Raw genomic sequence first — 72,089 nt, forward strand, 5'->3', positions numbered from 1 at the left:
TTATCCTGATGGAAGATCATGCGTTTTCTGTTGACTAATTCTGGATGCTTTTCGGCGAGTGCTGCTTTCAGTTGGTCTAATTGGGAGCAGTACTTGTTGGAATTAATCATTTGGTTTTCTGAAGGAGCTCATAATAGAGGACTCCCTTCCAATCCCACCGTATGTACAACATCACCTTCTTTGGATGAAGACCAGCCTTTGGTGTGGTGGGTGGTGGTTCATTTCACTTGCCCCACGATCTCTTCCATTCCACACTGTTGTAACGTATCCACTTTTCATCGCCCGTCACAATTTGTTTTAAAAATGGAACCCTTTCATTACGTTTCAGTAGAGAATCGCATGTGGAAGTATGGTCAGGAAGGTTTTTTTCGCTTAACTTACATGGAATCCAAACATCAAAGTGATGAATATAACCAAGCTGGTGCAAATGATTTTCAACACTTGATCTGGATATTTTGAGTATGTCAGCTATCTCCCGCGTGGTATAACGTTGATTGTTCTCAATTATTGTTTCAATTTGATCACTATCAACTTCACTGGTCTACCCAACCATGGAGCATCGTCCAGCAAGAAATCTCCAGGAGGAAACTTCACAAGCCACTTTTGACACGTTCGATCAGTCACAGCACCTTCTCCACACACTGCACAAATCTTTTTTTGCATTTTGGTTGCATTTTTACCTTTCTTGAAATAATAAAACATAATATGCCGAAAATGTTGCTTTTTTTCTTCCATCTTCAATATTAAAATGGCTACCCCCAAATTCACCAATTTTGATAAGTCTTTTTTTAAATACACGCTGACATAACAGTTGTCATATACAATCTAACAAAATTGTTTCGAATGAAGTTGTTAAAGACAACTAAGTGCTACTAGAGCCATCTTACATAAAGAACAGAACGAACATTTTGGCCCACCCAATACATTTTAGATTCATACACTGTGTATCACTCAGAAGTTTTTTCCTTTCTACTGCTGAGTAGTATTCCATTATATGGATGTATCCCAGCTTGTTTACACAATTGAAGGACATTTGAGTTATTTCCAGTTTTTTGGCAGTTGTGAATAAACCTTCTATATACATTCACATACAGGTTTTTGTGTGAACGTCAGTTTTCATTTCTCTTGGGTGGTGATCATGCTGGGTAATAAGTCTATTTTAACATTATAAAAAATTTCCAAACTGTTTTTCACAGTGTCTTCACCATTTTCGCGTACTCCATCAGCAATGTAGGAAAGTTTCAGTTGCTCCACATTCTTGTTAGCACTTGGTACTGTCAGGGTTTTTTTTTTAGGCATTCTAATAGATGTATAGTATTATCTCATTATAATTTTAACTTTCATTTCCTAATGTCTGAAGATGTTGAGCATCTTTTTATATGTTCATTTGTCATCTGTATATCTTCTTTGGTGACATGTTTAACATTTGCCCATTTTTATTTGGGTTGTTTATTATCTTATTATTGAGTTTTGGGAGACATATATATGTAAGTCCTGGTCCAAGTCCAAAGGCCAGGGAACCAGAAGCACTGATATCTAGGGGTAGGAAAATATAGGTGTCCTGGCTTAAGCAGAGACCAAATTCACCCTCCCTCCATTTTCTTGTTCTCTTCCAATTGTCAGTGGATTAGATGATGCCCACTCACATTGGTTAGGGGTGGGGGCAATCTTCTTCACTCCATCTACCTTGAGTCAGTAATCTCTTCTGGAAAGACCCTCACAGATACACCCAGAAATAATGTTCTACCAGCTATCTGGGCATCCTTTAGCCCAGTTAAATTAACACATAAAATTAACCATTATAGCCATCAAAGATATACTTCATCTCTGTAACTGCCCCTGTCTGAATTCCAGTATCTGGGTTACACTATTGTATATTAGTCTGATACTATTGATTGCTTTGCTCTTTACCATGGATTATTTTTTCTCGCTCTTCCTGTGTTCATCTCATATTTTATTCATTGTCATAAACAAAGTTTAGAAGAGTATAGACTGAAACAAACAGTATTTGTGCATAGAAATGATACACCTCTTCCAGGCCATCAGAGTGTGTTGGAGGCCAGGGTTGGGGATGGGGGTGGTTCACTCAATCTAGTCAGTAGTTGAGCTGGGTTTGGGTTTTCTGTTGCTATGTTGACCTTGGGTTCAACATCAGCTTCAAATTTCTCTGGAGTTATTTTGTGCTTAGGGTGGGTATTGTTTAGACAGAGGGTTTTTCTCAGTGTTCCTATTTCACCCTTAGCTTCACCCTTCCCTGTCTATGTCTCCGAGTCTCTCTCCACGCCTTGCCCCTTCTCCTGTGGTCGACTGCAGTTGTCTCTCGCTTGGCACTGCCCAGCCTGGTGGGGAGAAGAAATGGCACTCTCTGTGGCTCTGGCTCAGCCTCCATCTTAGGCAGGCCCTATGCCCCTGGATTGGGCAGGAGTTGGGGGGCGGCTTTCTCAGTGGTCCTGTCCCCCTCCCCACAGCATTAGGAAATCTCTAATGACCTGGGCCCAGGAGTTTCCCCCCCTCCCACAGGAGTCTACAGTTTTCTTTCTTCTCCACTTCCCCAGCCAGACTCAGTCTTCACGTGTTCTCTGGGAAGTGTTCACTGTCTCTCCCGCAGTGGCACAAGCTTTTGTTCTTAGGGAAGAAGGATGCAGGGGAGACTTGGTGCCTTTCCCATCAAGGAGTTGCCTTCTCTTCCAGGCCTGAGTCACTGAGGGAGACTTCATCCAGCCTCCTGCCCTGATCCAAGTCTTCCTCGTGAGTGCTTGGTGGAGGCCCAAGGAGACGAGGTGGCAGGTAGGTGCAAAGTCTCTTCATGTCTTCACTCCTAGAAGCTCTCTACCCTTACACTAGCCCACACTCATCTTTTAGCAAATTATTTAAAAAAAAAAAATTAACTAAATTCTTCTTACCCATCTCCCCCAGCAAAAGTGAGTCAATGTTTGTGTCCCTTCTGTTCTTGGAAGTACTTTGCTTTTGTCAGATTTTTAAGTTAGATGGTTGGCCTGTGACCCCAGTTTCTTGTAGTTAAACAAAAGTCATCTTTTTGTAGATTATCTGGATTTTTCCTGTGACTGTGGGAGTGATGATATTCCTGACGGCCAACTCCATCCTGGGCTGAAGTTGGAAGTCCTCCAGCGTTTATTTCAAAGGGAAAAAAAACAGTTCAGGGAGACAAAGATCCTCGGACCAAAGAAGAAAACTTTTTTTTTTTTAATTTTTATTTATTTTTAGTTGCATTGGGTCTTCGTTGCTGCACGCGGGCTTTCTCTAGTTGCGGCGAGTGGGGGCTACTCTTCGTTGCGGTGTGCGGGCTTCTCATTGCGGTGGCGTCTCTTGTTGTGGAGCACGGGCTGTAGGCACGCGGGCTTCAGTAGTTGTGGCTCGCAGGCTATAGAGCGCAGACTCAGTAGTTGTGGCGCACAAGCTTAGTTGCTCCGCGGCATGTGGTATCTTGCCAGACGAGGGCTCGAACCCGTGTGCCCTGCATTGGCAGGTGGATTCTTAACCATTGCACCACCAGGGAAGTCCTGAAGAGAAAAACCTTAATTTAAAGAAAGCACATGTTCAATGAGCTGATTGGACATTGTCTACAACTAAAAGTAAGTAATTGTCTGTTATATTCCCTTTTGACTGAGGAAGATTATGGCATTAAATGAGACTAAGAAGTTTTGCTCAGAATGCAAATTTGCGACTGTAGGCTAATTTTTAACTGAAAATAGCATATTTATCTAAATTAGTGGAAAATACACTAGAGTAAGTATAAGGACAGGGGTTCTTTTTTTTTTTTTTTTTTTTGGTGCCATAGAACCCTTTCACAATCTATGAAACTTTTCTCAAAACAATATTAAGTGCATGAATTAAAATATGTAGAATTTAAAAAGAAATTAATTATATTGAATTATAGTTTTCAAAGTATTTTAAAATATGATACAGAAATATGTGCCCTTCCAATTTACCACATTAAATAACAACGGTTTACAACAATTTCAAAGTAGTGGTGAGAGTAAATGTTATTTTGTGAAATCTGCAACAACTGTGACATGATATGAAATATTTGTGATTTTTAATGGCTTAAATATTAGTTATTACTAATACTATTGAACTTTATTATCTACATACAAAATTTTTAAAATGCGGACTCTCAGTGAGATGTTAGTGAAAATAAAGATGCAACCTTTTTCCCATCTAAATTCACAGACTCCTCTGATTTCCATCTACGGATCTCCCAAGGGGACCATTGGATTAAGAAACCTCTGTGCTAGAAACAGAGAGCTATCAAAAGCAATCAGAGGGGGCTTCCCTGGTGGCGCAGTGGTTGGGAGTCTGCCTGCCAATGCAGGGAACACGGGTTCGAGCCCTGGTCTGGGAAGATCCCACATGCTGCAGAGCAGCTGGGCCCGTGAGCCACAACTACTGAGCCTGCGTGTCTGGAGCCTGTGCTCCGCAACAGGAGAGGCCGTGATAGTGAGAGGCCCGCGCACCGCGATGAAGAGTGGCCCCCGCTTGCCACAACTAGAGAAAGCCCTCGCACAGAAACGAAGACCCAACACAGCCAAAAATAATTAATTAATTAATTAATTAATTTTTTTAAAAAAGCAATCAGAGGTAGAGAGAGGAAAGTCAGAGAAGGCTTTAGGAAAACTCCAGGTGGAGATCACAGCATCTGCAAAAATACGCAGATGAGGATGAGTGTAGTACATTCAGAGAACTGAAAGTAATTCAGCATTTTAGGACACAACCCTATCACTACTACTAGTTACCATTTACTGAGGACTTTTTAGACACCAAGTGCTGTATTAAGTATGTTATAAATACTTTTCATGTAATTAAGTCCTCACAATATCTCTTTGAGGTAAACATATTTAATTCCCCTTTTAGAGATGAGGAAATTGGGATCCAGAGATTTTAAACGACTTTCCTAAGATCAAGCAGCTTGTATGTTGCAAAGCATGTATATAAACCTAGATCTATTTCATTCAAAGCTCATGAGGGGCTTTGGGTGTGTCTTCATCTGTGTAGGAGGGAAGCATTTCAGTCTGGAAATTCTCAGGGATGAAGAGTCTTGAATGCCATACTAAGGAGACAGATTGTACCTTGAAAGCCAGTGGAGGGAGGTGGGGTGGTCCCTTCTTTCCAGCTTCATCTCCTGCCTCTTCACATACACCTCAGCCACCTTGTACCACCACCATTCCCAAACATAACTTGATTTTCCCATTTTATGCTTTGCCCATGATTTCCCCTCTGCCTGGTATGCCCTCCTTCCAGGTATGCCTTTGTCTCCTGGCTAACTAGGACTCATCCTTCAAGACTTCATGGGGAGTTCCTCTCTAGTTCACAAATGTAGATACCATCCTTGTTTAGGAAAGCAGAATCCTAAGCTTTCTAGAGGCAGGTGGAAAGGAAACCGCGATAAGGGCCATCCTAGCAGGAAAAGAGAATGCAATATGGAGTAAGAGCAGCAAAGGGTAAAATAGGTTTAAAGCTACTTTCTTGGTGAGGAAAAAAATGTGACAGCAAAAGAGGAATCAAGAGGAAAATTAGATGGTTTATTGTCTGTATAATAAGATTGTTGAGCTTACAGAGAAAATAAAAGTAGCATATGCTGACCGAAAAGCCTACCCTTTCCTTGAACAACCCTGGAGTCAGCCCTACATAGTAAGTTTATAATGTTTGCTTAAGATTCCTTTTGCATCTCTAATCTCCAACTGTTAAATCTTGAACAACAATGTTATGTTTTAGCATCCCTCTCTCTCAACCCTTTTATAAATTCAAAACTTATAAAACCAGCAAGTATCGGTATATGTGCTTCCTAGAAAATCCTTTTATCAAAAATCCATTCATTCAACCGGTATTTAATGAGCACCTAAAAATATGCAAGGCACTCATGGGACATATAATGATGAGTTCTGCAGCAGAGGAACCTCTAAGATCCTACACAGAGGTTGAAAATTTGCACCTTACAGTCATGGTTTATTTGCTCCAGATTTTTAAGAATATAAAAATTCAGGAGCTTCCACATAATCATCTGGATTTCTGGCTTCGATTGAAAGATTGAGGAACTGGCACCACTGGGCTTGCAATCCTAAATAAAACAGGCTGGAGCTGAACGAGCCATCTTCTACAGACCAGGTACATGCTTTGCAGTGTACGATCAGCACCACCATAATGCCAACCTCGGGAGCCTCAAGATGGAGAGACATTCTTGACCCTGCCCTCTCTCTCATCCTTCACATTCAATCAGGCAACAAGTCAGTTCAGTCTCTACAATATCCTTTGCTTCCACCCCCTCCTTTTCACTCTAACTTCCAGGACTTTATTACCCCCTGATGAGAATTATAATAATAATAGCTAACATACATTGAGCACCACTCATTGTGTTAAGCATTGTATATGGGCCATCTCATTTAATCCTCACATCAGCCCTATAAGATGAATTCCATCACAATCCTGATTTTATAGTAGAGAAAAGTGAGACACTAAAAGCTTAATGTCCCTGCCCAAGGTTCCACAGCCTGTAAGGGCTGGAGTCTGACTCTCAAGACTATACTTTTAACCCTACAAATACTGTAAATCATGAAGATAGCTTCAAGCTTGCGTACAAGTAGCCCTGGTACCTTGAAGCCTTTCCAAGGTGTAGAAAGAAACAGAATGCTTTAAGGGGATCATTTCCCACTCCAGATCCTCAACTCCTATAAATATTCTTTCATAAAATGCATCTGCCTGCTAACTCAAGTGAGGTCTCAAAGTGCCCTTTCACCATGACCTTTCTCTCACTGACTATCCCTCACCCATCTTCAATCTTACCAGGGTGCCTTGCCCCAGAGTATGAAACACTCTAGGAAGTAAACAAAAGGACAATTTGAAATATTGGTGTAGGTGTTGGGAAGAGCCAATAGCTTTTTCAGTGGTATAACAAACCTTTTGAGGTCCAACCCACTTCCAGTTCCATTCCAACCTACAGAAAGATGGAGGTTGTTGTTATCCTAACAACACTCCCAATAACTTTTCCTTATTGTTGTTGTAATTAACCTTCAGTGCACCACAGGCTTCAAATTCTTTGTTGCCCTGTGCTTCCGCTGGGGGTTGAGATGCAGGAGGGTCTTTCCTCAGTGTTCCTGCTTCCCCCTCCACTCTCAGCCATCTCTGAGGCCAATGTCACGGTGCTGTCCCTCCACAGGTTGCAGACTGCTGCTGTGCCATTGCTCCTGGGTACTAGGCCTGGGGTGGGGGCAGGAGAGAGTGTTTTCCTGGTCCAGCCTGTCTTAGGCAGGTCCTCTGTGCCTGGATCTTTAAGAAAGCTTTTTCAGGGTTCCCGCTCCTCCTTCCCATAGCAACCACAGTCTGCCTTGTATCCAAGGTTGGTCTCGGTGGGAGTTTCCTGCCCTGTTCATGGTGGTAGCAGACCTCTACCTACTGTCAGTATAAATCCTGGGTCCATGATGGCTCCCTGTCCCTTTCCTAGAAGCAGAGGTCTTATTCTCCTACCTCCTGTCTTTGCAGGATTGGATCTTTGCTTGTGTCCTGGGAATAAGAAAGTTACGTGTCCTACTCTCAAGGCAGGACATGTTGAATTTCTAATCTTCCTTCCTTAGCAATGGAGTTTTGCCTGGGCCCTGAGACCGGTTTGCAGCTTCTCCTCAAGTGATTGAAGGCTTTTGCTGAAGAGCCTTGGAAAGTCTGCAGGGCTTTATGCCTATCCCTTAGCAGCTGTCAATCCCTTCCTTCATGCCTGCACCAAGTAGCGGTACTCTCTCAATCTCCTGCCCTGCTCCCAGTCTTCCTCCTGAGCACCAGTGAAGAGCCATGAGGAAGAGCTTACGGGTGACTGTTCCTACTCTTTTCTGGAACGCCCCACCAGCACATAAACCCACACTTGGCCTTTAACAATTCATTTACATTTTTGCTGGTTTCTTCTTTTCTTTTTCTGTTGCTCTCTTTTTCCCACGCTCTGCCAAAGATGAAAGGGTTTGTGTATCTCATCTCTTCTTGAAGGAGATTGTCCCTCCTTGGAATTTGGGTCATTTGGTTTCTTGCTCCTTGAGTTCTCTGAGGTACTCAAGAAACTTACACTTTTGTAGAATATCTGGCTTTTTCCCATTGTGAGGGTAAGAGTGTATTGTTTGCAGCTTATTACATTTTCTGTAGTCACAGAAGTCTTAGTCGACTTTTATAAATATTACTTTATTGAGGCGTAAAAATATTACATATCATATAATTCACTCATTTCAAGCGTACAGTTGAACCTTCTTTCCAAATGCACACACCACCCACCACCCCGCCTCAACAGCTGTAACTGAGAGGAGTGTCATAACCCTCAGGAGTGTGTTAGAACAGGGACAGTGGTTGGTAAACATTAGCCCAGAGGCAAAAGAATATTCCAGGTGTTTTGTGCACCTGGATTTGTCCCTCCCTTGGGATCTTATAATTGTTCCCTCCTAGCTGCTTCCCTGCCTCCAGACCTCCTCCATTTCATCCTATTTTGTGTTTCATGACTGTGCGCAACCATCACCATAAATCAGTTTTGGAACATGTTCATCACCCCAAGATGATCCTTCATGCCGATTTACTCTTTATCCCTATTCTTGTCTCATCTTCATCCCAACCCCAAGCAACCACGGATGTAGTTTCTGTCTCTACAACCTTGCCTTTTCTGGACATTTCAAATTTCGTATTGCAAATGGAATCATGAAATATGTGGTCTCTTGTATCCGAGTCTTTCATTGAGCATAATAGTTTTGAGGTTCATCCAAATCCTGGCATGTATTAGCAGTTCATTCCTTTTTATTGCTGAATTCTATTTCGGTGTATACCTATACCTAATTTTGTCTGTACCATATTCACCAGTTAAAAGACATGTAGGTTGTCTCCAATTTGGAAGCCATTATGAATAATGCTGCTATGAATATTTACGTGCAAATCTCTGTGTAGTTCATTGAATTTTTAGCTATACCTCTTTGTTTTATCATCAGTGGTGCTCACCTCTAGCAAGCTATGGTCTATCGTCCCAAAATGGTCCACAGCTTGTTTTTCTAAATAAAATTTTATTGGAACACAGCCCTTCATAGGCTTACATATGGTCTGTGGTCGTTTTCACATTGCACTACAACAGCAGAGTTGAGTACTTGTGACAGAGACACTCTGGCCTACGAAGCCCTTAAATATTTACCACCTGGTCCTCTGTAGAAAAAAATCACTCCCCCTGCTCTAGAGTTTATAATGTGCATCTTTAACTTATGATAGTCTATTTTCAAACAATATACTATTTTGCAATTAATGTAGGAACCATACAACAGTATAATTCTACTTACTCCCTGCTACCCTTTGTACTCTTGTTATCATATAGTTTTATTTCTATTTCTGCTACAAACTCAGCAGTGTATAATAGATATACATACTATAGGTTATGTTTCTCTGGAGAATCCTGACTAATACATCTTGTATGTCATGTGTCTTTTTTTCTTGGGCTCCTTATAAGATTTCTCCTCTTTGCTTCTCAACAGTTTGGCTAAGATACGCATAGTTGAGGAAGTCTGTTGCTCTAGGGGTCCATTGAGTTTCTTATATCTGATATCTTTCCTCAGTTTGGGAAAATGCTAAGTCATTATCTCTTCAGATATATCTACTGCTCCATTATCTCTCCCGTCTCCTTTTAGGTCTCTAATTACTTATATATTGGGCCAGATGATATTGCCCCACATATCGTAGATATTCTGTTATCGGGTTTTTGCCTTTTTTCTTTTGGGTCTTCATTTTGTATAATTGTTATTGGCCTGTCTCCAAGTTTGTTGTTGCTTTCTTCTTCTGAGTCCAGCATGTCATAATTCGAATGAATTTTTCAGTTCTGCATTATTTTTTTTTTCATTTTTAACATTTTCATCTATAAGTTCCATCAAAATAACTGTTTGGGTCTTTTTTATAATTTTGACCTCTCTGCTGAAATTCCCCCATCTATTTACATTGTCCAATTTTTCCACTGGAGCCTTTAATATGTTTGCCACAGTTATAGTAAAGTCTCTGTCTAATAATTCCAACAACAGGACTATCTTTGAGTCTTCCTTATGTGACTTGTAATTTTTTGACTCTGTGTCAGACATTCTGTATAAACAAATAGTAGATATTGAAGGAAATAATACCCCCCCAAAGGGCATGCTCCTTCTTTCAAGGTACTGGAATGCAGGATTGAGTCAATTTAATCTCTCATTGAGCTGTGTCTGGGCTTTGTTACAGTTTTAGCTTGATTCAGTTCATCACTGGCTTTAAAAGTTTTTAAGGCAGATTTGCAGCAACATGGATGGACCTGGAGATTATCATACTAAGTGAAGTAAGTCAGACAGAGAAAGACAAATATCATATGATATCGCTTATATGTGGAATCTAAAAAAAATAATACAAATGAACTTATTTACAAAACAGAAACAGACTCACAGATTTAGAGAACGAACTTATTGTTACCGGGAGGAAGGGTGGGGGGAAGGGATAGATTGGGAGTTTGGGATTGACATGTACACACAGCTATATTTAAAATAGATAACCAACAAGGACCTACTGTATAGCACAGGGAACGCTACTGATACTCTGTAATAACCTAAATGGGAAAAGAATTTGAAAAAGAATAGACACATGTATCAATATATGTATAACTGAATCACTTTGCTTACACCTGAAACAACACAACATTGTTAATTAACTATGCTCCAATATAAAATAAAAACTTAAAAAAAATTTTGAAGGCAGGATCAGAGCAGAGCTTGAGTCTGATCATACACAAGACTCCACAGATCCTTTTAGGCTTAAGAGGCTAACCATCAGCTTTCCAATTCATGATGGTGGCTTCTTTGGGTCTCTGGGGATTCTTATTTGTTCTCCAGTCTCACTTCCAGATTATTGCACCTCAGTAGATTCCTTTACATCCAGCTTCCTTGTCTCTAACCTTTGGAGAATGCTGCAGTACACTAGCTGAATGCAGCCCAAAGTGCTTTGGAGAGATTTCTCTTAGTTCTCCCCTGTTTTCTCGCCTTTAGCAGGCCACTGCAGTAAGCTCGGTGAAAGCTTGGATTGCTTCAGAGTCATGGGACAGCTCTCCTACCCTGTCCCCAGCTTCAGCAGGCCACTGCCTTTCACTTGTGAAGGCACTGCTTGTTTCAAGAGGATTCTCTTAGCCTTGCTCTCAAACCTCAAGTGTAATGTAAGTATGTGTGGTAAGAGCAGATATCCTTGACTTGCTCCTGATCTTAGAGAGAATGTATTCTGTCTTGCTCCATTAAGTATGATGTTAATATTACTTAGTATAGATGACAACAAACTTACTACATGTCAAAATTTGTAACATACCTCTAAACAGAACTGAGGAGGAAATTTACTTCAAATACATTTAATAAAACAAGAAAGTTTTAATTAGGTAACTCTTGAACTTAAGAAACCAGAAGAGACAGTCCCAACAAACAAGTCAGCAAGGAGTCAAAAAATTTGAGAACCAAAAAGCAATAGGGAGTGTATGGTTTTATCCTGACACCAAACGCATGTCATTTATCTGCCTACCAATCTATTCTCCAATGCCAACTAGTTGTCCAACAATTCAATTCAACTCTATCACTAATTGTCCAAAGATAGCACAGACCCCACAGGTTAAAAGTTCAGTCAGCCCTCACATCACACACTAGTCGAAAGTCCCAGGGGCCACCTATACTTCTGACCAACCAGCTATAAATGGGGATTCCCTCAACCCTTTCTTCAGGTTTGATTATTTACTAGAATGACTCAAAGAACTCAGGAAAGCACTTGATTTAGTATTGCCTGTTTATTATAAAGGATACATCTAAGGAACAGTCAAATGATAGAGATGCATAGGACAAGGTATGGGGGGTGGGGAGGCACAGAGCTTCCGTGCCCATTCTGGGCACATCCTCCCAGCACACTGATGTGTTCACCAACCCAGAAGGTCTCCAAATCTTGTTATTCAAGAGTCTTTATAACTCAATTTCCAGCCACTCTTGTCTCCCCAGGGGTTGGGAGATGGTGCTAAAGTTCCCACCCTTTAATCACGTGTTTGGTCTTTCTGGTGACCAGCCTCTAGCCTTAGTCACCTCATTAGCATAAACTCAGCTGAGGTCTAAAAGGGCTTGTTATGAACAACAAAACACACTCTTATCACTCAAAAAAAATTAGAAGAGTTTTAGGAGCTTTGTGTCAAGAACTGGGGACAAAAGCCAAATATATTTTTTATTATACCACAGGGAGTATTAACACAACTAAAATCTAGTCTTTCAAAAGACTAAAAAGAAAGACAAGTCTCTTAAAGACTGATTGAGAGAGTCTTAATTAACAAAATAGAGAATGAGAATAAATATATATACTCCAGAAGCTAAGAGAAAGAATGACATGAAACCAACAAATTTAAAAACTAAAAGAAATGAAACATTTCTGGAAAAATATAAAATGCCAAATTAGCTTAAGGAGAAAAAGGAAACTCAAAACGAGCAGTAAGCATTAAGGAAATAGAAATGGTAATTAAAGACTTTCTTCTTGAAATAAGCACTGGGTTTAGATGGTTTTACAAGTGACAGTGGTTGAACTTTTATGGAAGAGATCATCCTAACTTATGTAAGTTTTTGCAGAAAACAAAGGAAAGCATGCAATTTATTCTATGAAACCTTATGCCAAAGCTGACAAAGATAACACAATAAAAGAAAATTACAGGCTCATTTAACTTAGGAACATAGATATGAAGACCCTAAGTAGAACATTAGTTACCTAAACCTAACCATGTATAAGGTAAATAAAATACCTATATTAGTGACCAATGACCTTTCAGGTTATGAGAATCCAACTAAATTAAGGGTTTTATTTAATATCACTACTTCAACTTATGTGGCCTCATGTTTGTTTTACAAGGGTCATTTTTGATTCAGGGGACCTTGCCAACAGTTGTACCCTATGAAACGAGATCCACAATGGAGCACCTTTGCAGGTGTGCTGTTGCTGCCTCTCCTTTCAGGGGACATGAGCTGGTTTACAGCACCCGTAATCTCAGATCTGAAGCCTCTTATTTATCAACTTTTGCAATGAATGTGGAATAAATTTGCTGTATTTCCATCAAGTTCTTTTGCTCCATTTTTTTCTTCTTGAATTTTGTTCTCTTTCCCTTAAAGATTGAATCGCACAAGCAATGAGAATCATATATTGGGTGGGCCAAAATGTTCATTTGGTTTTTTCCGTAAGATGGCTCTAGTAGCACTTAGTTGTCTTTAACTTCATTCAAAACAATTTTGTTTGATTGTATGTGACAGCTGTCATATCAACATGTACTTAAAAAAAGACTTATCGAAATTGGTGAATTTGGGGGTAGCCATTTTAACATTGAAGATGGAAGAAACAAAGCAACATTTTCAACACATTATGCTTTATTATTTCAAGAAAGGTAAAAACGCAACTGAAATGCAAAAAAAGATTTCTGCAGTGTATGGAGAAGCTGCTGTGACTGATCAAACGTGTCAAAAGTGGTTTGCGAAGTTTCCTGCTAGAGATTTCTTGCTGGACGGTGCTCCACAGTCGGGTAGACCAGTTGAAGTTGATAGAGATCAAATTGAAACAATAATTGAGAACAATCAACATTATACCACGCAGGAGATAGCTAATATACTCAAAATATCCAAATCAAGCGCTGAAAATCATTTGCACCAGCTTGGTTATGTTCATCGCTTTGATGTTTGGGTTCCACGTAAGTTAAGCAAAAAAAACCTTCCTGACCGTATTTCCACATGAGATTCTCTATTGAAACGTAATGAATGCATTCCATTTTTAAAACAAATTGTGACGGGCGATGAAAAGTGGATACTGTACAACAACGTGGAATGGAAGAGATCATGGGGCAAGTGAAATGAACTGCCACCAACCACACCAAAGGCTGGTTTTCATCCAAAGAAGGTGATGTTGTGTGTATGGTGGGGTTGGGAGTCCACTATTATGAGCTCCATCCAGAAAACCAAATGATTAATTCCAACAAGTACTGCTCCCAATTAGACCAACTGAAAGCAGCACTCGCCGAAAAGCATCCAGAATTAGTCAACAGAAAACGCATAATCTTCCATCAGGATAACGCAAGACTGCATGTTTCTTTGATGACCAGGCAAAAACTGTTAGAGCTTGGCTGGAAAGTTCTGATTCATCCGCCGTATTCACCAGACATTGCACCTTCGGATTTCCATTTATTTCAGTCTTCACAAAATTCTGTTAATGGAATTTCAATTCCCTGGAAGACTGTAAAAGGCACCTGGAACAGTTCTTTGCTCAAAAAGATACAAAGTTTTGGGAAGATGGAATTATGAAATTGCCTAAAAATGGCAGAAGGTAGTGGAACAAAAGGGTGAATACGTTGTTCAATAAAGTTCTTGGTGAAAATGAAAAACGTGTCTTTTATTTTTACTTAAAAAGCCAAAGGGACTGTTTGGCCCACCCAATATAATGCAATCTTTGTGAGCGCAGTCTTAAAGGTAAGATGTGTCATTGCTTAAAAAGAAAACTCCTTAATGAGAGAAGATAAGACTTATTACATGATGTGATTAATAAAGAAAAATGCTTTGGCATGTTGTGTTTTCAAAATGATTTTAACTATTGAAGTAATTGTGGCTATTTTAATGGTATTTGGGGTCATTATAGTAAAAATAGATTTTTTTTGATGCTGAGAATACTTAAAATATTTTCCTATTGAAATTAATAGTAATCATATTTGACTTAATGAGAATTCACTTTTATAAGTCAGGTTTTTCAAAAACGGATATATTCCCCTACAAGGTGAAGTAATCTTAACCTCATGACCAAATTTGATTTATCTCAGGAATGCAAGGATCTTTTAAAAATAGAAAATCGAAAATCTATAAATGTAATTCATGAAATCCCCTTAAGAAGAAAAATTAATGCTTATTTTCATAGATACACAAAAGTATTTGATAAAGTTATTTGTACTCTTTTATAATAGATATTTATGTTAAAAACTCTCAACAAAAAACAAGAAATAGAAGGGAGTATTCACTTTTAAGGAGGCTATCTGCCAGAATTCTACAACAGTTATTGTATTTAACAGGGAAACTTCAGAAATTGTTCTTTAAAAAATATGGAAATGACAAGGATGCCCACTGTCATCCCTGGCCAGCACACAAAGGTGAGAAAAAGGATTTTAAAATATTAGAATTTGAAAAGTAGACAAAATGTCATTATTTCAAGATCATATATCTGTATTTAACCTAGCAAAATCAAGAGATTTTTCTCTGAAGTACTAGCCAATAGATATAAAGCCTGGGTCAAAGTTTAGCACATATTCAATTTTACTAGAAATTGCCAAACTCTTTTCCCAAATGACACACCAGCAGTGTAAAAAAGCTCCTTTAAGTCAAATACTTGGCCCCCAAAGTTACAATTCGCATGCTTTCAAATTTGGCCTAATGATGAGTATGACATGTCTGTCACTGTGATTTCAATTTTCACTTATTTGGTAACTAGTAATAATGAACATCTTTTCACATGTATTAATTAATCATTCAAGTATCATTTTATATGAATTGTTTATTCATATCTTTTGCCTGTTTCTTTATTAGATTGTCTAGCCCTTAGCTTTGGTCATAAGTATATTCTCTTGCATTTTCTCCTACAAATTTTAAAGTTTGGCTTGTCACAATTTAGTCCTGAACCTATCTGGAATTTGCATGATGTACGGTAAGAATCTTATTTTATGATGTTTTCTTTCTTTTTCTTTTTTTTTTTTTTTGGACAAATAATTGTTCATTAAATTGTGTATCCTTTCCATCAACTTGTAATGACAACTCTGTTATATCAAGGTTTCTTAGCAGGTTGATTTATGGGCTTTTTATTCTATCTCAGTGATCAATCTATTTATAGATGTGCAAATACCAGACTATCTTTTCTTTTTTCTAATTGCTTTACAACGTTGTGTAGTTTCTGCTGTACAATGAAGTGAATCAGCTATATGTATACCTATATCCCTTCCCTCTTGGACCTCCCTCCCACCCCCCCCATCCCACCCATCTAGGTCGTCACAGAGCACCGAACTGAGCTCCCTGTGCTATACAGCAGGTTCCCACTAGCTATCTATTTTACACATGGAAGTGTATTTATGTCAGATCTAATCTCCCAGTTCGTCCCACCCTCCCCTGCCCACCCCGTGTCCACATGTCCGTTCTCTACATCTGTGTTTCTATTCCTGTCCTGCAAATAGGTTCATCTGTACCATTTTTCTAGATTCCATATACATGCGTTAATATATGATATTTGTTTTTTTCTTTCTAACTTACTTCACTCTGCATGACAGACTCTAGGTCGATCCACATCTCTACAAATGAGCCAATTTCGTTCCTTTTTATGGCTGAGTAATATTCCATTGTATATATGTACCACATCTTCTTTATCCATTCATCTCTTATTGGACATTTAGGTTGTTTCCATGTCCTGGTTACTGTAAATACTGCTGCAATGAACATTGGGGTACATGTGTCCTTTTGAATTATGGTTTTCTCTGGGTATATGCCCAGTAGTGGGATTGCTGGGTCATATGGTAGTTCTATTTTTAGTTTTTTAAGGAACCTCCATATTGTTCTCCATAGTGGCTGTATCAATTTGCATTGCCACCAACAGTGCAAGAGGGTTCCCTTTTCTCCACACCCTCACCAGCATTTACTGTTTGTAGATTTTTTGATGATGGCCATTCTGACTGGTGTGAGGTGATACCTCATTGTAGCTTTGATTTGCATTTCTCTAATAATTAGTGATGTTGAGCATCTTTTCATGTGTTTGTTGACAATCTGTATGCCTTCTTTGTTGAAATGTCTATTTAGGTCTTCTGCCCATTTTTTAATTGGGTTGTTTGTTTTTTTGATATTGAGCTGCATGAGCTGCTTGTATATTTTGGAAATTAATCCTTTGTCAGTTGTTTCATTTGCAAATATTTTCTCCCATTCTCAGGGTTGTCTTTTCATCTTGTTTATGGTTTCCTTTGCTGTGCAAAAGCTTTTCAGTTTCATTAGGTCCCATTTGTTTATTTTTGTTTTTATTTCCATTTCTCTAGGAGGTGAGTCAAAAAGGATCTTGCTGTGATTTATGTCATAGAGTGTTCTGCCTATGTTTTCCTCTAAGAGTTTTATAGTTTCTGGCCTTACAGTTAGGTATTTAATCCATTTTGAGTCTTCCAATCCAATAACATGGTATATCTCTCCATCTGTCTGTGTCATTTTTTATTTCTTTCATCAGTGTTTTATAGTTTTCTGAGTACAAGTCTTTTGCCTCCTTAGGTAGGTTTATTCCTAGGTATTTTACCCCTTTTGTTGTGATGGTAAATGGGATTATTTCCTTAATTTCTCTTTCTGATTTTTCGTTGTTAGTGTATAGGAATGCCAGAGATTTCTGTGCATTAATTTTGTATTCTGCAACTTTACCAAATTCACTGCTTAGTTCTAGTAGTTGTTTATTGGCACCTTTAGGATTTTCTATGTATAGTATTATGTCATCTGCAAACAGTGACAGTTTTACTACTTCTTTTCCAATTTGTATTCGTTTTATTTCTTTTTCTTCTCTGATTACAGTGGCTAGGACTTCCAAAACTATGTTGAATAAGAGTGGTGAGAGTGGACATCCTTGTCTTGTTCCTGATCTTAGTGGAAATGCTTTCAGTTTTTCCCCATTGAGTATGACGCTTGCTGTGGGTTTGTCATATATGGCCTTTATTATGTTGAAGTAGGTTCCCTCTATGCCCATATTCTGGAGAGTTTTTATCATAAATGGGTGCTGAATTTTGTCAAAATCTTTTTCTGCATCTATTAAATGATCATATGGTTTTTACTCCTTAATTTGTTAACATGGTGTATTACATTGATTGAACTGTGTATATTGAAGAATCCTTGCATTCCTGGGATAAATCTCACTTGATCATGGTATATGAGCCTTTTAATGTGTTGTTGGATTCTGTTTGCTAGTATTGTATTCAAGATTTTTGCATCTATGTTCACCAGTGATATTGGTCTGTAATTTTCTTTTTTGTGTGATATCTTTGTCTGGTTTTGGTGTCAGGGTGATGGTGGCTTCATAGAACAAATTTGGGAGTGTTCCTCCCTCTGCAATTTTTTGGAAGAGTTTGAGAAGGATGGGTGTTAGCTCTTCTCTAAATGTTTGATAGAATTCACCTGTGAAGCCATCTGGTCCTGGACTTTTGTTTGTTGGAATATTTTGAATTACTGTTTCAAATTCATTACTTGTGATAGGTCTGTTTATATTTTCTAATTCTTCCTGGTTCAGTCTTGGAAAATTGTACCTTTCCAAGAATTTGTCCATTTCTTCGTGGTTGTCCAATTTATTGGCATATAGTTGTTTGTAGTAGTCTCTCATAATCCTTTGTATTTCTGCGGTGTGAGCTGTGATTTCTCCTTTTTCATTTCTAATTTTATTGATTTGCATCCTCTCCCTTTTTTTCTTGATTAGTCTGGCTAAAGGTTTATCAATTTTGTTTATCTTCTCAAAGAACCAGCTTTTAGTTTTATTGATCTTTGCTATTGATTTCTTTTTTCTATTTCATTTATTTCTGCTCTGATCTTTATGATTTCTTTCCTTCTATTGACTTTGGCTTTTCTTTGTTCTTCTTTCTCTAGTTGTTTTAGGTGTAAGGTTAGATTGTTTATTTGAGATTTTTCTTGTGTCTTGAGGTGAGATTGAATTGCTGTAAACTTCCCTCTTAGAACTGCTTTTGTTGCATCGCATAGGTTTTAGGTCATTGTGTTTTCATTTTCATTTGTTTCTATGTATTTTTTTATTTATTCTTTGATTTCTTCAGTGATCTCTTGGTTATTTAGTAGCACACTGTTTAGCCTCCATGTATTTGTGTTTTTTACAGTTTTTTTCCTGTAATTGATTTCCAATCTCATAGTGTTGTGGTCAGAAAAGATGCTTGATACAATTTCAATTTTCTTAAATTTTCTGAGGCTTGATTTTTGACCCAAGATGTGATCTATCCTGGAGAATGTTCCGTGCGCACTTGAGAAGAAAGTGTAATCTGCTGTTTTTAGATGGAATGTTCTATAAATATCAATTAAATCTATCTGGTCTATTGTGTCATCTAAAGCTTGTGTTTCCTTATTAATTTTCTGTCTGAATGATCTGTCCATTGGTGTAAGTGAGGTGTTAAAGTCCCCCACTAATATTGTGTTACTGTTGATTTCCTCTTTTATAGCTTGTTAGCATTTGCCTTATGTATTGAGGTACTCCTAGGTTGAGTGAATATATATTTATAATTGTTATATCTTCTTCTTGGATTGATCCCTTGATCATTATGTAGTGTCCTTCCTTGTCTTTTGTAACATTCTTTATTTTAAAGTCTATTTTGTCTGATATGAGAATTGCTACTCCAGCTTTCTTTTGATTTCCATTTGCATGGAATATCTTTTTCCATCCCCTCACTTTCAGTCTGTATATGTCCCTAGGTCTGAAGTGGGTCTCTTGTAGACTTCATATATATGGGTCTTGTTTTTGTATCCATTCAGCTAGCCTGTATCTTTTGTTTGGAGCATTTAATCCATTTACATTTAAGGTAATTATTGATATGTATGTTCCTATTACCATTTTCTTAATTGTTTTGGGTTTGTTATTGTAGGTCTTTTCCTTCTTTTGTGTTTCCTGCCTACAGAAGTTCCTTTAGCATTTGTTGTAAAGCTGGTTTGGTGGTGCTGAATTCTCTTAGCTTTTGCTTGTCTGTAAAGGTTTTAATTTCTCTCCATCAAATCTGAATGAGATCTTTGCTGGGTAGAGTAATCTTGTTTGTAGGTTTTTCTCTTTCATCACTTTAAGTATATCCTGTCACTCCTTTCTGGCTTGCAGAGTTTCTGCTGAAAAATCAGCTGATAACCTTATGGAGATTCCTTTGTATGTTATTTGTTGCTTTTCCCTTGCTGCTTTTAATATTTTTTCTTTGAATTTAATTTTTGATAGTTTGATTAATATGTGTCTTGGTGTGTTTCTCCTAGGGTTTATCCTGTATGGGACTCTGTGAGCTTCCTGGACTTGGTTGACTATTTCCTTTCCCATGTTAAGGAAGTTTTCCACTATAATCTCTTCAAATATTTTCTCAGACCCTTTCTTTTTCTCTTATTCTTCTGGGACCCCTATAATTCAAATGTTGATGCATTTACTGTTGTCCCAGAAGTCTCTGAGATTGTCTTCAATTCTTTTCATTCTTTTTTCTTTATTCTGCTCCTCAGCAGTTATTTCCACCATTCTGTCTTCCAGCTCACTTATTCATTCTTCTGCCTCAGTTATCCTGTTATTGATTCCTTCTAGTGTATTTTTCATTTCAGTTATTGTGTTTTCATATCTGTGTTTTTGTTCTTAAATTCTTCTAGATCTTTGTTAAACATTTCTTGTATTTTCTCAATCCATGCCTCCATTCTATTTCCGATATTCTGGATCATCTTTACTATCATTACTCTGAATTCTTTTTCAGGTAGGTTGCCTATTTCCTCTTCATTTATTTGGTCTTGTAGGTTTTTACCTTGCTCCTTCATCTGTGACATATTTTCTGTCATCTCATTTTTTTTGATGGGTGGGATTGTGTTCTTGTCTTCCTGGTTGTTTGGCCTGAGGCTTCCAGCACTGGAGTTTGTAGGTTATTGGGTAGAGCTGGGTCTTGGTGCCAAGATGAGGATCTCTGGGAGACCTCACTCCATGGAATGTTCCCTGGGGTCTGAGGTTCTCTGTTAGTCCAGTGCTTCGGACTCTGAGCTCCCACCACACGAGCTCTGGCCTGACCCCCAGCTCGTGAACCAAGATCCCACAAGCCTCACAGTGCAGCAAAAAAAAAAAAAAAAGAAAAGAAAGAAAAAGAAAGAAAGGAGCAGAACAATAACAAAGAATAAAATATAAAATAAGGTTAGAAAACTAACAGGTATGTTAGAAAGAATTAAAAAATTAAAATATAGAGGAAACAACAACCAGAAGGTAAAACAGAACCACAATAGTAAAAAAGAGGAGAAAAAAAAAAAAGCTGGAAAAGGCCTTGGCTGTGGGGGGTGTGGCTTAGGCAGGGGCGGGGTTTAGGGGGTTGGTGGGGCCTATGCTTAGGACCCACTGGGCCAGAAGAGGCCCTGGGGGAGGGCGGGTGCTTAGGCTTAATGCAGCAGGAGGGGCCCAGGAGTGCCTCTGGAATTAGAGGTCGGAAGACCATGTCCAGGACCCCAGCAGGCTCACTGGGCCTGAGTGGGTAGGGGAAATGCTAGGTGCGTTCCCCCCTGTTGCTCCAATCCTGGAGGGCCCCTCCCCATTGGCCTCTCTTCTTCTTCCCCCCTCCCTCCCTCCTATGCCTCTAGGAGCCATGCGGCCAGAGGTGGCCCCAGAAGGCAGGGGACCAGACCCGGAAACCCAATAGGCTTCCCTGGGAGGAGTGGGTGGGGGAAACACCCTTTGCATCTCCCCTGATCTTCCAGTCCCGGAGGGCCCCTCCCTGTCTGCCTCTACTCCTCTTCCCCCCTCCTCCCTCCCTCCCTCCTATGCCCCTAGGACCCCCAGAGCTGGAGGGGGCCGCAGAGAACAGAGAACCAGGCTCAGGAGCCCAGCAGGCTTCCCAGGGCCCGAGTGGGTAGGGGAAACGCCCACTGCACCTTCCCTGATCTTCTGGTCCTGGAGGGTCACCCCCCACCATCTGCCTCTCTTCCTCTTCCCCCCTCCTCCCTCCCTCCCATGCCCCTAGGACCCACGAGGCCGGAGGGGGCCCCGGAGAATGAAGGACCAGGCTGGGACCCAGAAGGCCCCCAGGCCAAGTGGGCAGGGGAAACACCTGCCACACCTCCCCTGATCCTCTGATCCTGGAGGGGCCCTCCTGGTCCACCTGTCCTCTTCTCCCCCCACCTCCCTCCTACACCCCTAGGACCAACATGGCCCAGAGGGGGCCATGGAGGGCAGGGGATCCAGCCCAGGAGCCCAACAGGTTTCCCGGGGCCGAGTGAGTGGGAGAAACACCTGCCCTGCCTCCCCTGATCCTCTGAGCCCCTAAGGGTCCCTCTAGGCAAGGGAATCCCTCCCCCCTCCCAGCCACCCCTCAGGGGCACCAGTCCTGCCCGGCCTCCCTTCTCCTCCCCCCTCACTGCCCCCCCCTCGCATCCTACCTGGTTGCTCGGGGGTTCCTCCCATTTCCTTGGGCATCGAGGTCCCCTACCAGTGTCCAGCAGGCACCCTAGTTGTAGGGAGACTCAAACTCCGTGTCTTCCCATACTGCCATCTTGACTCCACCCCCCAATACCAGACTATCTTAACTGCAATTGCTTTTTAATAAATTGTTATCTGGTAGGATAGGCCCTTTATTTTAAGCTTCTTCTACAGGTTTGATTTCCTACTTTTGGCTTGTTGCTCTTCCATATAATAGTCATCATATGGAGGTCTGATAGAATTTGGGGGAGAATTGCAATCCACATGATGTTAAACTTTCTTATTCATAAACATGACATACCATTTCATTTATTCAGGTCTTCTTTTATGTCGTTCAGTGTTTTACAATGTTGCCCATAAAAATGTTTTATATCCTGTTTTAATTTTAGATGTTACTGCAAATAGAATTTTTTACTATTATATTTTTAATTGGTCATTATTACTGCTTAGAATACAATTGATTTTATATGTTGATTAGTTTCCTAGGGCTGCCATAACAAAGTACGATAAACTGTGTGGATGAAACCACATAAATTTATTCTCTCACAGTTTGGGAGGTTAGAATCTGAAATCAAGGTGTCAGTAAGATGACACTCTCTCTGAAGGCTCTAGGGAAGAATCCTTGCTCACCTGCCTCAGCTTCTAGTGGCCCCAGGCATTTCTTGGCTTCTGGCAACAGACTCCAATCTCTGCCTCCATCTCCACATGGCCTCTTTCGCTCTGTGTCCTCTTTTCTTTTTACAAGGACACCAGTCATTGAACTTCGGGCCTAACCTAAATTGAGAATGATTCCATCTTGAGATCCTTAACTAATTACATCTGCAAAGACCCTATTTCTAAATAAGGTCACAATCTGAGATTCCAGGTGGACATGAATTTTGGGTGGACACTATTCAACTCACTTACAATCTTTTATCAAACAACTTGACCAAATTTTCTTATTATTTCTAATAGTTTGTGGATTATCATATCTTTTATGTCATCTTCAAACAGACAATTTTCTCATTTTCTGCCTCTTCTGTCATTCCTTTTTTGTTCCCCCTTAGGTCTTCTTACTTTTGCTACAACTCCAGGAAAATATTGAACAAAAGTTGTAATGACAAGCAACTTTAATTTGTTCCTAACTTGAGTATGAATTCTTCTAAAATTTCACAGGTAAGTGTAATGTAATATTTGATGTAGGGCTTTAATAAACATCCTGTGTTATACTTATCAAGTTTCCTTCAATTCCTAGTTTGCTAAGAGGTTGTTTTTACATTGTTGTGTTTTCAAATTATGAATGAGTGTTGCATTTTATTGTCTTTTTTTTTCAGCATCAATTGAAATGATCACATTTCTTTTATCTAACTGTTAATGTAGTTGTCAGGGAGGAAAAATTGTTCCTCTATCCTCCTATGTTCAGCACCTGGAGTCCTATATATTTTGTCTTTTTCTCTTGATCAGATTTACTAGAAAGTTGCTCATTTTTAGTTTTGTTCTAAGAATTGGCTTTTTATTCTGTTGATCATTTCTATTGTTTCTTTGTTTTATCTCTTATTAGTATCTGCTCCTACATTTGTGATTTCCTTACTTCTACTTTCTTCGCGTTTACTATGCTGTTCTTTTTCTACTCTTGACTTGGACATCTAGCTCATTTAGTGTTAATTCTTATTGCTATTTAATAGCTGCATTTACAGTTATATATTTCCCCCTCAGTATGACACGGTGGCTTTCCACAACATTTGACATAAAGTACTTTCATTGCTATTCATTGTCAAATATTTTATGATTTCATTGTGCTTTACATATAAATGATGAATTTAAAAGTTGTTGAGATTCCCTTGTGACTCAGTATTTTTGATTTTCACACGTACTTGAAAATAATGTAGTGTCTCTGTTTGTTTCCTTGGTTTTTACCCTACCTTTCTGGGATTCTTATTAAACATGGATATTGACATTTTTATTTCTTTGCTCCATATCTTTTAACTTGTCTTTCACATTCTTTCAACTCCTTCTTGATGATTTCTGGAGAGTTCTTCAACCTGATCTTCCAGGTTACTAATTTGATTTTTGTATACATTCTACTCTTGCACTCTACTATTATTTATTTTGGTTATTATATATTGTAGACCGAGACTCTTCCACTAGTTCTTCTTTATGACTGCTCATTTGTGCTTTACAGTCAGGCAATTGGTATCTCTTCTCTCTCTTGAATGATATTTATTATGCTTAATTCTAATTCTTGCTCTATGTGGCCCATTACTTTTCTCCTTTTTTATATAGTGATTGTGCTCTTCAGATGTCTCATTATTTTTTCCTGTGAGGTCACATTTCCCAGGAATTATTGGTTATCAATGGTAATGTCTTCCTAGGAGGACAGGCCAAATTCCAAGCCTTAGCTTGTGCCATTGGTAGTGAATTTGCAGGGGTTCTTAAAAGGATTCTTTAATACTAAGAGCTTGTTTTGATCTGTCCTCAACAATTTTCCATTCTGTTACTCACACACCCAACCCTAAGCGACTTTTCTGTACCTCCACCCAAGTACGGTTTTCCCAAGAGCCGTCATCCTCTTATGATCTTAGTCATCTAAACCAGAGGTTCTCAACCAAAGGAGGTATTTGGAAATGTGTGAGGGAAATTTGGGGGTTGCTCTATTGACACTGGGTTACTACAGGCATTTAGGCAAGGGGCTGGGGTACTAAGCATGCATTATTATAACGCATAGAAAAATCCCACACAATGAAGTACTGTCCCAAACAGAATGACAGTAGTGCCCCCAGTAGTGATGGGGCAGAAGTTAAAGTTTAGGACTAGCTCATTCATTTGCATAAGTAGGTTTCTCCTCTGTACTCCCAGGGTCCCCTAGTGGTGCCTGATGCTACTACACTGCCCCCAGTCAGGTGCTCGGAGAGATGCTATTTCTCTGCCCTACAGTAGCAAGGTGGCAATCATTGTTCTAACCAGGGTATTATAAGGAGATTAAAAGGACTCAGAATGCTCGCCTCAATCTTTATCCTGCCCATGGCTTCCAGCTGTTTCCTGCCCTGGGTTCGCTTCCTCTCCCCAAACCCTCACCTCCATCAGGCACAACAGAACCCAGTTATCTTGGACTTCCTAGGGATATCTCACAGTTTTTATTAATATCTCAAATACATCACCTCCTCTCACTTCTGTGGCATCTCCAGGGCTGGATCAAGTGAGGGAATCAGCACCCTCTATTAGTATCCCATCCTGCTACCTCACAGGAACACTGATTATTAACAATATATGAAAAAAAAGTACATGGAAAACTAATTTTGAAAAATGAGAGCAACAAAAGGAGATTCACCCCAGCAGATAATAAGATATTGTATCTTTATATTTGTATAAAGCCATGTTTTTAAAAAAAGCAAAATGAAACCCAAAAGAATAACATTTACAGAAAAATAGACCAAACAGGATTATAAAGCCCAGAAATATACCAGGTATAGATGGCAACATGAAATGATCGAAGTGGCAGCACCAATCTGTGTGAACATGATAGACTATTTGGTAAGTTATTTAGTAGATGGTTTGGGGGGAAATGAACCATTTCATGGAGAAATATATTATTTTCTCCACTTGAGAAAGCTTTTAAACTCTTTCTCTTGAAATAATTTTATAATTACAGAAAAGTTGCAAAAATAGTACAGAGAGATCTCATATACCCTTCAGTCAGCTTCTCTCAATGATAACATCTTGTGTAACCATTGTGCAATGTTCAAAATCAAGAAATTATCATCTGTAGATTAGCAGCTAAACTACAGACTTTGTATGAATTTCACCAGTGTTTCCACGAATGTCCTTCCTCTGTTCCAGAACCCAATCTAAGGAAGCCACATTGCATTCAGTCATCGTGTCTCCTTAGTGTCTTCCTATCTCTGAAAGCTGCTTAATTTGATATTATTTTTCATGATCACTACACTTTTGAATAGTATTGTCAGTTTGTCAAATGTCCCTCAATTTTGTCCTATTTAATATTTTCTCATAATTAGATTGAGGTCATGCATTTTTCTCAAGAATACCACAGAAGTGGTGTGCCCTTCTCGGTACAACATCATGAAAGGAGATACATCTTATTACTGCTGATATTAACCTTGACCACTTGCGTAAGCCGGTGTCTGCTGATTTTCTCCCTAAAGTTACTATTTTTCACTTTGAAATTAATAAATGTATTGGTGGAAAGATATTCTTGTTTCTCCTCAAACTTTCACCCAGTGGTTTTAGGATTCATCAGCAGATCTTGACTATTCCAACTATTCCTGCAGTGTTCTAATGCAGAGAAATGATGTACCTTGACAATGGATCTGTTTATATTAGGAAATGGAATACTTTTCATTCTGAAATGTCTGTATTTAAGTTGCTCCACTTCATTCATGTTTTTCATAATAAAAAAGGGGCATACACTTGCTTTACAATCATATAACTAAAAGCGTCTTGAGTAGTATAAGCGTTCCAGTCAACCCTGAAGGCCAAGACTACTTGCAGAATTTTAAAATAAGTTCCTCTTCCTTCTACCTTGGAGGTAAAGTCCCAGCGGGGCAAACCTGTTATTCAATGTTTGGTCAAAAACTGACTAGGTGGCCAGATGTCCGTATTCTCTTGTTCAAGCTGTGCAAATCCATCCAAGTTGTTCAGGAAACCAGACACATCCCTGTCTGAACAAGCACAGTCATTTACTTATCCACAAAAATCCCTGGACACGTGCTGCTAGGATCACTAAAATATCAAAGTCAAGGGCATTTGAAAAAGATGCTCACAGTTTTCTTGTGTGTCACTTTTTCATCTTCCTGGAAAACATGTTGTTTCCTGCTGCCAGTGAATAAAAATCTAATAACTTGTTTTTGCAATATGTGTACTAGCTGGTTTCATGTAATTTGGCCAGTGTCTCACATTTTAGAATTGAATCCTGTCTGAGAATTTGGAGGGTGAGATAAAAGTCTTCCTCCCAGCCCCCCCAACATGTTCCAGTGCCTCACAGAGATGGAAAGCACTGCTGAGGACCTAACTGAAAGAGCCTTTAGGACGTGATGCAGCCCTGGTAGTGAGCTGGGAACAACCCCAGCAGCTGGCACAGGTTTTCGTTGTGCTCCACCAGGTAATGCCTTTCTGCCTCTGCTTCTCCTACTTCTGCCGTGAACATCTAACTAATTTCTACTCTCTGTCTTCCCTGCTTTGTGGATCCTGCTGCCTTGTGTCTTCTGCTATCTCATGCCTGCTGGCAGTACCTTGGAGTGGACAAAAATGCAGCTCTGGAGATCTGGCTTCATGGCCTGCCTCTTCCAGGTGCTGATTCTGTGAACTTAGTTAATGTTTAAACACCCTGTGCCGCATTGTCCTCACCTGAAAATGGTGATGACCTCATAGTGTAGTTCTGAGGGTTAAGTGGGTTAGTGCATGAAAAGCACTAGAACAGTGCCTGGTAAGTCCTCGAATAAATGTTAGCTGTTGTTATTTGATCCGTGAGTCTCTCCCATCTAAACACACCAACCTCTTCCTTCTCCACATGTATGTGTCTCTTTCAAACTCCAGCAAATAGGAGATCTGAATGTAGGCAGTCACCATTGAAAGGGAGCATCCATATTTGGCAGGCATCTCATGCCAAGCTTGAAACAGGTGCTCATCTCTGTTATAGGTGGCCAGGTAACAATGACTTAGGCATAATGAAGCAGATTTAAACCACTGTTTCACCACCTTTTTCAAAGAGAGCTCTGGGCATGGCAGTCCCTCTGAACTTCATACACTTTCGCACAATACCTGAAAATGGCACAGAGGCCATGGTGATCTGTTACTAGTAAATCTGGGGCCATGGTGAGTTATCTACTCACGTGTCTGCCTCAGCATTGACCTTCCCCCCACCCCCCAACCCCATCAACATGGCTGAGCTGCACAGCCTGTGCCCTTCTTCATTACATTAGTGACATAGAGTCCTATGCCAAGTTCTCACTGCTGGAACCTTGAGACTTCTTGCTATTGCATCTTCTTTCATCCTTCCTCTCCTTGTACTCAGATCCCATGGACACAAGACTTCCCACCATTCAGTGCAGCCTCCTTGGCAATGGGGTGCATCTTGTTTGATTCCTGAGGCCACGACAGCCACTTCCCTAACTTGTGGCTGAGTCCCCACTGCGTGTTTCCTGGACATCTACTCTTCGCTTTGCCCATTTTGCTTGGGCTCCTTTAGACCCCTGCCAAGGTAAGACTACTCTTACCCTATTCACACCCCCAAAGAATTGATGCTCTCCTGGGTTATATTTTATTGTGTGAACTCATGGCTCTATGTTCCTACTTCTGACTGAGCTCTCATGTTCAGACTACTCATTTAGACCCATAAATGTAAGGGAAAGAAAACTGCTCAAAGATGATGAGGAAACCACATACTAACTGCAAAGAGCCCATATATTGTGCTCACAGCAGGCTTTTGAGCAAACTGAAAGAAAACGTGTTTAAAAAAAGAAAAAAAGAGCCTTTTCTTTTAAGTATATTGAACAAGAAATATATGAACCACAGGATCTACCTGAACTTGGTTCTACCATATGTATTGGAGTCACGCTGAGTAGAAAAAAGTGCTCTGAATCAGAGGTCAAAGTGGCAGGAATCCTGGTCTCATCTCTGTTTCAAAGCTCACTGGATGGGGCTTCCCTGGTGGCGCAGTGGTTGAGAATCTGCCTGCCAATGCAGGGGACACGGGTTCGAGCCCTGGTCTGGGAAGATCGCACATGCTGCGGAGCAACTAGGCCCGTGAGCCACAACTACTGAGGCTGCGCATCTGGAGCCTGTGCTCCGCAACAAGAGAGGCCACGACAGTGAAAGGCCCGCGCACCGCGATGAAGAGTGGCCCCCACTTGCCGCAACTAGAGAAAGCCCTCGCACAGAAACGAAAACCCAACACAGCCAACAATAAATATAAATAAATAAATAAATTAAAAAAAAAAAAAAAAGCTCACTGGATGACCTGGACAAATCATTTAAACTCTCCTCTGTGCTCCCAGGTCCTCAAGTCAAGCATTTCTATTAAACCAACCTCAGGTTAACATTAAATATCAAGATTGATATGACTAAAGCAAAGTTAAAATCCATAAATCCATTTGTCTCAGAGTAGGCTGTGAACTTGGGTGGTTGCTGGCGCCGGTCTCCTACGGAGCAGCCAAACCAGACCTACTGCAAATATTTATCTCTTGTTAGAGACTCCCGAGGGAAGAAGTGAGCAACTTGGACCAGTCATATAAGGTTAAAACAGCTTTTCCAACAGTCATTATGTAAAGACATAAGAAAGTATTGTTAAGGCCAGTTCCATAGAGCATGATCAAGGATGTTGGGAGCATTATCAAAATCCTAAAGATCCTTGTGAAATAGGTCTTGATTTCTTGCTTATGCATATGACTGAAAGGATTGGTGTAGATGTTTAAAGATGTTTAACTTCCTGTGTGAGGCAGCACTAATGAAACTGCGGAAGGATCCACAGCGTAATCAGCTACTGCTTCCTATGAGCACTGGTGCATTTGTCCTGGGCACATCCTCTTTCTGGCACCATTTCTACCGGTTCAAGAACACAAATCCCAGATGGATTCAAACCCATGACTGTAAGCGGTCACTCTCTTGGTCTCAGAGTGAATCAATATCATTGTCTTGCCTACATTGTATTTGAGGTTCTTTTTTTTTTTAATTTTATTTATTTATTTATTTATTTATTTATGGCTGTGTTGGGTCTTTGTTTCTGTGCGAGGGCTTTCTCTAGTTGCGGCAAGTGGGGGCCACTCTTCATCGCGGTGCGCGGGCCTCTCACTATCGCGGCCTCTCTTGTTGCGGAGCACAGGCTCCAGACGCGCAGGCTCAGCAATTGTGGCTCACGGGCCTAGTCGCTCCGCAGCATGTGCGATCTTCCCAGACCAGGGCTCGAACCCATGTCCCCTGCATTGGCAGGCAGATTCTCAACCACTGCGCCACCAGGGAAGCCAGGTTCTTTCTTAATTCAGCAAATTTTACTGAGTACCTACTCTCTACTAGATAATACGCACTTGAATCTGGCAACTGGGTCTTGATGACGAGGCTCAGACGGAGATTAAGTGGTTCAGCTTCCCACGGATGACTGTTCATTCAAACTTCCAGATTCATTCACACTTTTTCTTGTCAGGTATTTATTGTACACTTGCTAAAATTAACTAATAAAGTCTAAGAACATTAAAATTATCTCATTTAACCATACTGAGAATTTCATTTCTCCTCCCCACTTCTGCATGAACTGAGAGCTGCAGCTGTGATCCAGGTACCTCCTTAAGGTGGAGCTGGCAAGCCTGACACTCACCTTACCTGAAACAAGCAGAGGGTTCTGGATCCAAGCTCAAAGCATGCAGACTGCAATTTACACCTGTGATATGTCTTGGCACAGAGGAGAGGTACCTCCGTAATACACCAGTGGCTTCAGAACAAAGCCTTACCACCCAGCTCACCATTGTTCCTGTGTATGGAATTAAGCAAAGTCTTTAAACTAAAGGTATGAAAATATTTGCAAAATTGGGGAGGTCAGGGAAAGGAGTAACATTTATTCTTGGGTGCAGAAACTTCTAATGTCTATGTATAAACTGGGGATCTAGGGTAGGAGGCGCTTCTAGCGGAGAGAAAATTTTGAGATGAGAAAATTTTAGAAGGGCAGTGTTTAAGCCATCTGATTTTAAAAGATAACTTGAAATTCCACGGCAAAGACAGAAATGAAGATGTAACCAGAGAAAACGTTGATAAAGCCTAAAACATTTTTTTAAAGAAAGAGAGAAATCTGAATTTTAAAATAAATCTTTTCAAGCTTGAGGGGTGCTAGAAAGGCTGGTAAGACAAGAAAGGGGAACCTATTAACAGATTAGTAAAAAGGAAGCTGGAAAAATCAAGTTACATTAAAAGGGCCCCAGAATAATGTGATTATCACAGTCAGTATTTATTGGGATGTTTTGTGTCTGCTCTTCGTGTTTAAGGGAAGAGAATAGGAAAGCTGTTAGATGACACATAGCCTGGAAACTTCCCCTAAACATGAGCAACCCTGCATCCATCAGGCCCTTAGTTGCTCAATTTCTTAGAGTCCATGGTGGGCTCCATTCTCAGAATAGCACTCTCTCTTGAAGGTACAAGCTAATAAAGGCAGCTGGGAGACAGCAAGAGCAGCGGGAGGACCAAGTTTCAATTCTGGGAGTAACTCATAGAGATTCTCCTGATTCTCCTGGAGAATCAGGAAGCATAAACTTTTCAAGTATTTCTGCATTTCTTTTCTGGTTTTGTGGGTTTGTGCCTGTTTTTGTATTGTCTCTTTTAGGATCCCAATGATGACAATGAGAATAACAAATCATAAGTCACTGTTGGTATTGTTGTTTATATTAGCCTCCTGGATCACTTTTACAGTTTTCCAAAACTCCACAAAGGTAGGAACTGCTTTCTTTATGTGTTTTACAAAAGTACATTTTTACTTGACACTTCATCTGTTCTAGGAAAGTCCAAACAAACAGACCTATAGATTGTAGTAGGGGAGTTTCAACAGCTTACACACCTTAAAGAGCCAAGGTACTTGATAATAATCATGCGATATGGGAGAGGATAATATTGTGTGTGTGTGTGTACACATTCTTCTTTTGTCACTTATATCTGCATTGCAGCAGTCTTCTCCAATGTTTAGCTTGTCTTTACACCTTCTCTAAGGAACCTCTGAACAACAGAATATTTTCATGTTTATGTAGTAAAATTTATGTTAATACTGTTACTGTTAATACTGTTAATACTTTTTACTGTTAATACTTCTTGAGGATTAACCAAGATGGCGGAGTAGAAGGACGTGCTCTCACTCCCTCTTGCGAGAGCACCAGAATCACAACTGGCTGCTGGACAATCATCGACAGGAAGACACTGGACTTCACCAAGGAGGATACCCCACGTCCAAGGACAGAGGAGAAGCCACAGTGAGACGGTAGGAGGGGCGCAATCAGAGTAAAATCAAATCCCATAACTGCTGGGTGGGTGACTCACAGACTGGCGAGCACTTATACCACAGAAGTCTACCCACTGGAGTGAAAGTTCTGAGCCCCACGTCAGGCTTCCCAACCTGGGGGTCCGGCAACGGGAGGAGGAATTCATAGAGAATCAGACTTTGAAGCCTAGTGGGAATTGATTGCAGGACTTCGACAGGACTGGGGGAAACAGAGAACCCACTCTTGGAGGGCGTACACAAAATAGTGTGTGCATCGGGACCCAGGGGAAGGAGAAGTGACCCTGGGGGAGACTGAACCAGACATAACTGCTGGTGTTGGGGGGTCTCCTGCAGAGGCGGGGGCTGGCTCTGTTTCACTGTGGGGACAAGGACACTGGCAGCGGAGGTTCTGGGAAGTACTCCTTGGCGTGAGCCCTCCCAGAGTCTGCCATTAGCCCCACCAAAGAGCCCGGGTAGGCTCCAGTGTTGGGTTGCCTCAGGCAAAACAACCAACAGGGAGGGAACCCAGCCCCACCCAGCAACAGTCAAGTGGATTAAAGTTTTACAGAGCTCTGACCGCCACAGCAACAGTCAGCTCTACCCACCTCCAGAGCCTCCCATCAAGCCTCTTAGATAGCCTCAACCACCAGAGGGCAGACAGCAGAAGCAAGAAAAACTACAGTCCTGCAGCCTGTGGAACAGAAACCACATTTACAGAAAGATAGACAAGATGAAAAGGCAGAGGGCTATATACCAGATGAAGGAACAAGAAAAAACCCCAGAAAAACAACTAAATGAAGTGGAGATAGGCAACCTTCCAGAAAAAGAATTCAGAATAATGATAGTGAAGATGATCCAGGACCTTGGAATAAGAATGGAGGCAAAGATTGAGAAGATGCAAGAAATGATTAACAAAGACCTAGAAGAATTAAAGAACAAACAAACAGAGATGACCAATACAATAACTGAAATGAAAACTACACTAGAAGGAATCAATAGTAGAATAACTGAGGCAGAAGAACGGATAAGTGACCTGGAAGACAGAATGGTGGAATTCACTGCTGCGGAACAGACTAAAGAAAAAAGAATGAAAAGAAATGAAGACAGCCTAAGAGACCTCTGGGACAACATTAAACGCAACAACATTCGCATTATAGGGGTCCCAGAAGGAGAAGAGAGAGAGAAAGGACCCGAGAAAATATTTGAAGAGATTATAGTCGAAAACTTCCCTAACATGGGAAAGGAAATAGCCACCCAAGTCCAGGAAGCGCAGAGAGTCCCATACAGGATAAACCCAAGGAGAAACACGCAGAGACACATAGTAATCAAAGTGGCAAAAATTAAAGACAAAGAAAAATTATTGAAAGCAGCAAGGGAAAAACGACAAATAACATACAAGGGAACTCCCATAAGGTTAACAGCTGATTTCTCAGCAGAAACTCTACAAGCCAGAAGGGAGTGGCATGATATACTTCAAGTGATGAAAGAGAAGAACCTACAACCAAGATTACTCTACCCGGCAAGGATCTCATTTAGATTTGATGGAGAAATCAAAAGCTTTACAGACAAGCAAAAGCTAAGAGAATTCAGCACCACCAAACCAGCTCTACAACAAATGTTAAAGGAACTTCTCTAAGTGGGAAACACAAGAGAAGAAAAGGACCTACAAAAACAAACCCAAAACAATTAAGAAAATGGTCATAGAAACATACATATCGATAATTACCTTAAACGTGAATGGATTAAATGCTCCAGCCAAAAGACACAGGCTTGCTGAATGGATACAAAAACAAGACCCATATATATGCTGTCTACAAGAGACCCACTTTAGACCTAGGGACACATACAGACTGAAAGTGAGGGGATGGAAAAAGATATTCCATGCAAATGGAAATCAAAAGAAAGCTGGAGTAGCTATACTCATATCAGATAAAATAGACTTTAAAATAAAGAATGTTACAAGAGACAAGGAAGGACACTACATAATGATCAAGGGATCAATCCAAGAAGAAGATATAACAATTATAAATATATATGCACCCAACATAGGAGCACCTCATTACATAAGGCAATTGCTAACAGCTATAAAAGAGGAAATTGATAGTAACACAATAATAGTGGGGGACTTTAACACCTCACTTACACCAATGGACAGATCATCCAAAATGAAAATAAATAAGGAAACAGAAGCTTTAAATGACACAATAGACCAGATAGATTTAATTGATATTTATAGGACATTCCATCCAAAAACAGCAGATTACACGTTCTTCTCAAGTGCGCACGGAACATTCTCCAGGATAGATCACATCTTGGGTCACAAATCAAGCCTCAGTAAATTTAAGAAAATTGAAATCATATCAAGCATCTTTTCTGACCACAACGCTATGAGATTAGAAATGAATTACAGGGGAAAAAGCATAAAAAACACAAACACATGGAGGCTAAACAATACGTTACTAAATAACCAAGAGATTACTGAAGAAATCAAAGAGGAAATCAAAAAATACCTAGAGACAAATGACAATGAAAACACGACAACCCAAAACCTATGGGATGCTGCAAAAGCAGTTCTAAGAGGGAAGTTTATAGCTATACAAGCCTACCTAAAGAAACAAGAAAAATCTCAAGTAAACAATCTAACCTTACACCTAAAGAAACTAGAGAAAGAAGAACAAACAAAACCCAAAGGTAGCAGAAGGCAAGAAATCATAAAGATCAGAGCAGAAATAAATGAAATAGAAACAAAGAAAACAATAGCAAAGATCAATAAAACTAAAAGCTGGTTCTTTGAGAAGATAAACAAAATTGATAAGCCATTAGCCAGACTCATCAAGAAAAAGAGGGAGAGGACTCAAATCAATAAAATCAGAAAAGAAAAAGGAGAAGTTACAACAGACACCGCAGAAATACAAAGCATCCTAAGAGACTACTACAAGCAACTTTATGCCAATAAAATGGACAACCTGGAAGAAATGGACAAATTCTTAGAAAGGTATAACCTCCCAAGACTGAACCAGGAAGAAGCAGAAAATATGAACAGACCAATCACAAGTAATGAAATTGAAACTGTGATTAAAAATCTTCCAACAAACAAAAGTCCAGGACCAGATGGCTTCACAGGTGAATTCTATCAAACATTTAGAGAAGAGCTAACACCTATCCTTCTCAAACTCTTCCAAAAAATTGCAGAGGAAGGAACACTCCCAAACTCATTCTATGAGGTCACCATCACCCTGATACCAAAACCAGACAAAGACACTACAAAAAAAGAAAATTACAGACCAATATCACTGATGAATATAGATGCAAAAATCCTCAACAAAATACTAGCAAACAGAATCCAACAACACATTAAAAGGATCATACACCACGATCAAGTGGGATTTATCCCAGGGATGCAAGGATTCTTCAATATACGCAAATCAATCAATGGGATACACCATATTAACAAATTGAAGAATAAAAACCATATGATCATCTCAATAGATGCAGAAAAAGCTTTTGACAAAATTCAACACCCATTTATGATAAAAACTCTCCAGAAAGTAGGCATAGAGGGAACCTACCTCAACATAATAAAGGCCATATATGACAAACCCACAGCAAACATCATTCTCAACGGTGAAAAACTGAAAGCATTTCCTCTAAGATCAGGAACGAGACAAGGATGTCCACTCTCACCACTATTATTCAACATAGTTCTGGAAGTCCTAGCCGCGGCAATCAGAGAAGAAAAAGAAATAAAAGGAATACAAATTGGAAAAGAAGAAGTAAAACTGTCACTGTTTGCAGATGACATGATACTATACACAGAGAATCCTAAAACTGCCACCAGAAAACTGCTAGAGCTAATTAATGAATATGGTAAAGTTACAGGATACAAAATTAATGCACAGAAATCTCTTGCATTCCTATACACTAATGATGAAAAATCTGAAAGAGAAATTATGGAAACACTCCCATTTACCATTGCAACAAAAAGAATAAAATACCTAGGAATAAACCTACCTAGGGAGACAAAAGACCTGTATGCAGAAAACTATAAGACACTGATGAAAGAAATTAAAGATGATACCAACAGATGGAGAGATATACCATGTTCTTGGATTGGAAGAATCAACATTGTGAAAATGACTATACTACCCAAAGCAATCTACAGATTCAATGCAATCCCTATCAAATTACCAATGGCATTTTTTACGGAGCTAGAAAAAATCATCTTAAAATTTGTATGGAGACACAAAAGACCCCGAATAGCCAAAGCAGTCTTGAGGGAAAAAAATGGAGCTGGAGGAATCAGACTCCCTGACTTCAGACTATACTACAAAGCTACAGTAATCAAGACAATATGGTGCTGGCACAAAAACAGAAACATAGATCAATGGAACAAGATAGAAAGCCCAGAGATAAACCCACGCACCTATGGTCAACTAATCTATGACAAAGGAGGCAAAGATATACAGTGGAGAAAAGACAGTCTCTTCAATAAGTGGTGCTGGGAAAACTGGACAGCTACATGTAAAAGAATGAAATTAGAATACTCCCTAACACCATACACAAAAATAAACTCAAAATGGATTACAGACCTAAATGTAAGACTGGACACTATAAAACTCTTAGAGGAAAACATAGGAAGAACACTCTTTGACATAAATCACAGCAAGATCTTTTTTGATCCACCTCCTAGAGTAATGGAAATAAAAACAAAAATAAACAAATGGGACCTAATGAAACTTCAAAGCTTTTGCACAGCAAAGGAAACCATAAACAAGACCAAAAGACAACCCTCAGAATGGGAGAAAATATTTGCAAATGAATCAACGGACAAAGGATTAATCTCCAAAATATATAAACAGCTCATTCAGCTCAATATTAAAGAAACAAACACCCCAATCCAAAAATGGGCAGAAGACCTAAATAGACATTTCTCCAAAGAAGACATACAGACGGCCAAGAAGCACATGAAAAGATGCTCAACATCACTAATTATTAGAGAAATGCAAATCAAAACTACAATGAGGTATCACCTCACACCAATTAGAATGGGCATCATCAGAAAATCTACAAACAACAAATGCTGGAGAGGGTGTGGAGAAAAGGGAACCCTCTTGCACTGTTGGTGGGAATGTAAATTGATACAGCCACTATGGAGAACAATATGGAGGTTCCTTAAAAAACTAAAAATAGAATTACCATATGACCCAGCAATCCCACTACTGGGCATATACCCAGAGAAAACCGTAATTCAAAAAGACACATGCACCCGAATGTTCATTGCAGCACTATTTACAATAGCCAGGTCATGGAAGCAACCTAAATGCCCATCAACAGATGAATGGATAAAGAAGTTGTGGTACATATATACAATGGAATATTACTCAGCCATAAAAAGGAACGAAATTGAGTCATTTGTTGAGACGTGGATGAATCTAGAGACTGTCATACAGAGTGAAGTAAGTCAGAAAGAGAAAAACAAATATTGTATATTAACGCATGTATGTGGAACCTAGAAAAATGGTACAGATGAGCCGGTTTGCAGGGCAGAAGTTGAGACACAGATGTAGAGAACAGACATATGGACACCAAGGGGGGAAAACTGCGGTGGGGTGGGGATAGTGGTGTGCTGAATTGGGCGATTGGGATTGACATGTATACACTAATGTGTATAAAATTGATGACTAATAAGAACCTGCAGTATAAACAAACAAACAAAACAACTAAAAAAAAAAAAAATACTTCTTGAGTACTAATAAACCCTTCCCTATGTCAACATCAAATTATTTACCTAAATATTCTACTTAAAGTTTTAAAGGTTGCTTTAGACATTTAGCCCTGTAATGTACTTGGATTTTTTTTCTTTTTGCTGATTTTTCTTTTATTTCCATATGGATAATCACTTTTTCAGCTCTTTTTATTTTGTAATCCTTCCTTTCCAACCTGATTTATCATGTCATTTTTGTTGTATATCAAAATCTCTAATACATACAGGTCCCTTTGTGGGCTCTTCGTTCTACTCCATTGATCAATTTGTCTTCCCTGTATCAATACCACATGGCTATAATTAACAGAGCTTCATAATTCGTTTTGAAAACTTTTTTAGTTTTCGGCCAGTCTTGGCTCTTCACTCTCTCTTATATATTTTAGAATCAGACTGTCAAATTTAGTGAAAAATTCTACTTAAATTATAAGTGCATGACATTAGCCATATAGATCAAATTGAGAAAACTGATATGTTTATAATATTATCTTGCTGTTTATCAACATGTAATCTCTCTCCATCTATACAGGTCTTCTTCAAGATCTTTCACTAAATTTTATAATTTTTGCATTCAGGTCTTACACATATTTTGTTAGAGTGATACCATGGTACTTCATAATTTTTTTGTTGCTATTGTGAATAGTGTCCTTTTAAATACATTTTCTAATTGCTCACTGCTGGTGTAAAGGAATCCAACTGACTTTTGTATAAGGAACAGTAGGATTTTACTTTCCAAGATCTTGAAAGACTCATTAGTTCACAGATCCAATATTGTCTAGATCTCTCTAAGGACAGAAAGTATACTTGTTCTAAAATTTTGTTTTGATTTTTCTATTAATTCTGTTCCCTTGGGTGTCTCCTCTTTGTTGAACTTGATACCTCTCTCTCATGAGTTACTTTTTATTTTTTTGGCCACGCCGTGTGGCTTGCGGGATCTTAGTTCCCCAACCAGGGATCCAACCCGTGCCCCCTGCAGTGGAAGCATGGAGTATTAACCACTGGACCACTAGGGAAGTCCCTCTCATGAGTTACCTTTCATGAAAATTTTTTGCTAATTCTTGGTTGTGTACATTCTTACACCTGAGGTTCTGTGGTGGCCAGTCTGGAGTGCTGTTACCTGTTTGCTCCAGCATGTTTGTGGCAGAGATGCAAAAAGTGCTGCAGGGCAATAAATGGTCCCCATTTTTCTAAAGTGTTGCCAGGCACACTGGGTCCTACCAACCTCTCCAGCTTAAATATCTGTAGTTTTTACTCTCACCAGAGTACAGAAGTCCCTGTTTCTAGCTGTCTGGCCCAGGCATGGGTGGGGAAATAAGGAGGTGTCAACCACTTGGTTTGTCCTCCTGTGAGCCTCCCCTTCACCCCTTTTTACTCCAGTTATCACCCTCCTCCATGTTGGTAATGTCCCTGCAGGGACTTCCTTCTTTTGCCAAAGCCTCATCTACATGCATTGGAGCCATGGTTTCCTTCTTTGATCTAATCTCATCTGCATTTCATTCTTCAGGAGACTGCTTATAAGTGCTGGTCCATATAAGGTATCTCTTCCTATTTCCCAGAATAATTAGAAATTTTTAAGTTCTTTTCTGCCATTTATACAATTTTATGGTAGGAAATCGAGGCTATAATATGTGCTTACTCCTCCACCTTGAATCAGAATTTTCCTGTTATTTTTCTACTAAAAAAAAAATTGTGCAGAGAATATTATTCTACCATACTGAAAATCACTTATAATTTTCATGTGAAGTTGTAGCAGTTTAAAAACATCTGATAATGTACTCTATGGTTAAAAGATGTTACTATGATAATGTTCAGATCCTCTAGGTACTTACTCTTTTTTTTTTTTAACATCTTTATTGGAGTATAATTGCTTTACGATGTTGTGTTAGTTTCTGCTGTATAACAAAGTGAATCAGCTATATGTATACATATATCCACATATCCCCTCCTTCTTTCGCCTCCCTCCCACCCTCCTTATCTCACCCTGCTGATCTCCCTGTGCTATGCAGCTCTTCCCACTAGCTAACTATTTTACATTTGGTATTTACTCAGTTTTTAATTTAGTTCCTGTAGCAACTACTGAGAGAGATGTTTTTAATTTCTGATCCTGATTGTGGATTTTTCTATTTCTCCCTTTAGTTCTGTCCATTTTGTTTCACATATAAATACATGGATATGTAGGCACGTACACATTTAAGGTTGCTGTTTTCAGACTAGTTGACCCTGTTATCACTAAGAAATGTCCATCTTTATGTCTGGTGATACTCTTTGTCTTGAAATCTACTTTAACATTAATGTTAGCTTTTTTATGCTTACATGGTATATTGTTTTCCATCCATTCACTTTCAACCTATAGGTATCTTTATACTTAAACTACATTCCTTGTAGATAGCAAATAGTTGGGTCTTGCTGTTTTATCTTTGCCTTTTAAAAAAAATTTAACACTTCATTTATTAGATATCATTCTAGTAAAACTTTTTTTCTAGAATGTATTACTAATCACATAGGTGAAAATATAACAGCTTCACCTTTTTATAAATGAATTATCTCAAATATTGAAACATTGATCACAAATTCATTTAATAAAAATTCTTCCAAAATTTGATAAAACCATAAATTTTAATGCCAAACTATAACTTTTGATATCAAAATATTTTAAATATTTCAAAATATTAAAATATACATAAATGAATGCATTGACTACAGAACATTATTTTATTTATACATACTGTCTTTTAAAAATCTTCACACTCGGGGCTTCCCTGGTGGCACAGTGGTTGAGAGTCTGCCTGCCAATGCAGGGGACACGGGTTCGAGCCCTGGTCTGGGAAGATCCCACATGCCGCGGAGCGGCTAGGCCCGTGAGCCACAACTGCTGAGCCTGCGCGTCTGGGGCTTGTGCTCCGAAGCGGGAGAGGCCGCGACAGTGAGAGGCCCACGCACCGTGATGGAGAGTGGCCCCCGCTTGCCACAACTAGAGAAAGCCCTCGCACAGAAACGAAGACCCAACACAGCCAAAAATATATATATAAGTAATTAATTAATTAATTTTAAAAAAAAATCTTCACACTCTAACTATTCCAAAACAGTATTTTTTTTCTTTTGAGTTTGATTACACTACTTTAATCCCAGGAAGAGTATTATCTCTGCCTTTTAATGAAGTGTTTAGTCTACTTACTTTTAATGGAATTATTAATATGGGTGGATTTAGGTCCACCATTTTGCTATTTGTTTTCTGTTCAGCCATTCTGGTTTTTATTCCTCTGTTCCCCATTTCCTGCCTTATTTGGGGTTGATTTTTTTTAGTATTTGCTTTCAGTTTCTCTATTATTTTTATAGCTCTAAGTTGTCTTTCTAAAGTGGTTTCTCTAGAGATTACAGTACACATTCTTCACTTTTAGAGTTAATATTGTGCTACTTCATGTAATCTGTAATAACCTTTCAACCATTTATTTCCATTTATTCCCCCCATTCTTTATGCTATAGTTGTCATATTATTACAAAATTGTAGTTCTTAAATAATTATATGCACTTTAAAGAAACTAGGAGATAAACACACAGTATTTTATATTAATACATATATTTATCATTACTGGTGCTTTTCATTCCTTCCTGAAGATCTATGTGTCTTTTTGGTGTAATTTCACTTCAGCTTGAAGAACTTTAGTTAGCAGTTGTTTTTTTTTTTTTCTTTTTGATCCTGCCACTGGCATGTGGGATCTTAGTTCCCCTACCAGGAATCGAACCTGTGCCCCCTGCAGTGGAAGTGTGGAGTCTTAACCACTAGACTGCTGAGGAAGTCCCAGCACTTTTTAAAATGCAAGTCCAGTGTTGTCCCTTCTTCCAAGTTTCAACTCTCCTCCAGTGTCTGTCTGCTTGTGGTCACTCTCCAGTGCTTTTAAAAGAGAAGATTTGGGGGTAGGGGTGTAGAGTTTATCACTGTTCTCTACAGGAGAATTAGTCCAATACAAGCTACTCTGCCTTTATTGGAAATTTGGAGATATTACTATGATTCGCTGAGTTCTCAGAAATAGAGTTATTGGTAAATGCAGTGAACATTGTTAAAGGTCTTAGTACATGCTATAGAACTGTTTTCCAGAAATGTGGTGCCATTCACACCTAAGCCAACAGTGAAAGAGAATTTTAGTCTTACTGCATGTTTGCAACACTGGGTAGCTCATTTTTAGAGATACTTGCCTGGGATTAAAACCTGACTCTGTTGCTGACTAGCTATACAAGCTTGGCTAAGTCCCTTAACTTCGCTGTGAACCAGTTTCATCATCTGAAAATTGGGTCATAAAAATAAATACCCCATATATTAGTGTGAGGATTAATGGGCTAACATATGAAAAACATTTAGCATTGTACCTGGCACATACTAAATGTTTGCTATTACTGTCTATTATTTGATAAATTAAAATGTTTTTATTTTTTAAAATCTTCACATGTCAAATAATAAAACAGTAACAATGTTAATCATAGTAACTGAGTCCAGTACAAGCTACTCTGCCTTTATTGGAAATTTGGAGATATTATTATGAAAGATTTATACCAAAAAGTGTTCTTTACAGAATCATAAGTAATAGAGAAAAGCTGAATGCAATAAATATCTAAAAAGATAGGAATAGGTGAAATATTCCATAGGCTGGAATATTATGTGGGCCTTTGACATAAGGTGGAAAGTTTTTAATTACACTTTTTTTAAAAATCAAAATTCATTGGTAAATATTCAGTTTGTTCACAATCACGTGAAATTGTTATACAGAGGATGAGATAAAATCACCCAAATGGTAACAGTAGTTATCAGTGGTTGGTGTGATTGTGACTGACTTTTATTTCCTATGGCGTTGTGGCATTCTCTCGTTTTTAATAATAAATCAGCGTTATTTTATGATTAGAAAATAAATATTTTATAAGCCTATGCTTCTTATGTGCTGTTAGCTAAAGCAATCTGAAAATTACTAATAAATATCACAGACTCTTTAATCAAAGTGTAAAAAGTGAAATAGAAAAAAATAGATAATTGTATATTACATAAAATTTCCATGCTTCTTAAACATTTTCTTAAGGATTTATTTAAATGACTGAATTCTAGTTTTAAGATAGAAAATAATAGAACAATAAACATTTGTTCTCTGCTATGCAGTTAAAAAGCATTTTCTCATTTGGTCTCCACAACTGCCCAGTGAAAGTATATTCTATGATCACCACTTTAAGGAAGAAGATCCCAGGGCTCTTTAGGGTGGAGTGGCTCATTCGAAATAGATTAGCCAGTGATGGGAATTCCCTGGCAGTCCAGTGCTTAGGACTCTGCACTTTCACTCCCAAGGACCCTGGAGTTCAATCCCTGGTCAGGGAACTAAAATCCTGCAAGCCATGTGGTGCAGCCAAAAAAAAAAAACAGAGATAGTGAAATCTCAATATATTTTTAATTTTTGTACCTCCCATCATTTTATAAAAGAGAAGTTGGCTAAGCTACCAAAATTATTACATTAAATAGGCACATTTTCTTTGTTCTTTATTGTATTCCTTGTCATTTCAGTTATGGACTGTACTCAAGTTGCCCATCTCCCTCAATCACTGGAATTTCATCATGAAATCATGTCCTGAAGCACCACCGCATCCAGCGGTTTCACCAACAGAGACTGAGCTGAGAATAAAGGGGATCATGGAGAAACTAGATCAGCTGATCTCACCCAGACCCTTCACCCACGTGAGCTCCACCACCAGCACCAAACACAGCAAAGCCACCCTCCTCAGCCGTCAAGACACATACTGCAGGGGGGATCAGCTAGACGTCCTGCTGGAGGTGAGGGACCACTTGGGACGCAGGAAGGAATATGGAGGGCATTTCCTGAGGGCCAGGATGTCCTCCCCAGCCCTGAAGGCAGGCGCTTCGGGAAAGGTGACAGACTTCAACAATGGCACCTACCTTGTCAGCTTCACCCTGTTCTGGGAGGGCCGGGTGTCTCTGTCTCTCCTGCTCATCCTCCCCAGTGAAGGGGTGTCGGCTCTCTGGAGGGCAAGGAACCAAGGCTATGACAGGGTGATCTTCACAGGCCAGTTTGCCAGGGGGACCTCCCATGTCAATACTGATTGCGCCCTGGTTTTAAATTCAAGTGCTGAACTATGTACCTGGATAGTCGAGACCAAGAAGCCTTCTACTGCGTGAAGCCTCCACATATACCCTGTGCTGCACTCACCCACATGCATTCCAAAAACAAGGAAGTGTCTTATCTTAGCAAACAAGAAAGAAGCCTCTTTGAAAGGTAAATAATTATTTCTGGAGACTACCTGGGCAAATATAGTAATGATTTGGCCTATCTGTTGATCTAAAGGAAACTGCTATGAGTACATCAACCTCGGGACTCTGTGAAGAGCCATTTTAGAAAAGGTCTGTGAATTCATTTGGGGACAGTGCCCACTCTCCAGTAGTCCCTAAAGGTTTTGGATATTTAACCCTTATCATTGAAACAAAAAATATAAATAAAATAAAAATGAAAAGAGGAGGAGAAATATACATGTGTGAATACGCATGGGCTCTAATATATTCTTTCTGCTGCTCAAAAAATTACCTTGGACACTTTCTGGGGATCTGTACTCCCTGGACTAATAGGCCAAGAAATGGAAATTTAATAAATGGTTTGGAACTGTGGGCAAAGTAGTCAGTCATTATCACGAGAAATAACTGAAGCAATGGGTAATGTGGCTTCTTGTGTTTCCTGATCTTGGGGCCACCTGTAGATTAATTTCTATATTTGTCTCGTTAAGGTCAAATGTGGGTATAGAGATGATGGAAAAGTTTGACGCCATTACTGTCTCCAAATGCAACAGTAAGTTCTCCCTGTGTCTGACGGGTGGTACTTAGTACTAGTCCCATTTAAAGCATTTCTTCTTTTTGTGGACTTATTCACTATTACCAGTCCTATTGTTACTCTGCTCATCAGGCTGGTCTATGGTAGGCCAAGATGCCAGTTACCTAAGTGAATAAATGACTGGAATCATAAACCTGTTTTATAACTCTCATTATGCAGTGGTTAAGAATCCACCTGCCAATGCAGGAGACACGGGTTTGAGCCCTGGTCCAGGAAGATCCCACATGCCGCGGAGCAACTAAGCCCGTGAGCCACAACTACTGAGCCTGCGCTCTAGAGCCCATGAGCCACAACTACTGAGCCCGCATGCCACAACTACTGAAGCCCGCGTGCCTAGAGTCCGTGCTCCGCAACAAGAGAAGCCACCGCAATAAGAGGCCCGTGCACCGCAACAAAGAGTAGCCCCCGCTCGCCACAACTAGAGAAAGCCTGCGCGCAGTAACAAAGACCCAACACAGCCAAAAATAATAAAAATAATATAAATAAATAAATAAATATAACTCTCATCATCAATCTTATCATTATCTATCAGGCAACAGATTACCTGCCCATCAGACACAACAACCTTCAAATGTCAAAACTCTCTCCCAGTTTGCACCTAGGTCTTATTCCCAAACCACCACCGTCAGCACTTCCCACATTGCTACAAACACAAGAATCACCATCTAGAGGTCTCTAACCTGCCCTCTATAAGTCAATTCATTACAATTTCCCCCTCTTTGTCTTTGCCACCTTTCAAACATTTTAACATACAAAATAGCACTTCCACACTTGTATTTATTAATTGCTCTTCAATTTCTTTGGCTCAAAACATCCTAGGAAATCACTATCTAAAATGATTTAAGGCAAGAACTTTTGTGTCCCTTTAAGTTCGACATTAACAGCTTGTTAATTGCTACTGAACTCATTTACACTGAAGTGTATATACGTACCTACAGGTAGAAATGGCATTTTTCACCCAGGATACACAAGGATACTCATACCGGTTATTAAAACATTAAACCACTTCCTTTGGTTGGTGAATAATCACTGCCCCAAGACCACCAAGGCTAGATACATCAGTCCATCAGATTCCCAGACTCTTCACAAACCAGTGACTAACGGGTTAATACCTGGCCTGTTCTGGACCTCCAGGACTCTGCTCCAGCCTATAGCCATATCCATGTGGACTGTTCAGGTCCCAAACCAAATTAGTTGTTAATTTTTTTTATATCTCCATGCACTTAACTCAAAGGATTTACAGTTTGATTGTGGCATTTAAGACACTATGACAGTCCTCTGCTGCCGCTAAGGTGCTCAATCCTTCCGAGGAAGCTAAGGCCGCGTTGGGGAGAGGCCCTCACTTCATCTGGTGACTAGCACCGCACCCGGCAGCCCCCATGTAGCACTCGCCCGCACCATGGCCTCCGTCTCGGAGCTCACCTGCATCTACTTGGCCCTCATCCTGCACGACGCTGAGGTGACGGTCACGGAGGATGAGATCAATGCCCTCATTAAAGCAGCCGGTGTAAATGTTGAACCTTTCTGGCCAGGCTTGTTTGCAAAGGCTTTGGCGAATGTCAACATCGGAAGCCTCATCTGCAACGTGGGGACTGGTGGACCTGCCCCAGCAGGAGGGCCCGCCCGCCCCACCACTGCTGCCCCAGCTGAAGAGAAGAAAGTGGAAGCAAAGAAAGAAGAATCTGAAGAGTCTGATGATGACATGGGCTTTGGTCTTTTTGACTAAACCTCTTTAGTAACACATTCAATAAAAAGCTGAGCTCTTTAAACAAAAAAAACAAAAACAAAAAAACACTGGGACAGTGTGTGATAAACTTGGGGGTAAAGTGGGATAAAATGACAAGATAATTGAGTTTTCATGACTAAGCAAGAATTGATGTCTTTCCTTTCATAAGAAGGCAAACAAATACTTAAATTTTACCTAGAAGGCCTTTTTTCTGGGAGAAAACATGTTCTCTATAATGAACATTAATGGGTATCATTTAGAAAATTCTTATCAGAGGAAATTTTTTCTGAAAAATAAGTATTCCATTAAGATAATGATGCTTCAATAAGGCTTTTCCTCCATCCTCACACCCTATTAAAAGGATACTTAGAAAAGACAGTTGGTTCTTAATAAATACTGATGGGTAAAGTGATATTTTAGAAGATCCTATCTTGTGGATTCTTTAGCAGAAAAGACAGCTCCAATGAAAAAGAAATGCAAGTTTGGAATGGCATCCACAATCCCCAGTGGACATGTCTGGAAAGACACATGGAATCCTGTCTCCTGTAGTTTGGCTCCAATCGAAATGAAAGAATGCCTGAGAGGAAAATTCATACATCTAATGGGAGATTCCATGATCCGCCAGTGGATGGAATACTTCAAAAGCAGTATCAACAGTATGCCTGTCTAAGCTATTACTCATATCCCTTTCAGAAACATCTTTTTCATTTCAAGGGGAGAAATGAATATGGGAAATGCCTCTTCTTTTTCATATTTGTTAATCACAACACACCAACACTTTTCACAAGACATCATTGTCTTTTCTTTAAAAGAATACACTTATTGACTAGAAGGGAGACAGTGTAGAAAAAGGTTTACTCCATGCCTATCCCTGCAAAATTCACACTTCAATATTTACCCAGCATGCTCAGAAAATCATGGACAGAGCAGACGATAATAAGATATTATATTGTCCAACTTCTACAGATGGCATGATGATTAAGGGTGTGGATTCTAAATCCAGATGTCTTGGGATCAAAATATGGCCTCTACATGTCCTAGCTGGATGGGCTTGGGCAAGTTACATAACTACATAGTGATTTTGTCCTTAATTTCCTCATCTGTAAAACAGAGATGAAAATAGTACCCACCTGGTAAAATGAGGTAATATACACAATGCATTTAGAATACTGTTTGCTACATACTAAGTTCTCTTTGGTGTAAGCTGTCATCACTATTATTATTTCATGGAAGGACAGATGCTAGGAGTGAGGTAATGGCTTCATATCAGGTAGGCACAGTGGTTAAAAGTAGGGGCTTTGGAGCCTAACAGACCTAGACTGTGCCACTTAGAAGCCATGACCTTGGGCATAGTACTTATTTTCCTCATCAATGAACTAAAAATAACAACAGCATCTGGCGGTGGTTATAAAGAGTAAATGAGGTAATGGTTATAAAATATTTAACACATTGCAAGACACATGAGCACTCAGAAAGTACCCAGTAAACAATAGCTATTGCAATTATTATCATTAGTTCATATCAGAGTTGGGGCTAGAATCCATTTGCTAGAATCCTAGTCTAGTTGCTCTTTTTACTAAACCAAGAATGCATCAATAATAATTCAGAATCCACTAGTAGATCTTAGCACTCTTACCTGGAAAACTGTCACTGCCTGTCCTGGACCCTGGCTTTTACCACTGGGGACAGTGCAGCTGGTGTGGCTCCCTGCTGGCCTTCCTGACAGGATGCCACTCTTGTGATCTCCAACTTAGGGTGTAAGCTGATTCTCCCAGTAAAAAGGGAAAATCAATAGGGCCTTGGATCCCCTCCAACAGAAGGGGAGAGTTTTAAATTGTGACCTCTGGTAAATGACTAAACTCCGCCAGACCTCAGTTTCCTCATCTATAAAATTAAGGGTCTGGTGATAACCTCTAGCATCACATCCTATAACTGTGGGTCTCTTAGTTTATAGAAAGTACTAAATTATTGAGTTACCTACCCTATTGGCTGACCTTTCAAGTTGTGGTAGCAAAACATCTGTTGCACATATTGTTAAAAGTTAAATTGTATGGCTATAGTGTGCTTTGGAAAAGGAAATTGAAATATGTTAGAAACGGAACAAAGAAAAAATTCTGCCCTTTTCCTCCACCCAACCCTCCAGCATCACTATTTGCAAACCACACTGGTTAAGACTTTAAGTGCAGCCCTTTACTTCTAAGATGATACATGTTACAAAGCATTAATAATCCTTTACTACACATTTTCCTCAGAAGTTCTAGCTACAAAGCAGCTGGCCTTGATAGTTTGACAAGGGTCTAATTAATACGATGATAAATGTAGGGACTTCATTTTCTTCTATCCATATTATACTTTTCAAAAGTTTTAAGATTGGGTAGACTACTTTCACAAGAACTGGGAGAAACTTCAAGTTTAGGTACAGATTCTGTCACTTACTAGTTGTGTAATTTGAACAGGTCATTTCATCTCTTGGTTTTCTTTTCTATAATATGGCAATCAAATATATATATGCATATATATTGAGCTTTGAAGTAAATGAATCTATCAGTCCTAATAAATGCTTTGTAAACTGTAAACTCCTTCACAAATGAATAGTAATATTATTGTAGATGATGTATTCAGTACCATTTCATGCACATGTAAAAGAAACACAGAAGTATAAAATATAATTCCAGTCTTAAGGGAACTTACAGAGGACTTGGGAAAATAGAGTTACTTGTTTTTTGAAATATAAAGACATCAATTGGTATTTTTCTCTATCTTCAAATGAACTTAGTCTATAGTTAGCAAAATGTACAAAACTAATACCCACAAAAGTGACTCCATCATCCTCCAGTGAAGTGATATCATTGCTCTCCATCGCCAGTCGATTTGGTTCTACATGGTTCTACAGAGGGGCAGATATAATTTCTTATTTGTATTAACACTTTTGGCTGCTCAATAATTTTCAAACTATTCTCTCATTTAAACCTATAATAAATTAGTCAGGATTAACTTATTTAATCATAAACACCAAATCTTTTCTTCTATGTTTACGACCTTTGGAACTTTTTTTCCTTTCATTTTGGGATTGCCTGTTTGTCATCAGCCCTGAAGTCAGTGGATCTGCATGAATTTGGAAAATTTCAAAACCAATTTGCTGTGGACTTGGACAAGAATATCAACATCCAGTGGCAAAAGCATGGTTACCCCTTGATTGGATCACTGACCTATTCAGTCAAAGAGATTGAGTACATCGCTCAGGTTATTGACAGAACTGGAGGAGAAAAAAATACTATCATTGTTATTTCTCTGGGCCAGCACTTCAGACCCTTTCCCATTGATGTTTTTATCCGAAGGGCCCTCAATGTCCATGATGCAGTTCAGTGCCTTCTTCTGAGAAGCCCAGACACTATGGTTATCATCAAGGCAGAAAACAGCAGGGAGATGCACAATGATGTGGAGAGATTTAGTGACTTTCACAGTTACATCCAATATCTTGCCATAAAGGACACTTTTCAGGATCTCAATGTGGGCATTATTGATGCCTGGGATATAACAATTGCATATGGCACAAATAATGTCCACTCGCCCCAATCTGTAGTCAGAAATCAGATTAATATATTGTTAAACTTTATTTGCTAGATAAAACATATCGCTTTAATTTATTCACTTAATTAAAGACATCTATTAAGTGTTTGCTATCATGCCAGATGCTGTTGGCTCTGAACTCTCAATTAGCAAGAGAAAATCTGCGCTATGGCTGATTTATCAACCAGCAACTCAACCAAATCAGTTATTTCTAATTTGGGCTTCCACTTACAAATAAACACAAAAATACTTATGAAAAGGAGCTACCCTCCTTGATCAGAGTCATGCCACTTTTCACAAGCAGGAAGTCAAGACATCTAATGGTTAAAAGTTCTCTGTGATGCATGGAAATTCAGAGCAATGAAGTCATTATAAAATAAATATTTGGAGAAAGTAGTCCCATTTCTTTATTTATGAGACAAGTTCGAGATGATTTCCAAGTGGGAAGAGACGTCTTCTGAGGCAATGCTCCATGTACACGGTCCTGAAGGAGCCACAGAATTTGAAGCAAGACCCTCTGGATACTGAAAGCCTCTGACATTTCTCTCCCTAGAGGGACTCCCACGTCTAGGAGCTAATCTATTCTATAGAATTTATCCTTCAGGAATACCAGATAAAACAGTTGAAAGCACAGTGCTCTAGGATTCAGAGAGCTGGGCTTCAGTCCTTTGGTTGACAGTAATTACATAACTTTGGATAAGTCACTTCAGCTCTCTGGGTCTCAGTTTCTGAAATGAAGGACTTAGTCTGAGATTTGTGATTTTCAAACCTTGCTCTGTGCAGCTCTGGGTGGTGCTGCAGGTACTGGCTGGAGGGACGGGAGTTAGGAGAAGTGCTTGGTGTGCAAGGTACCAGTTCTTCCACACCACTTCAGCCAGAATATCAGCCATTTTTACCCATGTTTATTGGGCTTCTGGGTAGGCTTTTGATTTGAAAAAAAGGTTCTACCGCTTAAAATGTTTGAAAACCATAATGTAGATAATCAACAACGTTGGTTTCTATAATCTACACATATGGGTTACTATTTTAATCACGCTCACTTGCATTGTAATAGGCCTTCCCAAAATTTGACCGAAAAAGAATGATATGAGAATTTCAGTTGAATAGGGTGATATAATTATTATAAAGTATTTTGGTATAATATTCTTCCTTAATTTTTCCCTCTAAACCATGCCCCAGGTATCACTGGGCCCCTGACCTACTCTTGCTCCATCTAGGAAAAGACAATGATAATAGGAATATCTTAAATCCATTTATCCAGTTTCCTCCAGGAAAGGGATAATAATTTTTCTACTTATTTGCCCATGAACCACAATTCACAGTTCAGTGCCCAGTAAACAGATGGTCAAAAATATTAAGTCCCTTATCATGTGTCAGGAACTATTCGAGTCTTTAGGGATACAGTGGTCCAAAAGGCACATGAATTCTTTGCCATCAAAGAACGTATATTGTAATAAAGGAAAAAGATAAACAAAAAAGATATAAAATAATCCCACACTACTAAAGTAGTATGAACAAAGTATATAATAGGGTAATGTGATACAGAGTGACAGCATGGTGGTGATGGAGGTGACTAGTTAGAGCAGTTCAAAAAGGCATCTCAGAGGAGAAGGCATTACAAGGGAGATCAAAATAATGGAAAGGAGGCATCCATGAGACAAAGTGAAGACAGCGATCCTTAAGAAAGAATGGCAAGTGCCAAACCCCTGAGACATGATGGAGCTTGGTTTATTTAAAGAATAGGAGACCATTATGCCTGGAGTATTGTCAGTGTGAGAAATATGGAGGGAGAAGAAGTTAGAGGGGAAGATAGGGGCCAGATCACATGTGGCCTTTGTAGTCTATGGCAAGGAGTTTGAATTCTATCCCAATTATAATGGGAAGGCAACTGAGGGAGGGAGAAAAGGAAGGAAAATAAGAGACAGGGTAGGAAAGAGAGAAGGAGAGAAGGAAGAAAAGAAGGAGAAAAAGAAAGGGAAGGAAGAAAATAAAGAAAGGGAGGGAGGGAGGGAGGGAAAGAATAGGGAGGGAGGAAGGGGAGAGAGAGGGAGAGAGAGAAAGAGAAAGGGAGAGAGAGAGAAAAGAAGGAAAGAAAGAAGGGAGGGAGGGAGAGAGGGACTGGTAACATAACTCAGGCATCATCACACACTGCTATAGTTGCTAACGTCAGAATGAACAAGAGTTGTGAAACCATGGAACTTTGGAACAGCATTTGTTTTCTTTTATTAATAAAGTGACTTTCCATTACCACTCTCCAATTGGGTAAGGTTGGCAAGGGTCACTGAAGGTCTTGCTAAAGGGGCAGATTTTTTTTAAAGAACACAGACGACTATAATTTTAGAAGAGCGACTAAAATGGAATGTGACCCAGAGATTTTTTTTTTGAAAGAAAAGAAAAGAGGAGAAGTATTTGTTTGTAATGTGTGAACCCTAAGAGGAAGTGAAAGCTCAGGGTAATGCATTCAGGATGATAGACCTCAGAAGTTAGCACTTTCTAGGGGAAATCCAAAATGATTTCAGTTCTTCCCAAAAATGAATCAGTTTTTCTCAAAATGAATCATTATAAACACAGAGTAACTGTTGCCATGTCTGCTTGATGTTTGGTGGGTCATTTCCTGTCTGAGATGCTTGCGCAGTATGTCTGTAGCAACTGCAAACTGGTCTTCCAATGAAACAAGTACAAATGACTGGCACACAGCCTTTTGGACAGAATGGATTCTTAGACAAGATGGATAAATATTTCTAAAGGAAACAAAGAGGTAAATATTTCCAAGGGAAATGATTGTCATCAAGAGGTAAGGATGTTAAAGAGTATACTGAGAAGATTAAAAATTACATGTATGAGGATCTTTCCAAGGAGGAGGCTTCAAAAAGTGGTATATTCAAAGAACTAGTTGGTGCTGAATTCCTGCAGTTATAATCTCTCTTGTCATTGTATTGTATAGATCCAATTAGGAGGTAGAAACCACACAATAGGCTAAACAGAGGATGTCTGATATAAAAAATTATTACACTCTGATAAACAAGTGACTGTAAGATAGAAGGAAACTCTATATTGCACCCTTAGGGAAGAGAGAGGGTATCCAAGGAAGGAGCAACTTGGAAGGGGTCCTCCCCAAGGCTGGAATTCAGACCCTGCTGAGGAAGATGTAGTTCAGCCCACTGGGCAGCAGAGAAGATCACTGGTTTGTCCAGGTCACAGATGGTCTACAATTGCTGGGCAAGCAGAAAGCGACCCTCTGTAGTGCAGATGGAATACGGGTGATCAGCAAGCAGGGGCATGGGCATGTAAAGCGGGTGGGGGCCGGGACAGCTGACCTGCCCAGGGACCTGCAGAGGGAATCAGGGCCTGTGCAAGCAGGAGGCCTTCACTGGCAGGAAGCCACAGATTGTTGTTTTCTGTGTACGAAAGCCAGGGAAAGTTATTGTTGGGAAAGGACAAGCCTACAAGGTCACTGAGAAATTGCCTGGTTCTAGGAACAAGACAGGAAGAGCTCCACTGGAAGTCTCCATACTCACAATGCCTACCCACTGTTGTAGGTAGTGACAGGGGATAGCACCTTCCTCCTGTACTGTCCCTCCAATGCCCTCTAATGACAAAGCTCGACAACATGCTCACCTTAAGGAGAGGTACTTAAAATAATTCTGTCTGTCACTGCAGAGAATATATTGATGGGTGAATTTGGAGCTGAGAGGCAATGCATTGATAACTGTCCCAGTCATCAACCCACTCCTTTTTACTGGGCCATTTCCATAAGAAACAACAAGACCATGCTCTAATAATAGTTATGATAGTTTGCATCTTTAAAAATAAAGTAAACAGAGGCTAAACAATATGTTACTAAATCACCAATGGAACACTGAAAAAATCAGAGAGGAAATCAAAAATACCTAGAGACAAAGACAACAAAAACACGATGATCCAAAACCTATGGGATGCAGCAAAAGCAGTTCTAAGAGGGAAGTTTATAGAAATACAATCTTACCTCAAGAAACAAGAAAATCTCAAATAAACAACCAAACCTTACAACTAAAGCAACTAGAGAAAGGAGAACAAACAAAACCCAAAGTAGGTAGAAGGAAAGAAATCATAAAGATCAGAGCAGTTATTAATGAAATAGATACGAAGAAAAGAATAGCAAAGATCAATGAAACTAAAAGCTGGATCTTTGAGAACATAAACAAAACTGATAAACATTGAGCCAGACTCATCAAGAAAAATAGGGAGAGGACTCAACTCAATAAAATCAGGAATGAAAAAGAAGTTACAACAGACACCACAGAAATACAAAGGATCATAAGATACTACTACAAGCAAAAATATGCCAATAAAATGGACAACATGGAAGAAATGGACAAATTCTTAGAAAGGTACAACCTTCCAAGACTGAACCAGGGAGAAATAGACAATATGAACAGAACAATCATAAGTACTGAAATTGAAACAGTGATTAAAAATTTTCCAACAAACAAAAGCCCAGGACCAGATGGCTTCACAGGCGAATTCTATCAAATATTTAGAGAAGAGTTAACACCTATCCTTCTCAAACTATTCCAAAAAATTACAGAGGAAGGAATACTCCCAAGTTCATTCTATAAGGCTACAATCATCCTGATACCAAAACCAGACAAAGATATCACACAAAAAAAGAAAATTACAGGCCAATATCACTGATGAACATAGACACAAAAATCTTTAACAAAATACTGGCAAACTGAATCCAACAACACATTAAAAGGATCATCCACCATGATCAAGTGGGATTTCTCCCAGGAAAGCAAGGATTCTTCAATATACACAAATCAATCAATGTGATACACCACATTAACAAACTGAGGAATAAAAACCATATTATCATCTCAATAGATGCAAAAAAAGCTTTTGACAATATTCAACACCCATTTATGATAAAAACTCTCCAGAAACTGACCACAGAGGGAACCTACCTCAGCATAATAAAGACCATATATGACAAACCCACAGCAAACATCATTCTCAGTGGTGAAAAATTGAAAGCATTTCCTCTAATATCAAGAACAAGACAAAAATGTCCACTCTCACAACTATTATTCAACATAGTTTTAGAAGTCCTAGCCACAGCAATCAGAGAAGAAAAAGAATTAGAAGGAATCCAAATTGGCAAAGAAGAAGTAAAACTGTCACCGTTTGCAGATGACATGATACTATACACAGAAAATCCTAAAGATACTACCAGAAAACTACTAGCGCACATCAATGAATTTGGTAAAGTTGCAGGATACAAAATTAATGCACAGAAATCTCTTGCATTCCTATACACTAACAATGAAAGATCAGAAAGAGAAATTAAGGAAACAATCCCAATTACCATTGCATCAAAAAAAAATAAAATACCTAGGAATAAACCTACCTAAGGAGGCAAAAGACCTGTACTCAGAAAACTGTAAGATACTGATGAAAGAAATAAAAGATGACAAAAACAGATGGAGAGATATACCATGTTCTTGGATTGGAAGAATCAATATTGTGAAAACGACTATGCTACACAAAGCAATCTACAGATTCAAAGCAATCCTTATCGAATACTAATGGCATTTTTCACAGAATTAGAACAAAAAAATTCACAATTTGAATGGAAACACAAAAGACCCCAAATACCTAAAGCAATCTGGAGAAAGAAAAACGGAGCTGGAGGAATCAGGCTCCCTGACTTCAGACTATACTACAAAGCTACAGTAATCAAAACAGTATGGTACTGGCACAAAAATAGAAATATAGATCAATGGAACAGGATAGAAAGCCCACAGATAAACCCACGCACATATGGTCACCTTATCTTTGATAAAGGAGGCAAGAATATACAGTGGAGAAAAGACAGCCTCTTCAATAAGTGGTGCTAGGAAAACTGGACAGGTACATGTAAAAGTATGAAATTAGAACACTCCCTAACACCATACACAAAAATAAACTCAAAATGGATTAAAGACCTAAATGTAAGGCCAGACACTATCAAACTCTTAGAGGAAAACATAGGCAGAACACTCTATGACATAAATCACAGCAAGATCCTTTTTGACCCACCTCCTAGAGAAATGGAAATAAAAACACAAATAAACAAATGGGACCTAATGAAACTTAAAAGCTTTTGCACAGCAAAGGAAACCATAAGCAAGATGAAAAGACAACCCTCAGAATGGGAGAAAATATTTGCAAATGAAGCAACTGACAAAGGATTAATCTCCAAAATTTACAAGCAGCTCATGCAGCTCAATAACAAAAAAACAAACAACCCAATCCAAAAATGGGCAGAAGACCTAAACAGACATTTCTCCAAAGAAGATATACAGATTGCCTACAAACACATGAAAGAATGCTCAACATCATTAATCATTAGAGAAATGCAAATCAAAACTACAATGAGATATCTTCTCACACCGGTCAGAATGGCCATCATCAAAAAATCTACAAACAACAAATGCTGGAGAGGGTGTAGAGAAAAGGGAACCCTCTTGCACTGTTGGTGAGAATGTAAATTGATACAGCCACTATGGAGAACAGTATGGAGGTTCCTTAAAAAACTAAAAATAGAACTACCATACGACCCAGCAATCCCACTACTGGGCATATACCCTGAGAAAACCATAATTCAAAAAGAGTCATGTACCAAAATGTTCATTGCAGCTCTATTTACAATAGCCAGGACAAGAAAGCAACTTAAGTGTCCATCATCGGATGAATGGATAAAGAAGATGTGGCACATATATACAATGGACTATTACTCAGCCATAAAAAGAAATGAAATTGAGTTATTTGTAGTGAGGTGGATGGACCTAGAATCTGTCATACAGAGTGAAGTAAAGAGAAAAAGAATTTCTCTCTCAGAGAAGAAAGAAAAAAAAAATTTTTCTCTCAGAAAGAGAAAAACAAATACTGTATGCTAACACATATATATGGAATCTAAAAAAAAGTGGTTCTCAAGAACCTAGGGGCAGGACAGGAATAAAGACGCAGACATAGAGAATGGACTCGACGACACAGGGCAGGGGAAGGGTAAGCTGCGATGAAGTGAGAGAGTGGCATGGACTTATATATACTAACAAATGTAAAGTAGATAGCTAGTGGGAAGCAGCCACATAGCACAGGGAGATCAGCTTAGTGCTTTGTGACCACCTAGAGGAATGAGATAGGGTGGGTGGGAGGGAGACGCAAGAGGGAGGAGATATGGGGATATATGTATATGTATAGCTGATTCACTTTGTTATAAAGCAGAAACTAACAAACCATTGTAAAGCAATTATACTCCAATAAAGATGTTAAAAAAAAAAAAGAAAGATACATGCACCCCTATGTTCATAGCAGCACTATTCATAATAGCCAAGACATGGAAGGAACCTAATCTTCCATCAACAGATGAATGGATAAAGAAGTGGTACATATATATCAATACAATGGAATACTACTCAGCCATAAAAAAATAATGAAATAATGCCATTTGCAGCAACATGGATGCAACCAGAGATTATTACACTAAGTGAAGTAAGTCAGAAAGAGAAAGACATATAACATATTGTATCACTTATATGTGGAATCTAAAATATGACACAGATGAACCTATCTATGAAACAGAAACAGAATCACAGACATAGAGAATAGACTGGTGGTTACCAAGGGAGAGGGATGGAATGGGAGGTGGGGTTAGCAGATGTAAGCTTTTTTATATAGAATGGATAAACAACAAGGTCCTACTCTATAGCACAGAGAACGATATTCAATATCCTATGATAAACCATAATGGAAAAGAATATTAAAAAAAGAATGTATATAATACATAGGTATAACTGAATCACTTTACAGCAGTAATTAACACACATTGTAAATCAACTATACTTCAATAAAATTTTTTTTTAAATGCCCAGATAGAATTGTGGCTCACACCCCACTGACTAGACATGGCTGGACAGAAATGTGGGTTTGCACTCCATGTACAGCTAGGGTACAACCAACTGCTGCCAGGTCTCAGGGCAATTGTCTAAGTCTTTCTTTCTCTTGGTTATCTTTGAATTTTGGGAAAGTAGTATCTTTTGCACCCTCTTTGGGAACACTTCTTATGTCCATGGAGTTGTTCAGTAGTGTCAGGAGTACATACTATTTGTCCTGGCTAAAACCTAACAAGATATTTGAAAGGATTTTTTAAAGTAGCTTTATGGTGAGAAGTTGGCCAATTTTTATTTTATTTTATTTTAAAATAAAGCCACCACGTGGCTTGCAGGATCTTAGTTTCCTGACCAGGGACTGAATCCAGGCCCATGGCAGTGAAAGCACAGAGTCCTAACCACTGGGGAATTCCCAGAAGTTGGCCAAATTAAAAGCTGATATTCAGAGCCTAATAGGAACTTTCTTTTTCGGCCACGCCCCTAATCTAAAATGAAACTACATGCCCAGAGGGAAAGAAAAACATTCTGAACCCTTTGTGGGAGGATTTACTGAAACATTCCAAAGAGAACCTAGGAAACTTTTCACTTCTATCTTAGTAAAGATCTTCTCCTAGATATAAAGAAGCAAATTGAAGATAATGTACTTAGATGGTGGATTAGCTCCTTGATATCTCTAAGTTTTCAACACAATCTTTTTTTTTTTTTTTAAGATTTTTTGATGTGGACTATTTTTAAAGTCTTTATTGAAGCAATTACAATATTGCTTCTGTTTTATGTTTTGGTTTTTGGCCTCGAGGCATGTGGGATCTTAGCTCCCCAACCAGGGATCGAACCCACACCCCCTGCATGGGAAGGCAAAGTCTTAACCACTGGACCGCCAGGGAAGTCCCTCAACCCAATCTTTGAGGAATTAAAGACTGTCTGACAAACTGAAGACAACTTGTACAACTTGTCTTACAAATTGAGTCTTTACAAGAACGAAAAATCTCAGCTATCCTTTTTTACCAATCCCCAAACATCCCATCTTCATCTCAAAAGGCTTGTAGGTATTGAAAAAACTCAGGCTTTAGGAAACAAAAGCCCTTCTAGGAGAAACTTGTATTCTTTCTCTGTGCCTTTGAGATATATTTAAATGTTCTACCCTGTCTTCTCTAGGAACTGAGGGCCATCTCTTTAAAATGCAAACTTCAGGGAGGTCATTCTTATCAGAAGGGGAAAAAAAAGAGAGGAAAAAAAGAAAGGCTATTTGGAAACTAGGTGAATAAAAAAATCTTAAAAACCTTCACTACAAATATTAGTGAAAAGTTTAAGCCACCTGAGCAAGTAACCTGAACTTATTCTATCTGCCAGATACACAATTTGGATCCAACTGTTCTTTTATAAACTAGTGAGTTTTGCATTATCATATATGTGTCATGGCTAAAATTTTTAAATGAAAGCTGTAAGATCTCTGTTTGCATCTGTCTGTATGTTTATGTATGTCTATGTATGCATGTTATAGATATGTGATATTTTTCTACCTCTGGGTGGTATTGCCAAAATTAATTTGTAAAGAGCTCTGTTTGATTGACTTACATTAAATATACTCTCAGGAATATAGAAATTACTGAAATGTTTTTCAGGTTCATGTGATCTAGGATAATATTTAGTAAATAAAAGCTAGTTTAAGTTTGTTGGTTTAAATAAAACAGGAATGTCTTCAGTTTTCAGTATTCAAATATAATATACAACTTTTATTCTACCTCGGTTTACTAAAAGTTAAATAAGCTCACATTATCTCTGTTACATAATTTGTCAGCAAGAAAGATAAGATGATGGTTAGCATTTAATGCCACGTGAGGCTTTCATAAGTAATCTAAACATGATTGCCAAGAATAAGTAAATTAAATAGATATAAGAGAAAAGTTTATTAATGAATTTTTCAACAGTAATTATGCTTTATGATAAGTCTACATAAAAATTGTTTCTAAATCTTTTTAAAAACTTGAAATCTTAAAGTTATATTGAGATAAGTTAAATGATGGCTATTCACTGAATAGCTAGATCATTTTCAACTAAGATAAAATACTGAAACATTAATTACTGAACATAGGTTTAACCACTTTTGGCTTCCTTGTACAGAGGAACTAAAGATATTTGGGTTTATTAGTAAACATGTTTTTTGAGGCATTGAAAAATTTACTATAAGGAAGAATATACATCCAGAAATTATTAAATGTATCTATAAATTTGGCAATCAACAGAATGCTAGCGTAACCAACAGTCCACAGTTGCTAACTTCTTAGTTTCCACTTGGACTTAAGGACTCTAAGGGTTAAGAATTCCAATCAGGGGGAGATCAAGATGGCAGAGTAGGAGGATGTGGAGTTCACCTCCCCCCCCACCAACACATCAAAAATACATCTACATGTGGAAAAATTCTCACTGAAAACAAACTGGAGACTGGCAGAAAGACTCTTGTACAACCAAGGCTGTAAGAAGGATCCACACAGAGTTGGGTAGGAAGGGAAGAGAAGCAATCAGGTCAGGACCGGCACCCCTGGTAGGGGACAAAGATGAGGAGGGGGATTACACAAGCTCAGAGATCCTCCCTGAGGATCTAAGGTAGAGCCACATATTGGGTAACCCAAACCTGGGGGTCTGACACGAGGAAGATGAGTCCCCTTAGCTGGTTTGAAAATCAGTGGGACAAACAAGAGGGCTGTAAGAAACCTAGACTCTGCTCGTGAAGAGCACACACACACTTGCTTACTCCCAAAACAAGGTTGAGGAAGCTGACTGAAACTGCCCAGGACTCTGGCCAGTTTCCCACAACCACCCCAACACAAGCCCCAGCCTGAGTTGTGCGCCCGCTCTCGCCACTCTTGCCCCATGGCAAAGCTCCACACTAGAGCAGCGGCTGTAGTGGCTGAGGGGAGTGTGCAGTTGTGAGGGACAGAGCTGGCTCAGACCCAGAATGGCATCTGAATGGGGCAAGAGTGGCCATTGCTGACACTTGTGGAGGCAGCACAGAGGAAGTGGTCTGGAACTCTGACTGAGGCCAGGACTACCACAGCTCATGCCTCTACCCACACCAAGTGCCCACAATAGCCCCTCTTGCTCCAGCATAGCTCACCTCTAGGGCAAGAATGCTGCTGCTGAGAGTGGGGAGAGCACACACTTAGAGGGAATGGAGCCACCTCAGACCCAAACCTAAAGGCATCCGCTCTAGTAACTAGGGAACAGACCACCCCACCCCCAATAGGGAGGTGGTGGCAACTGAGAAGAGGAGAAACCCAGGCTCACACCTAGCTCTAGCTCTAGTCCTTCAGTCTCCAGCCCCACCTCCTACCAAGGCGATAGCCGCCAGCATGCCCTGGGGGAAGACATGATTCATGCTTATGTCAGATCCAGCTCTCCAAACAAAGCCACTGGGGACACACAGACTGTGTAAGGATGCTTCCACATAAGGATACTGGTTCAAGATCAAAACAGGTAATATTTCACCTAATTTCATAGAGAAGTTAAGCAAAATAAGAAGACAGAGGAATTTGTTTCAAATGAAAGAATAAGAGAAAACCCCTTTAAAATAAAAAACCCACTAATGAAACAGAAATAATTTACCAGATAAGGAGTTCAAAGAATTAGTAATAAGAACACTAACAGAATTAGGGAAAAGAATAGATGAACACAGTGAGAATTTTAACAAGGAATTGGAAAATATAAAAAAAGAACCAGTCAGACCTGAAGAGTACAATAACTGAAATGAAAAACACGTTGGAAAGAATTAACAGCTGACTAGCTCATACAGAAGATGCATAAGTGATCTGGAAGACAGAATTATGGAAATCACCTAATCAGAACAACAAAGAGAAGAACAAATTAAGAAAATGAGAACAGTTTAAGGGACCTGTGCCACATCAAGAATACTAACACTGGTACTGTAAGGGGTCTAGAAGGAGAAGAGAGAGAGAAAACGAACAAAAATGCATTTGATGAAATTATGGCTGAAAAGTTCCCAAACATGAAGAAGGAAACAGATATCCAGGTACAGGAAGCACAGAGGGTCTCAAACAAGATGAACCCAAACAAACCCAGAACACAACATATAATTAAAATGGCAAAAGTAAGAAATAGAGAATTCTAAAAGTAACAAGAGAAAAACAAACAGTCATATACAAAATCAGCTGAATTTTCTGCAGAAACATTGCACGCCAAAAGAGAGTGCCATGATATATTCAAAGTACTGAAATGGAAAAATCTGCAATCTACGATACTTTACCCAGGAATATTATTATTTAGAATTGAAGGAGAGATAAAGAACTTCTAAGACAAGCAAAAACTAAAGGAGTTCATCGATACTAAATCTACCTTAAGAGAAATGTTAAAGGGTCGTCTCTAAGTGGAAAAGAAAAGGCTACAACTAGAAGTAAGAATCTATAGCACCAAGGACATTTAAGTCAAGGGTAGAAGAAGAAGAGCCCATCTGAAAAGATGCTATTTTCTCCCCAGGAGAAAAATAATGGGGGAAAAAATTCTTTTGTAAAACATTATCTCTGCCCCCTCACAAAAAATCTCAAAATGCTTTAAGTAAAATCTCACTAATACAGTCAAAAAAAAATCTATAGGAAAAGAAAAATCCCACTAGGAAAGGCAGATATATAGTAAAGTCTGTGGATCAACTACTTAAGTTAGTACAAAGATTAAAAGATAAAAATTTGTAAAATCAACTATAACTAAAATAAAGAGTTAAGGGATAAACATGAAGATATAAAATATGGCATCAAAAACACAAAACATGGGTGGGGGGAGTAAAAATTGTAGATCTTTTAGAATATGTTTGAACTTAAATGACTACCAGTTTAAAAGATATAGTTATAGGTTAACATATATTAAACCCCATGGTAACCACAAACCAAAAACCTATAATAGATACATAAAAGCTAGACAGAAAGGAATACAAGGATATCACTAAAGAAAATCATCAAACCACAGAGGAAGAAACTAACACATGAAGAAAAGAACAGAAAAGAACTACAAGAACAACCAGAAAACAAGTAACAATATAGCACTAAGTACATATCTAACAATAGTCACTTTAAATGTCAATGGAGGGACTTCCCTGATGGTGCAGTGGTTAAGAATTCACCTGCCAATGCAGGGGACACAGGTTCGAGCCCTGGTCCGGGAAGATCCCACATGCTGTGGAGCAACTAAGCCTTTGCACCCCAACTACTGAGTCTGTGCGCTAGAGCCCATGAGCCACAACTACTGAGCCCGCACACCACAACTACTGAAGCCCACACACCTAGAGCCCATGCTCTGCAACAAGAGAAGCCACCGCAATGAGAACTCCGTGCACCGCAACGAAGAGTAGCCCCCAATTGCCACAACTAGAGAAAGCCCGCGTGCAGCAATGAAGACCTAATGCAGCCAAAAATATATAAAATTAAATCTGTAAAAAAAAAAAAAACTCAATGGACTAAATGTTCCAATCAACAGACATAGGGTGACTGATTAAAAAACAAAACAAAACAAAAAACCAAGACCCACCCATATGCTGCTTGCAAGAGACTCACTTCAGAGCTAAAGACACACACAGCCTAAAAGCAAGAGGATGGGGAAACAAATTTCATGCAAATGGAAACGAAAAGAAAGCAGGTATAGCAATACTCATATCACAAAAAATACTTTAAAAACAAAGACTATAAAAAAAGACAAAGAAGGGAATTATATAATGATAAAGGGATGAATACAAGAAGAAGATGTAACACTTATTAACATACATGCACCTAACATAGGACCACCTAAATATATAAAGCAAATATTAACAGACATAATGGAGAAATTGACAATAATAGCATAATAGCAGGGGACTTTAACACCCCCAATTACATCAATGGATGGACCATCCAAACAGAAAATCAGTACAGTAACAGCAGTCTTAAATGACACATTAGACCATTGGAGTCAACACACATCTACAAGGCTTTCCATCGAAAAATAGCAGAATACACATTCTTTTCAAGACCACATGGAACATTCTCCGTGACAGATCGCATGGTAGGCCACAAAACAAGTCTCAATGAACTCTGGAGGACAGAAGTTATATCAAGCATTTTTTGCAATCACAGTAGCATGAAACTAGAAACTAACTACAGGAAGAAAAATGGAGAAAACACAACATGGGGTGACTAAACAAAATGCTACTAAAAAACCCATGGGTCAGTGAAGGAATCAAAATGGGAATCAGAAAATACCTCGAGACAAATGAAAATAAAAACACAACTTTCCAAAATCTATGGATACTTCTAAGAGGGAAGTACTTCTAAGAGGGAAGTTTACAGCAATACAGGTCTAAGGTCTACATAGAGAATCCTAAAGATGCCACCAGAAAACTACTAGAGCTAATCAATGAATTTGGTAAAGTTGCAGGATACAAAATTAATGCACAGAAATCTCTTGCATTCCTATACACTAATGATGAAAAATCGGAAAGAGAAATTATGGAAATGCTCCCATTTACCATTGCAACAAAAAGAATAAAATACCTAGGAATAAACCCTACGTAGGGAGACAAAAGACCTTTATGCAGAAAACTATAAGACACTGTTGAAAGAAATTAAAGATGATACCAACAGATGGAGAGATATACCACGTTCTTGGATTGGAAGAATCAATATTGTGAAAATGACTATACTACCCAAAGCAATCTACAGATTCAATGCAATCCCTATCAAATTACCAATATCATTTTTTACAGAACTAGAACAAAAAATTTTTTAATTTGTATGGAGACACAAAAGACCCTGAATAGCCAAAGCAGTCTTGAGGGAGAAAAACGGAGCTGGAGGAATCAGGCTCCCTGACTTCAGACTATACTACAAAGCTACAGTAATCAAGACAATATGGTACTGGCACAAAAACAGGATAGAAAGCCCAGAGATAAACCCACACACATATGGTCAACTAATCTATGACAAAGGAGGCAAGGATATACAATGGAGAAAAGACAGTCTCTTCAATAAGTGGTGCTGGGAAAACTGGACAGCAAATGTAAAAGAATGAAATTAGAACACTCCATAACACTATACACAAAAATAAACTCAAAATTGATTAGAGACCTAAATGTAACACTGGACACCGTAAAACTCTTAGAGGAAAACATAGGAAGAACACTCTTTGACATAAATCACAGCAAGATCTTTTTTGATCCACCTCCTAGAGAAATGGAAATAAAAACAAAAATAAACAAATGGGACCTAATGAAACTTATAAGCTTTTGCAAAGGAAAGTAAACTACAAACAAGACGAAAAGACAACCGTCAGAATGGGAAAAAATATTTGCAAATGAATCAACAGACAAAGGATTAATCTCCAAAATATATAAACCGCTCATGCAACTCAATATTAAAAAAAAAACAACCCAATCAAAAAATGGGCAGAAGACCTAAATAGACATTTCTCCAAAGAGGACATACAGATGGCCAAGAAGCACATGAGAAGCTGCTCAACATCACTAATTATTAGAGAAATGCAAATCAAAACTACAATGAGGTATCACCTCACACCACTTAGAATGGGCATCATCAGAAAATCTACAAACAACAAATGCTGGAGAGGGTGTGGAGAAAAGGGAACCCTCTTGCATTGCTGGTGGGAATGTAAACTGATACAGCCACTATGGAGAACAGTATGGAGGTTCCTTAAAGAACTAAAAATAGAATTACCATATGACCCAGCAATCCCACTACTGGGCATATGTCCAGAGAAAACCATAATTCAAAAAGACACATGCACCCCAATGTTCATTGCAGCACTATTTATAATAGCCAGGTCATGGAAGCAACCTAAATGCCCATCGACAGACGAATGGATAAAGAAGATGTGGTACATATATACAATGGAATATTACTCAGCCATAAAAAGGAACAAAATAGGGCCATTTGTAGAGACGTGGATGGATCTAGAGACTGTCATACAGAGTGAAGTAAGTCAGAAAGAGAAAAACAAATATCGTATATTAACGCATATATGTGGAACCTAGAAAATGGTACAGATGAACTGGTTTGCAGAGCAGAAATTGAGACACAGAAGTAGAGAACAAACGTATGGACACCAACAGGGGAAAGCGGCGGGGGCTGGGGGTGGTGGTGTGATGAATTGGGCGATTGGGATTGACATGTATACACTGATGTGTATAAAATGGATGACTAATAAGAAAATAAATAAATAAATACATTTTGTGATGATGGTCAAAAAAAAAAGAAACAATGTGGTATTAGTACAAAAATGTCATATAGATCAATGGAACAGAATAGAGAGCCCAGAAATAAACCCACACACCTGTGGTCAATTAATCTTCGACAAAGAGGCTAGAATATACAATGGAGAAAAGACAGTCTCTTCAACAACTAGTGTTGGGAAAGCTGGACAGCCACATGTAAATCAATGAAGTTAGAACACTTCCTCACACCGTAAACAAAAATAAACTCAAAATGGCTTAAAGACTTAAATATAAGACATGATGCCATAAAACTCCTAGATGAGAACATAGGCAAAACATTCTCTGACATAAACCATAGCAATGTTTTCTTAGGTCAGTCTCCCAAGGCAATAGAAATAAAAGCAAAAATAAACAAATGGGACCTAATCAAACATATAAGGTTTTGCACAGCAAAGAAAACCATCAGCAAAATGAAAAGACAACCTACAGAATGGGAGAAAATATTTGCAAATGATGCAAGTGACCAGGGCTTAATTTCTAAAATACACAAATGCTCATACAACTCAATAACAAAAAAACAAATGACATAATCAAAAAATGGGTAGAACACCTAAATAGACATTTCTCCAAAGAAGACATACAGATGGCCAACAGGCACATGAAAAGATGCTCAACGTCACTAATTATTAGAGAAATGCAAATCAAAACCACAATTAGATATCACCTCACACCTATCAGAATGGCTATCATCAAAAAATCTACAAATAACAAATGCTGGAGAGGGTGTGGAGAAAAGGGAACCCTCTTACACTGTTGGTGGGAATGTAAATTGGGGCAGCCACTATGGAAAACAGTATGGAGGTTCCATAAAAAACTAAAAATAGAGCTACCATATGATCCAGCAACTCCACTCCTGGGAATATATCTGGGGAAAACTATAATTAGAAAAGACACATGCGCTTCAATGTTCACAGCAGCACTATTTACAATAGCCAAGACATGGGAACAACCCAAGTACCCATCAACAGATGACTGGATTAAGAAGAGGTGGTATATGTATATACAATGGAATATTACTCAGCCATAAAAAAAGAATGAAATATTGCCATTTGCAGCAACATGGATGGACCTAGAGAATATTATACTTAGTGAAGTCAGAAAAAGACAAATTTATATGATCTCACTTGTATGTGGAATCTAAAAAATAATACAAATGAATCTATACACAGAACAGAAACAGACTCACAGACATAGAAAACAAACTTATGGTTACCAAAAGGGAAAAAGAGGCAGGGGGAGGTATAAATTAGGCATATGGGATTAACAGATACAGACTACTGTACACCAAACAGATAAGCAACAGACTTACTGTATTCCACAGGAAACAATATTTGATACATTGTAATAACCTATAATGGAAAATAATCGGAAAAATGTAGGTAGATAGATAGATATAACCTAATCACTTTGCTGTATACCTGAAACTAACACAATATTGTAAATCAACTATACTTCAATTAAAAAAATAAATACATAGTATTTTTAAATTATTTGAGGGAAAATTAACAAATTTATAATATTAGGCTCTACTACTTTTAAAAATGTTAAAGCTTTTCGTTCAAGGTCTTTTAAGAATATTCTTCAAAAGAGTTTTCAAAATGCCTCCAACGAGGTCAGAGATTATCTTCTGTTGTATTTTCTGGTGATTATTACTGGTATAGATAAATGCTATTTTTACAAGTTTATTTTGTATCCAGCTCCTTGCTGACTCTGTTAATGCTAACGATTTGCTAACTCTGGTGGGGGTTTTTTGGTGGACAATAAAAACATCTGCAAAAAATAAAATTAAAAAATTAAAGAAAAATGAAAAATAAGACAGTTTGCTTCTTCCCTTACAATTCTCATACACTTGTTTGTTTGTTTTCTTTTCTTTTGTTTTATTGTTCAGGACTTCTAAAGTGGATAACATTTTTGTCTTATTCCTGACCTTGAAAGGAACTTGGGTTCTGTTAATCTTTATTTTTAACTACATCTCATTTTCTTGTTTCTTGTCCCCTTTGATTTACTCTATTGCTTTGTACCTACCACGTGGGTCTTACTGATTTTATTGCTGGGGTACAGTGGACGTATTTTTTTGTTTAAGCTTTATGTGTGTTCTAAAGTACAAAAGGGTTGACAACCGCCAGTCTATAACCATTGTTCTCACAATTACCTGACTTGATTGCATGTGAGGCTTTTGAAAAACATAAACTCTCGGGCAAGGCATTTAGTGATTATGATTCAGCTGATCTGGGCTGCAGCTTGAAAATCCATATTTTTAGAAAAGTTTGCAGGCACCTCTGACTATCAATAAGATTTGGAAATTACTGAATTTGAGAACCTATAAAAACATGATCTAGTGCTAAAAGGATAAAAAGGAACCTCTAAGGTTCTAACGATTTTTCAGTAAGAAGTTAACAGATGTTTAGGTGGTTTGGGGGAAAATGTGCAGGTGGCCAGCCATCCTGGAAGAGGAAATTGTATTAATAAAGAGTGAGAGCTGAAGGAAAGGAAGGTCAGCTCCAGAAAATAATAACAGTTACTCATTAAAATGTATCAATAGAATGCAAAAAAGGAGTGGCAGGAAGGAGAGAGTTAAAAAAGAGGCCATAGCATAAAGCCATATTAAAATTAGACTTTACCCCCAGGGTAATGAGAAGCCATTGAAGGGGTTTAAGCAGGGAGGGATGTGAAGAGAGTTCTGCTTGAGAAGGACTGATTTAGCAACAATGGAGAAAATTAATTGGAGAGAAAGCGGGACTGAAGCTTTGACCCTTGGGATGACTTCTACAATTCAGGAAATAAACAATGGTGACTTGAACTATAATACAGTTGGGGAAGAAAAGACTATTAGACGAGGGTAAAAGATATACATAAGTAGAACTAACAGAAGGTAATGATGACTGGTGATAAGATGTATAAGAAAAGGAAGAGTAAATGCACTGGAATCAATTTATTACTTATAAGTATTCTCTGAGCTCTATATTTTGGATTTAATATATTTATCTACAATTGTTCAGGCATTCTCAAAAACACTGAGGTTAAAGATAAATGTGTAATATACATTTTATTCAAAATTGTCAGAGTTTAAATAAAATTGATGATAATATGTAAATAAATATTCAAACACAGAATAAGTAAAAATTATTTGGACAGGTTCATTTCATAGTATGTCACATTCCTTGCCCCTTCAGTTTTGGTTCACTCTAACTTACCCATTTCCCTCCGCCACTGGAACAGCTCCACAAAGTCCCCATACCCTAAAACATCACCGAGCCTGTTAAAGTCACCAACGGAGACTGAGCTGAGAATAAAGGGGATCATGGAGAAATTAGACCAGCTGATCCCACCCAGACCCTTCACCCACGTGAGCTCCACCACCAGCACTAAACACAGCAAAGCCACCCTCCTCCGCCCTCAAGACACATACTGCAGGGGGGATCAGCTAGACGTCCTACTGGAGGTGAGGGACCACTTGGGACGCAGGAAGGAATATGGCGGGCATTTCCTGAAGGCCAGGATGTCCTCCCCAGCCCTCAAGGCAGGCGCTTCGGGAAAAGTGACAGACTTCAACAATGGCACCTACCTTGTCAGCTTCACCCTGTTCTGGGAGGGCCGGGTGTCTCTGTCTCTCCTGCTCATCCACCCCATTGAAGGGGTGTCGGCTCTCTGGAGGGCAAGGAACCAAGGCTATGACAGGGTGATCTTCACAGGCCAGTTTGCCAGTGGCACCTCCCATGTCAATACTGATTGCGCCCTGGTTTTAAATTCAAGTGCTGAACTATGTACCTGGATACTCGTGACCAAGAATTCTACTTTCTGACCTCAACACATACTCTGTGAGGCCCTGACTGACATGACCACCAGGAATGGAGAAATTTCTTATCTTACTGTCAAGGAAGAAGCCTTTTTTCACAGCTAAGTATACTTTTAGATACACTGAGAGGTGCCCACAGGCAGAGCTACATTGCCTACCTCAATTAATATTGAGCATGACCCTCTCAGATGCCTCTTTAAGGTCTGATCAGGTATGCCGCATCTTCCTGAGCCCCCTGTTCATGACTCCCACCACCAAGGTTGGCATTCTCACTCAGATGTTCAATAAAAGAGGGCTGCCCAAGGTGAACTATATTATATATGCCTGTCCTTCTCCGTGATGACCGGTATTCTCAGATTCAGTCATATCTTTTACTGTAGACCTAGGTTTTACAAAATATGTTCAATGGAAAAGTATTCTGCTGTGTTAGTTAATAGATGTTACACCAGAAAAGGATTCCTTGATAAGCGTATGATAACATCCATGCTTCTTCATCCCCCATATCATATTCTGTGGATTCTACCTCTTAAGTATCTTCTGCATTTATCCATTTCTCTCCATGCCTAGTGCTCTTACCTGAGTTCAGATCATCATCATCTCATCCAGATTACTTGTCACAGATTCCTTTCTGCCTAGCCTACCCTCTCTAATCCATTGCCCACACTGCAGCCTGAGGCATCTTTCCAAAAATCCAACTCCTTCCTACTGGTCATCTCCAATTGATCTCAAGATCAGGTATTCTCAGATATTCTCAGATATCAGGTTGGAGGAGTCCTTCATACTCCCTGAGTTGTGATCTAGTGATTCTCGGAAGCCTCCAGTTGAACAGGCCTCCATAAACTGGGGTGTAAGCATGTTTCTCATATCAATCATGGCAGTGTCAATGCCAAGATTTTCTCCCATTCCTCACAAACGTGCTCACTTCCTGGTCTGCCAGCTCTACCATAAGCTGCAAAACACTTCATGAGTCACTTTGGGAATTTACAAAGGATAACTTATATGCCACCACAAATCCCAGAACCTGTGGGCCAATCCCTGAGACAACCTATCAGTTCCAGACTCTTTGGCTACTTTGCTAACTTTCTGTAAGTCTCAGAGGCTCAGTCCATTTCCTTTTCCCTTTCCATTCTTTTTTTTTTCCCCTAAGGATCCATTATTTTTCCCTGGGAATTCACTTTCCCTAAGCTTGGCCATAGAGTGGAATGCTAGGTTCTCAGCAACCCCTTTCTTAGCAGTTTTCTAAGTCAAGCTTACAGTCTTTTCCCCTTAAGCTTCCAAAAAATATGCTAAGAGGAAGTAAAGTATGGATAGCAAACATGGAAAAATAACATGCATTTCAGATCTTACATAGTTATCCAAGTGTTGGCTCCTGATCAATAGTCTTTGATTCCCTTCTGAAACAAGTAAAAGCACAGTTGGGTTTCTGTTCTTTCCCTTTGATCTCTGATGGTACCCCTCACCAAATCTCCTCCTACCCACTAAGTGTCCTTATGCTTAAGTCCAAGTAAGGATGAAAATGTGTTGATCCTTTCCTTTCTCTGGATTGAACCTGAAGAGACATCCATAGCAGTGAATCAGGTACCACTTATATCTGTTGTACTACCTGGCACCTGGGTCCCCATTCCCCCGTGTCCCCTTTCTGCCTGCTACCGCTTACCTACACATGTACACAGGATTGGAACAAAGAGTGAATCAAAGGGAGGGTAAGAGCTTTGAAGTAGGAGAGTCAGATAGTCAGTCTTTCATCAACTGGAGGAAAGAAACGCAGTGTATATTTATTAATGCATCAGACTGAACATGACTTTCTGCCAGCCACTTTGTGAGGTATTAGGGATACAGCAGTGGACCAGGCAAATGCATTACCTTCCTTCATAAAGCTTACAACCCTCAGAAAGCAAATTTCTAGGAAAAATGGAAGGTAAACATAGCAGAAAACATATATAAAGAGGGAAGCAGGAACCCTGTGAGAAGAGGTCTTCATGCCAGGCTAAGAAGCCTGAACTCCTTAGGTAAGTGATGGGGATTTTAAATAAACAACTTTAAAATAAAGGATTTTAAGC

At 39.0% G+C, this 72,089-nt stretch overlaps 2 protein-coding genes and 1 pseudogene across 3 annotated transcripts; all 3 read left to right on the top strand.

Moving 5' to 3' along the window:
* The first annotated feature begins 32,057 nt into the window (after positions 1-32,057).
* Positions 32,058-50,108, top strand: NXPE4 (neurexophilin and PC-esterase domain family member 4). The gene is given in 6 exon segments (XM_061202508.1): positions 32,058-32,125; positions 43,426-44,008; positions 44,011-44,152; positions 44,655-44,716; positions 46,934-47,140; positions 49,573-50,108. Coding segments are annotated over 5 exon segments (1,479 nt in total). The 5' UTR covers positions 32,058-32,125; positions 43,426-43,476.
* On the top strand, positions 46,131-46,518 carry LOC133099058 (large ribosomal subunit protein P1-like). 2 transcript variants are annotated; one of them, XM_061202509.1, is made up of 2 exons: positions 46,158-46,228; positions 46,304-46,518. In XM_061202509.1, the coding sequence occupies exons 1-2, from the start codon at positions 46,158-46,160 to the stop codon at positions 46,482-46,484; spliced, it is 252 nt and encodes an 83-aa protein (XP_061058492.1). In that variant the 3' UTR covers positions 46,485-46,518. The 2 variants fall into 2 exon arrangements, with proteins under 2 accessions (XP_061058493.1, XP_061058492.1); XM_061202510.1 differs by having other exon boundaries at positions 46,131-46,518.
* Positions 50,109-68,941: 18,833 nt separating the features above from the next.
* The window catches only part of LOC133099790 (NXPE family member 1-like), a 3,672-nt pseudogene continuing 524 nt past the window's right edge, over positions 68,942-72,089 (top strand).

Source organism: Eubalaena glacialis, chromosome 10 (genome assembly GCF_028564815.1).
Source record: "Eubalaena glacialis isolate mEubGla1 chromosome 10, mEubGla1.1.hap2.+ XY, whole genome shotgun sequence".
In the NCBI taxonomy this organism is placed as follows: Eukaryota; Metazoa; Chordata; class Mammalia; order Artiodactyla; family Balaenidae; genus Eubalaena; species Eubalaena glacialis.

Bases quoted from the DNA above. Each gene is read 5' to 3' on its own strand.
- LOC133099058 (XM_061202510.1), top strand. From the start codon at position 46,158: ATGGCCTCCGTCTCGGAGCTCACCTGCATCTACTTGGCCCTCATCCTG.